Below are 72,089 nucleotides of genomic sequence, written 5' to 3'. Positions count from 1 at the left end.
ACGTCTGGGTGCTTCCGGGAATCTCCTCGCCAGTGGCACTTCCCGTTGTTGACTCCCTCACATCCCGATGAGATGCCAAAAGCCTGACCAATCTAAGATTAGCCTCTGTGACCAGATGCTTGACGCTCTTCTCCATGTCAGTCATGCTGGCCAAGAGGGTTGATCAGACTTCCATGTCTGGTGTGGGAGCCAGTTGCAGCCATGGGCCTAAGAGGCGCTAAAAATCTATGGGAAATGCAGGAAGAATTAAAGAAAAATAAACGACCAGGGGAGTAAAAATATTACCTCCTTGAGTGAAGGCCAGGTTGTTGGCAACCATGTCTGTAGTCAGAAAGTACTCTAGGTGGTACTTCCCCACATTGGAAATAAAGGTTGTGTCACTCAGGAAAGTACGGGACATTTCCTAGTGGCAGAAGTGGAAGAACCCCGTGTTTTCTTGGTTGGGGTTGGATTTTAGTTCGAACAGATAGTTGACCTCGTGTGGTGTGGGGACGGGCCATTTCTTATGGCTATAAAGGATATAGAGTGCAGAGAGCATTCTATATCCGTTAGGGGTTATTTGAAAAGGAGCGACCCCAAAATAGTTGGCCACTCCTTGGAAGAAAGGATGGAGAGGCAGGATCGCTCCTGCCTCGATGTGATACCTCGACCAGGCGCTGAAGGCGCCTCCAGGAAAATTCGCCCATTGGTCTTTGGTGGGTTGGACTAGGGTCACCCCAGGGAGTCCATATTTTTTAATATAATTCGCAATCATCCTAACCGTTACTCGGCTAGGAGGGGCGACATACCATTTAACATCTGGTTGAATGGCGTTTCGAAGTTGAGCATGAATTTGGATGCTAGGGTCGGGGATATTTCTTTCTCGACCACTGGTCAAGGGAATTTCAGCTTGAGGAGCAGGCTGATTTGAAGGATTGGAAAGTTTCTTTTTCTGGTCCTTAGATTTTACTCGACCCATATTTTGGAGGAGGGTCGATGGAGTGTTTGAGGTGGCGCAAGAAAAGGGAATTTTAGGTATCAACAACAATGGTTACTCCTCGTCCTTAAGCAATTGGGCTAGCAAGTCATCGTCGATAGGTCTCTCCCCTCCCCACAGATCTTGCATGAAAAGCTGCGAGCAGAAAAAGGGGGAGACGAGAACTTAAAGCCTAAAAACTTGTGTTGAGAGTTGGAATAACGTTGCTCGCGTATAAAAGTTAAGCTTTTATACGGCCAGCAGCATTCTAGCAAATACACTAAACTCTTACGAGCAGTTTGGGAAACAGATAAAAAAGCAGAAGTAAAAAGTTTTTCAAAGAAAACTTTTTCGACTCCGAGAGGGCGGGAAAAACCCAGTTTTTCAACTAGCTTAAAAATCAAATTTTTACTTCGATTTTACGCCTTAAATCTACAGTCTTGACTACCAAACTGACTCCTAACTCCTATAAAACATTATTTCACTACCCTATCAAGCATCGATCAATATGCCCATTTACCCCCAAAACAGTTTTAGCCAAGAACATTCAAAAGTTCAGAGATAAAAACAGATATAAGACTGTTTTGCATGGCATCTCAAATGACGGAAAGATTTTGGAAACTTACTTGGATGAAAGTTAGAGTATAAGCACAAATGTTTCGAGCTTCTGAGCGAAAATTCCTTAAATCAGCAGTGAACACTTCAAGGTTTTCTGAGCTCTAAAGGTTGAGGTTCTTTAAGGTTCTTGAAGAAGAGAAGGCGAGTGAAAGGTAAAAAGTAAAAATGTGATCTAGGGGTATTATTTATAGTGATCGTAGTGCTGTAAAAGCGGTAATCATGGCATTACTTTTTTCAAAGTATGGGGAAGTGCAATAGCCATCAAACAACTTGTTGGGAAACCAAAAAGACTTGATTAGACATGATTGATTACTTTTTTCAAGAAAGCATGGGTGGCTCTGACATATTTGGTGGGGTAAGCGAAGAGTCAGTTTCCTAAGTTTACTTTATGCTGGTCGCAGTAAAGTAAACTTGGGGGCAAATGTTTACCCAAAAACGGCTGCTTATGACGTGGCAAGGATTTCTCACACGTGGATGACACGTGGCAGAGTCGAAATAAGGTGGTACTGTTCGATTATCGACCAGCTATACATTGCTTCATCAAGCCTGACTATTAGATACGACCAAGTTGGTCGTATGATTCGGCTTATTTCCTTCTATGATTGTAATCTTGTAATAATTATGTTGATTATTTCATCTTTATTGCCTTGATACACGGATATTAAGGATAGTTAAGGCCCATTGGCCCATGTAACCCCCATTGAGCCTATAAATATGCATGAAATAGCTCAAGGTGGGGACTTTGGATGGAGGAAGCTTTTTCTGAATATTGAAAGAGAGAGCATAGAGTGCAATTATCTATCGTCTTGTTGTAATTCTCCCAAGGTTTGTGAAACTCAAGAACCCTAGTTCTTTGATCACGACATTGGGATTCAATATTAATAATAGCACTAAGTGGACGCAAGTCATTACCATTCATTGGGGCCGAACCATTATAAATCGTTCGTGTTTATTCTTTACCATTAGATTACACTCTTAATTGTCATCTCATTTCCAGTCGTAGTTTTGACTCCGTGTCGTTGGCCAAATCGAGGGTCAACAATATCAACTAGAAGGCTGTAGAACTGAACCAAAACAGAGCCTCTTTCTTTCTTCCTACTCACGATCATCACTCATCCTTCTTCTTTCTTTGAATTTTTGAAGTTCCAATTGAGGATTCAAGCTAGGGAACCAAGCCTTGAGGGTCTAGGGTTGTATTCTACTACTGAGAAGGGTTCCATCTTCAGTTTGAGGTAAGGTTTTAGAGATGAAATCTCTGGTTTCTTGCTCTATTTTCAGTTGAGTTTCAGTTGAAATTTTGAAGTTGATAGTTGAGAATTGATGGATATTTTTAGCAAATATTGATTGGGTTTTGATGCCTAAGACTTGTAGAATGGGTATTTGGGTTCATTTTTTAGTTTGGTTGAAGTTTGGAATCAGGTTTTGAAGGTTGAAAAGTGGAGAAGTCGAAGGGGAAAAACTAGAGCTGAATCACCCTAGCTCTAACGCTACAGTGCCCAAGGGAGGGCGTTACAGTGCTGTCCAGGGCAAGTCATCGTTGTTTGTAGTGCCTAGGTGCTAGGGGGGCAGCACTACCCTGTTTTTCCAGGGTCCTATTTTGGGTACTTTTGAGGGTTTTTGGCTCAGGGTTTCAATTCCTAAGGCTCGGGATCGAATCTACTAACTGTTGGAGTATGATTCGAGGTCTCGGGAGTGAGGTTTAGGTCAAGAACCTTTTATTGTTGATTTCATTAATTGGATTCCAAATTTGGTTATGACTAGGTGACTGCTAAGGGATCAAAGGATCGATCATTCTCAATGGTCGTTTATTTGTTATTTCTTGCTCGAACCAGAGGTAAGAAAACTGCACCCAGTATGTAACATGCATGGTTTTTGATGTAGCATGTTGAGTGCTCTATTTGTATATCTGGAATGCATATCAAATGCTTGGAAATTTTCTTATCTGTGAATGATACTAACTTATTAGTCAAAATCGGCAATGGTGTCAGTATTAATTGTGAAGCTATGACTTATTAGTCAAGTTCGGCAAAAGTACTGAGCATTGGTCGTATGGCATTGGCTTATGAGTCAAGAACGGTATTAGCGTGTTTAACGCAAGCCAAAAATATTAGATCTAATCAACATAAGCATTATCATCATAAGCATGAAATGCTTGAGCGAACTTAAGTTCGATGAAAACTAAAAGCGCTTGTCTAGTCTTAAGGCTAGCTACATAGAGCCAGGGCTATAAGCTCAGGTGACTGATATGTCACATGGCTAGGAGAGTATGGGACCTCAGAGATAGACTTATTAGTTATCTAACTGAGATAGACTTATCAATCATCTAACCAAGATAGACTTATCAGTCATCCATACAGAGATAGACTTATCAATCATCTAACAGAGATAGACTTATCAGTCATCTACATAAGGATAGACTTATTAGTTATCTATATAGAGAGACTTATTAGTCATCTAACCGAGATAGACTTATCAGTCATCTACATAAGGATAGACTTATTAGTTATCTATACAGAGAGACTTATTAGTCATCTATACAGAGAGACTTATTAGTCATCTATACAGAGAGACTTATTAGTCATCTATATAGAGAGGCTAATTAGTTATCTATACAAAAAGACTTATTAGTCATCTACCTAAGAGATAGACTTATCAGTCATCTAACCGAGATAGACTTATCAGTCATCCATACAGAGATAGACTTATTAGTCATCTATACAGAGATAGACTTATTAGTCATCTATTTAGAGAGTGACTTATTAGTCAACTATTCAGAGAGACTTATTAGTCAACTACCTCAGAGAGACTTATTAGTCATCTACCTCAGAGCGAAAGACTTATTAGTCATCTACTCAGAGCACAGGACTTCACAAACATTTATTTGTACCTGCTTGCATGCATGAGTAGGGTTATTACTGCTAGGCATGCCTATTATGACTTAGTAACATGTTATTACTTGTTCATGAGCATATTCAGTTTTCTTTCTGAGCTTTGGCTCACGGGTGCTATGTGGTGCAGGTAAAGGCAAAAGAAAGCTGGACCATCATTGAGTTAGAGAGCTTAGGTGACGATGTGTACATATGCGGCTACTCAATCGCCACGGCCGAGGGTTTAAAGAGGAACTTGGGAGGGTTTAAAGAGGAACTAGGGTTAAACCCTATTTTGCCGCTTAGGTCGGCTGGTTGTAAATCTTTTGTTGTAATTAACCTTTAAATATTATTTTGGGGATCCCAATGTATACAGTAAACATTTTAGTGAAACGTTCTATCTTAACCAAAATTTTTAACCCTAAACCATTAATCATACTTAGTTACACGATAATGGCCAAATGACTCGATTAACGAGTATAACACTGTTTAAAATGCACACCGTAACAGACCCTGGGTAGTAGGGCGTTACAACTTGGTATCAGAATGAGCCAAGGTTAAGGGTTCCTGAAGACAAGCTGGGCATGTACACTCGTCACTAAAGATAGCTTCACTCAGGGTATGGTAACTGTTTGTGTGGTTATGTGCTTAACTGCTTAAATAGAATGTAAATGCTTTACCTGCACATTGTACTAGGGAGCATGAGATTCTGATAGAGCCTGGGTCTTGACTATTAATATGATTATATGATTACATGCTCCGTGAATATATATAAATGTGATAATTGCATGCTGGAGTTGGAAGCATGGTGTGTATGTTGGAAGAGGAGGGATTATGAGTGATGTATGAATGCTATGGGCATGATTTTAGCATTGTAGTGGTTTGTGATTATAGTGTGGTATGATTTTTCCCGTGGGGAAGGCTTTTGAATATGCTCATCATGTTTAATGGGTCAAGTAATTGACTACAGATTCAATTTGCAGATATGTCTCCAAGGCATATAATGAGATCTGGTGGTGGTTATATCGGGGCTAGGTATTACAACCAGGGTTTGAGTTCTTCACCTGCCCCTCAGAATTTCAGCAGGTGTTTACAGATATGCAATTAAGATTGCAGAGGCAAGAGGAAGAGATAAGGTGTTTGAAGCAACAGCAGAACCTGTCGGGGAACACCTCTTCCTTTGCCATGCCAGGAGTGGCACCAGTATTGACTCAGCCTAGGGTTGACAGCAGATGGGAATTTTTCTGTGGAAGATTCCAGGAGTATTACCCTCCAATCTTTAAGGGAGGCCTGGATCCATTTAGAGTTGAGCAATGGATAGGCATGATCAATTCCATTTTCGACAGTATGGGGCTGGTAGGTCATGATAGGGTGATCTGTGCTACATTTGTATTGTGGGATGATGCCCAAACGTGGTGAGAAGTAGTGTCCCAGACCCGAGACATAGCTGTGATGGACTGAAAAGAATTTAGGCAGCTGTTTAAAGAAAGATATTACTGTGATGCAGCCCAGACTGCTAAGATGAATGAGTTTCTTAACCTTGTTCAGGGAAATGCAACAGTAACCGAGTATGTTAACAGATTTAATGGGTTGGCCAAGTTTTCTTTTGATATGGTACCCACAGATGTAGTACAGAAGGAAAGATTTATCCAGGGATTGAATCCCAGAGTAGCTCAGGGCATCAGGGTTCCCCTAGTGCATGAAATCTCTACCTATGCTCGGGTGGTAAGAAAGGCTCTTGCTGTTGAGAGCACAGGAAATCAGATTGAGAAGGAGAGTACCGCAGAGCACGGAGCTCAGACAGTGACACCTCCATTTATTGGTTTGGGCAAGAAAAAGAACTGGAGGACTTATCAAAAATGTGCTCGGTGTAAGAGGCGTCATCTGGGAAAATGCCGAGAAGGGCATGTTTCTTATATGGAATGGTTGGACAGCTCGACTCCAGATCGAGTGTTCGCTTCGATGCAGCCAGAGTCAGAAACTGAGACTGAGACTGAGGCTGGTTCCTCAGGGGTGCCAGGTCAGCTTTCTAGTTTTGATTTTTGTATTGCACTGACTGGTTTCGGTGCCATGATGTTCTTTGCTTGTTGCATCTAGAGAAGCATAGGTTTGTTATGCAGATTGCATGATTATGTTGTGATGAGTTAGATTATGGTGGAAAGGATCAGTTGTTTTGATAAAGTTGGTTATGACTGACTTCAGTATGATCCATGATTTGGATTGGTTAGCCAAGTGTGGGGGCAATGCTAGATTGCAAGGAAATGATAGTAACTCTTGGGTTTGAGAGTGGGAAACCCTTGTGATAGTTGGCACTATACATGGATTTTATATGCTTATGACATATGTATTTAGAGCTAGAGATCTATTGCATGAGGATGCATAGATATCCTAGCTAGTGTGGTGGATAACACTTAGGTTGTGCTAGTGGGATTAGGACAGACTGGATTAGTCTGTAAGTTTCTGGATATGATTCCAGGGAATTTGCCAGGGGTTGCCTTTACACAAAAAGATAAATGGTGATTAGATTGGTGCCAGGGATGGAATCAGGTCTAGGGCACTGTATTGAACTGCTTCAGTAGAGTTGTAAGAACTAAAGGCTCAATTATTGAGTAAGATGGTATTCTCCAAAGTGGATCTTTGATCTGGTTATTACCAGCTAGAGATCAGGGAGAAGGATATGCAGAAGACTGATTTTATATTAGATAAGGGAACTAGGAGTGCTGGGTTATGTTTTTAAGATTTTATTAATGCCAAGCAATTTTTATGCATTAGATGAAAAGAGTATTCAAGGATTATCTTAATTGGATTTGTGATCGTCTTGATTTGTGGTGTTGTGGTATATTCTCGGTTGGAGAATTTCCAAGGTTAAGGAATGCCTTAGAGGGTAGGAGTTCCCTTGGACGGGCATGATATTACATGTACTTTGTGGAAGAGTTCTGAGTCTTCTTACAGATCAGAACCAGTTGTAGGTTGTTATGACACCTCAGTGACAGGGAAAGGTGATTGCCTATGCATCATGTTATTTGAAGGATATGACCAGGACTAGAGTAGAGTTACTGGTGGGTCAGGTGGCCAGCTTTATACTTGAGATTATTATTTCAGAAATGATCAAAGGAAAGACAGTTAAGTGAACCACAGATGGGATAATTGAGGGGAATGTCTTAGTTGGATTAGCTAAGGATTATACAGTGTCGGGTATGGGTTTATTGTGGTATAAGGATCGGATTTGGAATCCGATGGACACTGGGATGAAATGGGAGATTCTAGATGAATCGCATACTACCCTCTTATTCTCTTCATCCAGGCATCATGAAAAATTTATTAGGATATGAAAGCTTTATAGCGGTGGCCTGGGATGGAGAGGGACGTAATGGAATACATGACAAAGTTCTTAACCTATTAGTAGGTCAAGACAGAGTATCAAAAACTAGTAAGGTCATTACAGCCTTTGAGTATTCCATAATGGAAATAAGGAAACATCGCGATGGGTTTCACGGTGGGGCTGCCCAGGATAGTGGGTCAGCATGAGTTGGTTTGGGTCATTACGGACCAGTATTTAAAGTGAGCCCACTTCTATCAGTAAGGATGAGTAATACAGCTGATCAATATTCAGTTCTTTGTGTGAGAGAGGTAGTACGCCTTCATAGAATTCAAGGTCCATCTTATCAGATGAAGACTCTATTATTACTTTCAAGTTTTGGGGAAGGTTGTAGAAGGCAATGAATATACAGTTGGAATTTAATACAGTTTATTACTCTCAGACTGATTGTAAATCAGAGAGAGTTATCCAGTTATTGGAAGGGCATCTTATGAGATGGTTGAGATATTATATCTGGATCCTGAGGTAGTTTCTGGGATCATTGAGGTTTTTGAAAAGGTTAGAGCTTGGATGCTCACTTCTTAGAGTAAATGGAAAAGTTATGATGATTTGAAAAGCAGGAACATGCGGTTCCAAGTAGAGGATTGTATCTTCCTTAAAGTATCACCATGGAAAGGGGTGAAGAGTTAAGGGCAAGTTGAGCCCTAGATTAATGTGACCGTTTAAATCCTAGATAGGACCGGTCAGGTTGCCTTTGGATTGGCCTTATCTTTGGCACTGTTGGTCGTATACATTGTATTTTATATTTCCATGTTGAGGACATGGGTTAGAAGAGACTCATGTGTTGAGTTATGAGAATCTAGAGATTGAGGCTAAGTTATCCTATGAGGAGTAGCCAGTTCGGATTTGAATAGAAAGAATAAGGTTCTAAGAAGCAAAGATATACCTTTAGTTAAGGTATGATACAGAAACAGTGAGGTCGAGGGAATGACCTAGGAAACTAGAATCAATTGTACGGAATTTATATTCCGTGTGGTTCAAATAAATTTCGAGGACGAAATTTCTGTAAGGAGGGGATAGTTGTAATGACCCAAATTTCCTAATAAGGTTTAGGACCTTGATTAGGAGGCCGGAAGGGCCATAGTTGATTTATTATGCCATTAAATGATTATATGCATGATTATGTGAATTATATTATTATATGAAGATAAATGCATGTATATGGGTCCACTTTTCATTATAAGGGCATTTTGGCAATTTGGCCCATTGAGGGAATATTTGTATATTTTCATGCATGTTTGTGAATTATGAATAAGGCCACATTATAATGTGGATTTGTTCGAGCTATTCGGCATAAGACGATCTTTGAATGCAAGTTAGCAGTTTGGTCATAACGGGGTTAATTTCGGGGCTCGGGGTGAGTCTCGGGGGAATTTGAGGATTAGTGCATTACCGGGAATTAAAGGGTAATGGATTATGATTTATTAGCATTTGAGAATATTGGGAATAACGGGAATTGGAGGACGTTAATTATGATTAACGGGATTACAGGAGAAAGGACGGTTTTACCCTTGGTAGCCTTAAGAGGGAATTTAATGACCTAGGGGCATTTTGGTCTTTTGACCTATGGGTATATATCAACTAGAAGGTTGTAGAGCTGAACCAAAATAGAGCCTCTTTCTTTCTTCCTCTTCACGATCATCACTTCTCCTTCTTCTTTCTTTGAATTTTTGAAGTTCCAATTGAGGATTCAAGCTAGGGAACCAAGCCTTGAGGGTCTAGGGTTGTGTTCTACTACTGAAGAGGGTTCCATCTTGAGTTTAAGGTAAGGTTTTAGCCATGAAATCTCTGGTTTCTTGCTCTGTTTTCAGTTGAGTTTCAGCTGGAATTTTGAAGTTGATAGTTGAGAATTGATGGAAATTTTTAGCAAAGATTGATTGGGTTTTGATACCTAGGACTTGTAGAATGGGTATTTGGGTTCATTTGTGAGTTTGGTTGAAGTTTGGAATCAGATTTTTAAGTTTGGAAAGTGGAGAAGTCGAAGGGGAAAAACCAGGGCTGAATCACCCTAGTCTAGCGCTATAGCGCCCAAGGGAGGGCGCAACAGCGCTGTCCAGGGCAAGTCATCCCTGTTTGTAGCGCCTAGGTGCTAAGGGGGCAGTGCTACCCTGTTTTTCTAGGGTTCTATTTTGGGCACTTTTGAGGGTTTTTTGCTAGGGGTTTCAATTCCTAAGGCTCAGGATCGAATCTACTAACCGTTTGAGTACGATTCGAGGTCCCGGGAGTGAGGTTTAGGTCAAGAACCTTTTATTGTTAATTTCATTAATTGGATTCCAAATTTGGTTATGACTAGGTGACCGCTAAAGGATCAAAGGATCGATCGTTCTCAAGGGTCGTTCATTTGTTATTTCTCGCTCGAACTAGAGGTAAGAAAACTTCACCCAGTATGTGCCATGCATGGTTTTTGATGTAGCATGTTGAGTGCTCTATTTGTATATCTGGAATGCATATCAAATGCTTGGCAATTTGCTTATCTGTGAATGGTACTGACTTATTAGTCAGAATCGGCAATGGTGTCAGTAATAATTGCGAAGCTGTGACTTACTAGTCAAGTTCGGCAATAGTACGGAGCATTGGTTGTATGGCATTGGATTATAAGTCAAGAACGGTATTAGCGTGTTTAACACAAGCCGAAAAGATTAGATCTAATCGACATAAGCATTATCATCATAAGCATGAAATGATTGACCGGCCTTAAGTTCGATGAAAACTAAAAGTGCTTGTCTAGTCTAAAGGCTAGTTACATAGAGCCAGAGCTATAAGCTCTGGTGACTGATATGTCACATGGCTAGGAGGGTATGAGACCTCAGAGATAGACTTATTAGTTATCTATACAGAGAGACTTATTAGTCATCTAACCGAGATAGACTTATCAGTCATCTAACCGAGATAGACTTATCAGTCATCCATACAAAGATAGACTTATCAGTCATCTAACAGAGTTTGACTTATCAGTCATCTACATAAGGATAGACTTATTAGTTATCTATACAGAGAGACTTATTAGTCATCTAACCGAAATAAACTTATCAGTCATCTAACCGAGATAGACTTATCAGTCATCTACATAAGAATATACTTATTAGTTATCTATATAGAGAGACTGATTAGTTATCTATACAGAGACTTATTAGTCATCTATACAGATAGACTTATTAGTCATCTATACAGAGAGACTTATTAGTCATCTATACAGAGAGACTTATTAGTTATCTATACAGAGAGACTTATTAGTCATCTACCTAAGAGATAGACTTATCAGTCATCTAACCGAGACAGACTTATCAGTCAACCATACAGAGATCGACTTATTAGTCATCCATATAGAGATAGACTTACCAGTCATCTGATAACTTCATTTTAGGGTCATTTTAGAAAGTGTTTTTGTCGCAATCTTGAGTGTTTTTGTGTGTTTTGTTCAAGATTACGCTTTTGTTTGTCTTTATTTTAGGTTGGTGTGATGAATCATGAGAAAAAATACAAAAAGAAGCTAAATGGTGGAAAACGAGGCTTTTGGCGGTTATTGGACTAAAAATGATATCAAGGATGCTTCAAGGACGAGTTTTGATGAAGAGATGAGCTGAAGGATCAATTCTGAGAAAAATTTAATTAAGGTCGCGACTTGGACTTTTGAGTGGCAACTTGAGGGGAAATCAGAGACATATATGTTGCTGGAAAGAATTAGTGTCGTGACTTGGGCTTACAAGTCGCGACTCAAGGGGAAACAGAGGCTAAGCTCAGGAGATGATTAGACACGGGCCGCGACTTGCTTAATCTGAGTCGCGGCGCCTAAAGCCAAAATAAGAGAAGAAAAGGGCCACGAATAGACACGGGCCGCGACCCAGAAAATGCCAAGTCGCGGCCCGCACTAGGAAAAATTCAGAAACTTGTATTTTTTTACTATAAATTCATGTTCAAGGTTTAATTAGGTCATTAGGTCAGTTTTTAATTACATTTTTTTAGAGACTAATAGTAGTTCTTAGGTTAAATATTCTGCAGTTTCTTATTTTTATTTCTTCTTCAAGTTTATGAATTTTATGTTTATGAATAATTATTTGGTTGATTTAGTCATGTCTGATATGAACTAAACAATTTTTATCTAGGGTTTAATGTAGTCACTTGGATTTCTATCTAATTGAATTATGATATTCTTTTGATTTTCTTCTCTATTCTAATCTATATAATGTATGTTTAATGCTAGTAAATATTTGATCACTATTTTCTTGATTTAATGATTTTGATTCAAAATTCGAAAGATGTGAATTGAATATGTTATCATTATATAGACATAGGTTGCATATTGGACGAAAGTACTTGTATGACTTGTGTAGTAATTAAGGTTTCCTTACTTAATGCCTTTTATATGTTTAAGTTTATCATAGATATGTAGAAAACCTGCATATAGGCTGAGATCTTATATCTTGAAAAAGAATAGGAATCAATTTATGTTAACCTGCTATTAGAATAGAAAGAAAGAAATCTAGAATGGATTAATACAATTAGTAGAATGAAAAGTTGATGAAATTAACACCCTAGGTCTTTTTCATAGTGATTTAAATCTTTTCCTTAGTTGTTTTCTTGTTTAAAGTATTTTCATATTTAAAAGTCAAATTCTTAGTTGCCAAATAGAAATTTAAAGAACAATTAGTGGTACTTGGAAGATATTCTTCGAGGGAATGATACTTTACTTATCATATAGTACTTGAATCGATTGCGTGCACTTGCGTATATATATTTTCACGATCAAGTTTTTGGCGCCGTTGCCAAGGACTTAATTTCTAATATCACAGTTAATTGTTATTTGTTCTAATTTGGTTGTATTGTTTTATTTTATTTTTGTTTAACATTTATTTGAATCAAGGTTATATTTTATTTAAGGAATTGTTGGTATATGCGAGGAAATAGACAAAAGGAGAGTATACCAATAGATCTGGAAATTGAAAAAACGTGCAGACAGAACCGAAAAATAAAAAAAAAGGTTGGAGATCACCATGGCTGAAAATGTGAATAATGGTGTGAACAACAATGCAAATATGGGTAATGTAGCTGAGGCAAATCCACCACTAAGGAATTATGTACTCCCTAATGTTACAGGGATACATTCAAGTATTCAACCTCCTACTATAGAGGCGAATAATTTTGAAATAAAGCCCTCAATTATTCAGATGGTACAAAACCGTGTTCAATTTGGAGGGTTACCAAATGAGGATCCAAATCTACATATCACAATTTTTTTGGAGTTATGTGCTACATTTAAGATGAATGGGGTTAGTAATGATGTTGTAAGATCGAGACTCTTTCAATTTTCACTAAGGGATAGAGATAAGAGTTGGTTGAATTCATTACAAGCCAATTCTATACTTACTTGGGAAGATTTGACTCAAAAGTTTTTTGGCAGATATTTTCCTCCTGCTAAGTCAGCTAGAATAAGAGAAGAGATTAACAATTTCCATCAACTGGATGGAGAGTCTTTGTATGGTGCATGGGAACGATTTAAGGAATTACAAAGAAAATGCCCACATCATGGAATAGAGAAGTGGTTGTTAGTACATACTTTTTATAATAGTTTGGGGGGAAATACAAGGACAGTTATAGATGCAGCATCTGGAGGAGCATTTATGAGAAAAAGCGCTAATGAGGCATATGAGTTGTTGGAAGAGATGGCTATGAATAATTATAATTGGCCTACTGAGTGAGAGAATAAGAAAGTAGTGGGAGTCTTAGAAGTTGATCCAATTGTGCTCTTAACCGCTCAAGTAGCATCTCTAACCAAACAACTAAAACAAACTAATCTCACGGCACAAGCAATGCAAGTACAAAATGTCATGAGTTGTGAGATTTGTGGAGGACCTCATTCTTATGAACAATGCTCGAGCACAGCTAGTTGCTCTACTGATGTGAATAATATGCCCTTGGAGCAGGCAAATGTTATAGGTAATTTTTCAAGACCTGCACCCAACACTTACTCAAATTCCTATACACCTGCTTGGAAAAATCATCCTAATCTATCTTGGAAAAATAATCAAGGGTTACAACCACAATATCCATAGTATCCACCTCAACAACCCCCTCATCAATTGACTTGTGGAAAATATTATGATCCGATCCTACGCCCAGCTCATCCACCACCACATCCTTCAACACAACCTGAAATAAAGCCCGACATACTGAACCAGTTCATGACTGAAACCAGGGCATCCATAAGAAGTTTGGAGACACAAATAGGTCAATTGGCTCAATTGTTTTCTAGTAGACAACAAGGAAATTTGCCTAGTTCCACAGAGGTAAATCCTAAAGAACAGTGTAATGCAATATCCTTGAGGAGTGGGACTGAGTATGAAGGACCTATAGTAGATGATAAGAAGAAGAAGACAACAGATAAGCAAGTTACAAGTCCAATTCAAGAGGATGTTACCGAAGACCTTCCAAAACCAGAAAAACCAAAATACTTTAAGCATATGCCAAAAATACCATATCCTCAACGGTTTCGAAAGGCTAATCTTGACAAACAATTTTCTAAATTTTTGGATATCTTTAGAAAACTACACATTAATATCCATTTTGCAGAGGCTTTAGAACAAATGCCAATTTATGTGAAGTTTATGAAAGAAATTTTGTCAAGGAAGCGGAAATTAGAGGATTATGAGACAGTTACATTAACTGAAGAGTGCAACACAATACTGCAGAATAAACTACCTCCAAAACTTAAAGACCCTGGTAGTTTCAATATCTCATGTTCTATAGGGGGTTTAGTGTAAACAAAGGCATTATGTGATTTAGGGGCTAGTGTGAATTTGATGCCTCTATCAATCTTTCAGAAGCTGAATTTGGGAGAAGCTCGGCCAACTACAGTGTCTTTGCAGATGGCAGATAGGTCAGTTAATCATCCTATTGGAGTGATTGAGGATGTATTGGTAAAAGTGGGTGAATTCATCTTTCCTACGGACTTTATTATTTTAGATATGGAGGAAGATGAAAATATTCCAATAATACTTGGAAGACCATTCTTGGCGACTGGTAGTGTAACGACCCGGATTTTCAAGACTCGATAATGCGGAAATATAAATGTTTTCATTTAACAAAATGTCTCAAAAACCCATAGAAAAAAAAACTTTTTAAAAAGTCGTATGGCCATACTTAACATTTAGTTACAAACATGTTTTACAAAGATTAGAGTGAGCCTAGTTTAGGAAAATTACACAACATTTCCAAAAAAAAAAAGGCTTCCCAAAAGGTCGGTCCACATGTACATTTGCAAGGAAGACTCCAGCGCTCACTGCTCTGCCTTGCCCTTGCCCTTACCTACAACATGAAATAACTAGGTAAGCGAAAACGCTTAGTAAGATCAACTTTCAAACAAAGCAGATAGAGAAATAGGGATCCGGACCCATCCGGACCCTACACAATCAATTTCAAGAACGCTAAAGCGTCCTGGCAAACTTATGGTCATGCCTGATAACCAAGGATAAATTAATTCATATCTAGATAAAAATCCTACACTCAGAAAAATCCCAGAACAAGCAGATATATTATATCACAACTATATCTTATCAACAAGTATATCCCTGCACTCAGAAAATCCCAGAGCAAGCAGATATATTATATCACAACAATATCTTATCAACAATTATATCCCTACACTCAGAAAATCCCAGAGCAAGCAGATATATTATACCACCATATAATTCGAGACCAATGCTCGAAAATTTCCAACAATTCATGCGTAACGCGCCCTCCACATAATTGCTAATCTGTAAAAGAGAACCGAGTCTCCACACTAAGATCTAGCCAATAAATATTCTCATTAAGGGTAACTATCGTGTTACCTAGGGCATCGCTACTTATTCAATAGTGTAATCCAATTTACACGGTTTTACGGAGACTTCTATGTTAATCAGTGGTGCTGGTGAGCAGCTGCCCCTAGGGTGTTCAGCCTCACTCAATCTTGGCAACCCCTAGTATCTCTAGGCACTCTCACGGAATGGCCAATATTCACGGCTGCTATCCGGGAATAACTTATCAGAGCACTTGCTCGGATTCTAACCGTCCAATGATTAAGTAAGCATGAGGGACCCTAGGTCCCATTTATCTTGGCGCCCCTAGGTTTAACCAGCTTATCCTCATCTCATGGCCACTCGTCGCGGTAATGAACCGGACATAAATAAAATCAAGCAGTGTGACGGGGATCAACCGTCTAGGATATGACAGACTTCTACCGTTCATATTTTCTAAATCAGCACTCACTAGACTAACGTCTCTAAGCAACTTTCTATGACAGCCTATATATGTGCATGTATCCCTATACTAACATACAAGACAATAATCATTTCATGTTGCAGCCATACAATATAAGTTGACTTACTTGGAGTCCTTAGCACTCAGCAAGTTTTCACCCTCCAACGTTCAGTCCAGTTACGCTTAGCCAATACTGTAGTTATCCATACAGTATACACGGATTAATTATGGCACTCATAATTCATTATTATTATTTTGGGCAGTTTGGTCATTTTAATAAAAGTCATTTGTAAGGATTTACAATCCTTATTTGGTTTTAAACCTATTAAGGAAAGTTATACAAAATATTCGAGACTAAACCCTAAGTCTCGAGGAGACCTATCCTAAGGTCTCGATACCTAGGCTCGGGTATCACAATGGTATTTCCCCACAACCCGCTAAAAATCTTACTCTTTCAAGGTATCGCAATTAACCCGCACTTTCGACTAGTCGGTTAAAATATGTAAGATTTTAGCCGGTATTATATCCAGAAAATACAAATAATTTCCTTAATTATTTTAAAAGAAAATAAACTTTTTAAATTTTCCTTTTTGTTTTCTTAAGGTTTTTAATATCTAAAAACCGATTTAAGAAAATTGCCTAATTTGTCTTAATTAGGAAAACCGTTATAAATTTCTCATCTTGACTAATTAATTTTCCAAAAGAAATTAATCAATTTTTACTTACTAGAAAAATAATTCATTTAATTATTTTCTCAAAATATAAGGTTTTAAACCCTCTTTTAATTTATTAACTATTAATAAATTAAATCTCTTATTTTTAAAAAGAATAAAAACTCTTTAATAAAAATAATTCATTTAAACTCAACGGGGTAATTTTAGTGAAAATATGATTTCAAGACTTACCAATTTATATCTTGAAATAAGCAAAATTTTACTTTTTACCTTATGTTGCAAAATCTCATTTTTACACCAAGTGTGAAAAACCTATTTTTCACATTTTTAACTACATACTTCGTTAGTTCATAACTTGAAATTTACTTACCCAATTGTTACCAAAATTTCCCAATTCCATTTTTGTTATGCCATTTAGGCCTTTGTAAAATCTTAGGTCAAAATGAGCATTTTTGATTGGTGAAATCATTTTCCAACAATGAGGTAAAAATGACCTTATTTTCAAGTCCTTATTTTTTCCAAACTTTGACAGTTAATAACTTTCAAACCCTTCAATATTTTCTTACCAAATTTTACAGTGGAATAATAGGTTATGCCAGTAATATGTCCACAAAATTTTAGAAAAACTGGGTTCATTTGCCCTATACAGTGGCTGTCCAAACTTGGTTCCGAAAATAAGAATACGAAAAAACAGTTTTTTACCTAAACTTTGAAATAGCATAACTTACTCATTTCTAAACATTTTTTTGTGTTTCAAAAGCTCAATTTTATGTACTCAATCTCAAAAACATCACAGTACAATTAAATTTTACAAAACCAATATACAGTGGCTGCTTGACCCCTTGGAAGTCACAGCTCAAAACATGTTTTGTTTTAGGGTATCCTACAAAACCCTTGGGGGTTTTGGTTCCCATTTTCAAAAATCAATACACATGCATCATAAAAATTATTAAACAACTACCATAACCTTATTACATCATCAACAAGAAACTCTAAGCATTAGATATACAAAATAATGCTTAAAACTAAAAACCCTACAACAAAATCATCAAAAGTAAACTTTTTACCTCTTTGGTGTTCTTGCTTAAGGTTTGGACCTTCCTATAAGCTTTGACTCCTTCAAAACCTTTCAAAAACCCTAACAAACTTCCCCCAACAACATAGTCAATTAGCTATTTGAAACTCTATGCTTAAAACTTTACAAAAGCCTAGATTAGTGAAAGTTTACCTTAGGGAAAACACTTCCTAGACCAAGACTTAGCCTCAAAGTTTCCTTGGTGTTCTTGGGCTTGAAAAATGGAGAGAACACTTTGAGAGGTCTTCAAAAAAGATGATAGTGAATGAGAGATGGAGAGTGATCGGTTCTTAGTGTGGGAATTGCTCACAATACTCTTCAAAATATCACAAGGTACTTGAGTGCTTTTCTACCCACTTGCCCACTTGACCTCTTAATTAAATGCCATTTAAATTTTATAAAATTTGGGTTCACACCACTCTAAAACACCACATGGCCGGCCAACCCTTGCTATATATAATATTTTCATTTTTTTTTTATTTTTTATATAAAGGTTAATAAAGGTTTCATAAGAAGAAAAGTTCAAATTGGCTTTTGACACCTTTTTCACTTTTATTAAGTTTTAATCACCAAACTTAACATTAATTAATTAAATTAAATGTCTCTCACATTTAATTTAATTAATCGCATAATAAAATTTAACCTAGGGTCCATTCATGGAATAAAATTCTCTATTTCGGTAAAATTAGGCATTTAACACAAAATGCCCTAAAATTTCCATTTTCTTTTAGGTTTATTATTTTTTACCAAACTTTAACTTTTATGAATGTATTTTATGCCCAAAATATAATTGCCATGATTTTTCATTTTATTTTCTGAGATTTTTACCCGATCAGGGTTTTTGTGTCAGTCCAGGACCGAAAGTCTTATCTTGACTTTTAAAATCACAAAATTCATATTTTGGCTAGCAATAACTCATGGAATACTTACAAACAAAATATAATATTATTTAAAATAATATTCTTAACCCGGGGGAAAAAAATCCCGACCCGAGTCGTTCAAAGGTACCCGAAAATGCAGGGCGTTACAATACCTACAATTTATAAAGGTTTCGTCCTCGAAACTTAAAACAAATGAGGATACATCTCCCTCATCTTGTCTTCTATTTCCCAGGTTGCCTCTTCAATGCCATGGTTACACCACTGCACCTTTACCAATGGCACCGTCTTGTTCCTCAACACTTTTTCCTTTCGGTCTAGTATCATAACCGGTTTTTCCTCATAGACGAGTTGAGGATCCACGCTCAGCTGCTCATAGCTGATTACATGCGAGGGATCACGCATGTATTTTCTCAATAAGGATACATGAAACACATCATGCACCTTAGACAGGGCGGGCGGAAGAGCTAAAGGATAAGCTACTTCCCCGACCCTCTCTATGATTTCGAAAGGTCCAACGAACCTTGGGCTAAGCTTTCCTTTCTTTTCGAATTGCATAGCCCCTCGTAGCGGAGCTACCTTCAGCAGCACATTATCGCCAACCTCAAACACCAGGGGTCTCCTGCGACTATCAGCATATTTGCGTTGTCGATCAACCGAAGTTTGCAAGCGTTGCCTTATCCGTCGGATGTCCTCTGTAATCTGATCAACCTCATCCGATCCGAGAAACTTTCTTTCACCGGTCTCGTGCCAATGAATCGGTGATCGACATTTCCTTCCATACAATGCCTCATACGGAGCCATCTTGATGGAATCATGGTAGCTATTATTGTAAGCGAACTCTATTAGTGGAAGCTTCTCATTCCATGACCCTTGAAAGTCGAGCACGCAGGCTCTTAGCATATCTTCCAGTGTCTGAATTGTTCGTTCACTTTGACCGTCTGTTTGCGGGTGGAAAGAAGTGCTAAACTTCAGTTTAGTACCCAACCTCGTTTGGATTCTATCCCAGAATGTTGAGGTAAAACGTCCATCGCGATCTGATACGATGGAGTTGGGTACACCATGCAGTCTCATTATTTCTGCAATGTAAATATCTGCTAACTTATGTGCGCCATAAGTTACCTTGATCGGCAAGAAATGAGCGGACTTAGTCAGCCTATCCACGATAACCCAAATGGCATCGTGCCCCTTGGGAGTGGTTGGTAGACCTGTGACAAAGTCCATAATGACCATCTCCCACTTCCATTCCGGAATTTCTAAGGGTTGTAACAATCCGGCTGGTCATTGATGCTCAGCCTTTGTCTGCTGACAAGTCAAGCAGTGTGCCACATATTCTACCGTCTCCTTTTTCATCCCAGGCCACCAAAAGTACTTCTTCAAGTCTTGGTACATTTTTGTGGTACCCGGATGCATGGCATAAGGAGCATTATGTCCTTCGAAAAAGATCTGCTTCTTGATCTCGTCATCATTAGGAACACTTATTCTTCCCTTGAACCCCAATAATCCATCCTCGGAGATATGGAATCCTGGTCGCCCCTCGTTCCTCACTTCGTGCATCAATCCTTGAACCCAAGGATCGAATAACTGCCCACCTCTTATAGCTTCCATAATGGTAGGCTCGATAGAAAGATTAGCCAATTGACCAACTACTATCTCTAACTCCAAGGTAGCAAGGTCGGCTTGTAACTGCGGCGAAATTTCCTTCACTGTCATCACATAAGCACCTGGTTGTCGACTCAATGCATCTGCCACCTTGTTTGCTTTTCCCGGGTGGTGCAGAATGTCGCAGTCATAGTCGTTAAATAGTTCCAACCATCGACGCTGTCTCATATTCAATTCCTTCTGAGTGAAGAAATACTTCAGGCTTTTGTGATCAGTGTAGATGTCGCAGTGTATCCCGTATAGGTAGTGCCTCCATATTTTTAGAGCAAAAACCACTGCTGCAAGCTCCAGGTCATGAGTGGGATAGTTCTTCTCGTAATTCTTTAGCTGTCGAGAAGCATAAGAAATTACTTTTCCGTGCTGCATCAACACTGCTCCCAACCCTCGGCCTGAGGCATCGCTATAAATAGTATATCCCTCTGTGCCATTGGGGATTGTCAGCACTTGGGCAGTCGTCAATCTTGTTTTCAGCTCCTGAAAACTCTCCTCACACTTGTCAGTCCATTCATATTTGATGTTTTTGCGGGTAAGGGCAATCATTGGTGCGGCTATTTTGGAAAATCCTTCCACAAATCGCCGGTAGTATCCCGCTAACCCAAGAAAACTTCTAACCTCATGCGCATTTTTCAGAGGTTTCCACTGCTTAACAACTTCTATTTTGGCGGGATCTACTGAAATTCCATTTCCCGACACTATGTGCCCCAGAAAACTTACTTTCTCTAGCCAGAATTCGCACTTCGAAAACTTAGCATAAAGCTTTTCGTCTCGCAGACACTGGAGGACCAGTTCCAGATGTGTTGCATGCTCTTCCTGGCTTTTCGAGTATATCAGAATATCGTCAATGAACACGACGACAAACTTATCCAAATACTCGTGAAATACTCGGTTCATGAGATCCATGGATGCAGCAGGCGCATTGGTTAGTCCAAAGGACATCACTAAGAACTCGTAGTGACCGTAACGCGTTCTGAAGGCCGTCTTTGGTATATCTGTCTCCTTAACCTTGAGCTAATGATAGCCTGATCGCAGGTCTATTTTGGAAAATACTGACGCTCCTTGTAGTTGATCGAAAAGATCGTCGATCCTCGGTAATGGATATCGGGTCTTGATCGTCACTTTATTCAACTCCCGATAGTCAATGCACATTCTCATCGTACCGTCTTTCTTCTTAACGAATAAGATCGGGGCTCCCCATGGAGAATGGCTTGGCCTTATGAACTTCTTGTCCAGTAACTCTTGCAGTTGTGACTGCAACTCCTTGAGTTCAGCTGGTGCCATTCTGTAAGGAGTCTTTGAGATCGGCGCAATTCCCAGAATCAACTCTATCTCAAACACAATCTCTCGGTCTGGTGGAATCCCTGGGAGATCTTCAGGAAATACATCAGAAAACTTGCACACAACCGGTACATCCGATGGTTGTTGACTCGTTTCTTTATCCTTATCCACTATGTTTGCCAGAAAATCGATGCACCCGTCACTCAACATTTTTCTCGCCTTTATCGCAGAAATCATGGGACACTTCTTTTCTCTTGACGTACCCTTGAACTCGAATGGTTCTTCTCCTGCTGGGGTGAAGACCACTTTTCTGCGCTTGCAATTGATAACTACTCCATATTTGGTTAACCAATCCATCCCAAATATGACATCATATTCATGTAGGTCCAAGACTAACAGATCCACCATTAGCTCACGATTTTCAACCCAAACTGGTACGGCTCTAACCCATGTCCGTACCAGCATATCCTCACCCGAAGGCAAGGATACCCCACAAATAACAGGCATAGGCTCAGGACTTCTATTTAATTTTTCCACAAAGGATGCAGATACAAAAGAATGTGATGCACCAGTATCCATTAATGCATATGCTGAGGTTTGGGCGATAGAAATCTGACCTGACACCATATCAAATGGGCCAGCTCCTTTGTCGCTTTGTGTAAGTGCATAAACTCGAGGCGGAGCTCCAATTTTTTTATGTTGGTCATTTCCATTGCCCTTGGCTGGCATTCGACAATCCCTAGCAAAGTGCCCTAGCTTTCCACAATTAAAATAGACCCCGCACTCACCCTGATGGCGGCGGTTACACTTGTTGCACAGTGGCCATTGCTCAAACTCACGTCTCGGCTGTTTGTTGTGACTAGCCATTGCCTGATTGGGAGGTCCCCCTTTTCTTTTGTTATTTCCCCCAAAAATCGGTCTTGTGCCTCTTGGATCGTTTGTTTGCCCCGAGTTCTGGCCGAACCTCGGGTTGAACCTTCCCCTTAGGCCATTCTGATTGGCCTGAAACTATCCGGGGTTGTTGGGAGTGTACCTCCTGTCTTCGTTCTTCTTTGGATCAGGCTTGTCTGACACGACCCAAGACTCTTGGCGAAGAGCCCGTTCCACAGCTTCAGCATACGTCTTTGGGCCAGTTCTACCAGTGTCTACACACCTAGCAATGTCTCTGCGTAGGCCCTTCATAAAACTCCAGGTCTTATTCTCTTCAATGCTCACCTGGTTCTTCGCAAACCTAGACAGTTGGTCAAATTTTCGAACGTAGTCCCGCACGCTCGATGTTCCTTGCTTCAGATTAGTGAACTCATTCACTTTGTGCTCAATCACCGCCTTACTAAAGTACTTTACATTGAACAAGGTCAAGAACTCTAGCCATTCCATCTCGGAAACGTTATGCCCTTTCTTGGCTGCGTCCCACCAGATGCGGGCATCTTTTCTCAGCATATAGGTCGCGCAGACTACCTTCTCTCTCTCAGTAGTTCCAATGAAGTCGAAGATTCTTTCCAAAATACTAATCCCTTCCTCTGCCATTGAAGGGTCACTGCTCCCCTCGAATATAGGTGGATTTTGGTTGTCGAACCTTTCTGATATAGATTTTTGCTCGGGCAGTTCTTGGCGCTTCTACTGGTTGTACAGGTTGTTCAATGATAACCTGCGGGCCAAGGTTTTGTTCTTCATTGTTTGCAGGTGGTACTTCGTAGTTCTGAGAATTGTTGGGTGGTATAGGGAGTCGTCCCAGAAGGGTGTTAAATCTTTCAGCTTAGAGGGCATCAGCGTCCTCCTGTCTCTTTTGCCCTCTTTCTATTTGAGCTCCTTGCGTCTCCACTAGCCTTTGCAGATTGTTCATCTGCTCGGCTATCTCGCGAACTCTATCAGCTTGGTTTGGAGCTCTAGCGGCAAGCGCGTTCTGAGCTCTATCAGCAGGTGCGGCCTGGCCTCGGCCAGCAACACCCCTTCCTCTTTGAGCTCTTGTCCTTGCCAATTGTTTGATTTCAATCAAAAGCTCTTAAGCGCATAAGGACGAGAAGTTAATATTGACACAGATAGTTAATCAACCTAATTAAGCACACCAAACATATCAAGCACAACAAGCAATCAACACTTTTTAACAAAAGTTAGCAACTTCATTTCATAACCTATACTATATACAACAACGTTTGAAGTTTGGGTTGGCAAGTCAAAGGGATTTACAAAATTAGCCCAAAAAAAATGGACTTATAACCCTTCTAGACCAGTTACTAATTTCCTTAATCATATACAAGGTAGGTATATATTTCAAAACTAGGTGGGTTTCTAACACCTAGCCGGTGTTGCTTTCCGCTGCCATATTAGAACCATCCTCAGGATCCTCCTCGGGATCTTCCTCGTCTTGGTCCATCAACTCCTCATAAGAAATTTCCCCGTCGCCGAGTTCTTCATTAGCCACTTCCTCCATTGGCGGGTTCTCAGCTACAACTACACCAAAGTCCTACAACCTAGTAGGTTTGCAAGGTCTTTACAAAAAGTATCAACAAGACCCTCACAGCATAACCTAATCTAAGTTGTCCATCAACATATCCAGCTCTATGTCGGTATCCCCGTCAGACTGCTCGAGATCCTCCTCTGGCTCTACTGAAGACTTTTGTCATGTACTGCGTACATTGCCAAATGGCACGCCAATGTCGTCATTCGTACTCAAAGTGGCAAGGAATTCTCATCGTTAAAGAGTCTATAGAAAATCGATTCTAGGCGAAGGGATCATGGGTAGTTTTCCTATCACAGGGTCACCTATCTCAGGTATATCGACCATAACCTACAATTTATAGAATTGAGGTGAATAAAAAGAAAACAACACACTAAAGGAAGAAACAGTACTTACAGTGAGTGCCGGTCTATCTTTGCAAAATGTACATGTGGGTTATCTACAGAACCGGCTCAACTCGAGCTCTGATACCAACTGTAACGACCCGGATTTTCAAGACTCGATAATGCAGAAATATAAATGTTTTCATTTAACAAAATGTCTCAAAAACCCATAGAAAAAAAAACTTTTTAAAAAGTCGTATGGCCATACTTAACATTTAGTTACAAACATGTTTTACAAAGATTAGAGTGAGCCTAGTTTAGGAAAATTACACAACATTTCCAAAAATAAAAAGGCTTCCCAAAGGTCGGTCCACATGTACATTTGCAAGGAAGACTCCAGCGCTCACTGCTCTGCCTTGCCCTTGCCCTTACCTACAACATGAAATAACTAGGTAAGCGAAAACGCTTAGTAAGATCAACTTTCAAACAAAGCAGATAGAGAAATAGGGATCCGGACCCATCCGGACCCTACACAATCAATTTCAAGAACGCTAAAGCGTCCTGGCAAACTTATGGCCATGCCTGATAACCAAGGATAAATTAATTCATATCTAGATAAAAATCCTGCACTCAGAAAAATCCCAGAACAAGCAGATATATTATATCACAACTATATCTTATCAACAATTATATCCCTGCACTCAGAAAATCTCAGAGCAAGCAGATATATTATATCACAACTATATCTTATCAACAATTATACCCCTACACTCAGAAAATCCCAGAGCAAGCAGATATATTATACCACCATATAATTCGAGACCAACGCTCGACAATTTCCAACAATTCATGCATAACGCGCCCTCCAACATAATTGCTAATCTGTAAAAGAGAACCGAGTCTCCACACTAAGATCTAGCCAATAAATATTCTCATCAAGGGTAACTATCGTGTTACCTAGGGCATCGCTACTTATTCAAGAGTGTAATCCAATTTACACGGTTTTACGGAGACTTCTATGTTAATCAGTGGTGCTGGTGAGCAGCTGCCCCTAGGGTGTTCAGCCTCGCTCAATCTTGGCAACCCCTAGTATCTCTAGGCACTCTCACGAAATGGCCAATATTCACGGCTGCTATCCGGGAATAACTTATCAGAGCACTTGCTCGGATTCTAACCGTCCAATGATTAAGTAAGCATGAGGGCCCCTAGGTCCCATTTATCTTGGCGCCCCTAGGTTTAACCAGCTTATCCTCATCTCATGGCCACTCGTCGCAGTAATGAACCGGACATAAATAAAATCAAGCAGTGTGACGGGGATCAACCGTCTAGGATATGACAGACTTCTACCGTTCATATTTTCTAAATCAGCACTCACTAGACTAACGTCTATAAGCAACTTTCTATGGCAGCCTATATATGTGCATGTATCCCTATACTAACATACAAGACAATAATCATTTCATGTTGCAGCCATACAATATAAGTTGACTTACTTGGAGTCCTTAGCGCTCAGCAAGTTTTCACCCTCCAACGTTCAGTCCAGTTACGCTTAGCCAATACTGTAGTTATCCATACAGTATACTCGGATTAATTATGGCACTCATAATTCATTATTATTATTATTTTGGGCAGTTTGGTCATTTTAATAAAAGTCATTTGTAAGGATTTACAATCCTTATTTGGTTTTAAACCTATTAAGGAAAGTTATACAAAATATTCGAGACTAAACCCTAAGTCTCGGGGAGACCTATCCTAAGGTCTCGATACCTAGGCTCGGGTATCACAATGGTATTTCCCCACAACCCGCTAAAAATCTTACTCTTTCAAGGTATCGCTATTAACCTGCACTTTCGACTAGTCGGTTAAAATATGTAAGATTTTAGCCGGTATTATATCCAGAAAATACAAATAAATTCCTTAATTATTTTAAAAGAAAATAAACTCTTTAAATTTTCCTTTTTGTTTTCTTAAGGTTTTTAATATCTAAAAATCGATTTAAGAAAATTGCCTAATTTGTCTTAATTAGGAAAACCGTTATAAATTTCTCATCTTGACTAATTAATTTTCCAAAAGAAATTAATCAATTTTTACTTACTAGAAAAATAATTCATTTAATTATTTTCTCAAAATATAAGGTTTTAAACCCTCTTTTAATTTATTAACTATTAATAAATTAAATCTCTTATTTTTAAAAAGAATAAAAACTCTTTAATAAAAATAATTCATTTAAACTCAACGGGGTAATTTTAGTGAAAATATGATTTCAAGACTTACCAATTTATATCTTGAAATAAGCAAAATTTTACTTTTTACCTTATGTTGCAAAATCTCATTTTTACACCAAGTGTGAAAAACCTATTTTTCACATTTTTAACTACATACTTCGTTAGTTCATAACTTGAAATTTACTTACCCAATTGTTACCAAAATTTCCCAATTCCATTTTTGTTATGCCATTTAGGCCTTTGTAAAATCTTAGGTCAAAATGAGCATTTTTGATTGGTGAAATCATTTTCCAACAATGAGGTAAAAATGACCTTATTTTCAAGTCCTTATTTTTTCCAAACTTTGACAGTTAATAACTTTCAAACCCTTCAATATTTTCTTACCAAATTTTACAGTGGAATAATAGGTTATGCCAGTAATATTTACAAAAAAATTTAGAAAAAACTGGGTTCATTTGCCCTATACAGTGGCTGTCCAAACTTGGTTCCGGAAATAAGAATACGAAAAAACAGTTTTTTACCTAAACTTTGAAATAGCATAACTTACTCATTTCTAAACATTTTTTTGTGTTTCAAAAGCTCAATTTTATGTACTCAATCTCAAAAACATCACAGTACAATTAAATTTTACAAAACCAATATACAGTGGCTGCTTGACCCCTTGGAAGTCACAGCTCAAAACATGTTTTGTTTTAGGGTATCCTACAAAACCCTTGGGGGTTTTGGTTCCCATTTTCAAAAATCAATACACATGCATCATAAAAATTATTAAACAACTACCATAACCTTATTACATCATCAACAAGAAACTCTAAGCATTAGATATACAAAATAATGCTTAAAACTAAAAACCCTACAACAAAATCATCAAAAGTAAACTTTTTACCTCTTTGGTGTTCTTGCTTAAGGTTTGGACCTTCCTATAAGCTTTGACTCCTTCAAAACCTTTCAAAAACCCTAACAAACTTCCCCCAACAACATAGTCAATTAGCTATTTGAAACTCTATGCTTAAAACCTTACAAAAGCCTAGATTAGTGAAAGTTTACCTTAGGGAAAATACTTCCTAGACCAAGACTTAGCCTCAAAGTTTCCTTGGTGTTCTTGGGCTTGAAAAATGGAGAGAACACTTTGAGAGGTCTTCAAAAAAGATGATAGTGAATGAGAGATGGAGAGTGATCGGTTCTTAGTGTGGGAATTGCTCACAATACTCTTCAAAATATCACAAGGTACTTGAGTGCTTTTCTACCCACTTGCCCACTTGACCTCTTAATTAAATGCCATTTAAATTTTATAAAATTTGGGTTCACACCACTCTAAAACACCACATGGCCGGCCAACCCTTGCTATATATAATATTTTCATTTTTTTTTTTTTATATAAAGGTTAATAAAGGTTTCATAAGAAGAAAAGTCCAAATTGGCTTTTGACACCTTTTTCACTTTTATTAAGTTTTAATCACCAAACTTAACATTAATTAATTAAATTAAATGTCTCTCACATTTAATTTAATTAATCACATAATAAAATTTAACCTAGGGTCCATTCATGGAATAAAATTCCCCATTTTCTTTTAGGTTTATTATTTTTGACCAAACTTTAACTTTTATGAATGTATTTTATGCCCAAAATATAATTGCCATGATTTTTCATTTTATTTTCCGAGATTTTTACCCGATCAGGGTTTTTGTGTCAATCCAGGACCGAAAGTCTTATCTTGACTTTTAAAATCACAAAATTCATATTTTGGCTAGCAATAACTCATGGAATACTTACAAACAAAATATAATATTATTTAAAATAATATTCTTAACCCGGGGGAAAAAAATCCCAACCCGGGTCGTTTAAAGGTACCCGAAAATGCAGGACGTTACAGGTAGGGCTTTAATTGATGTACAAAATGGTGAGTTAAAGCTGCGAGTGCAAAAAGAGGAAGTAATATTTAAAGTTTTTGCAGCTATAGAAATTCCAACTTGTTGTAGAGTTGACGTGGTAAACCAAGAAGGTAATAAGATGGAAGCCTCTAAGAAAAGCTCCACAGTTAAAACTAGAATGAGAAAGGGGTGTAACCGAAAAAATACTTTAATGAAAGGATTCGAATGTTATATGAGCGAGGGAAAGTTTCGATAATTTCTAATCACAAGAAGCGAGGGCCAACTCATGATACTGTGGCTCTAAATGATGTGAGGGGAGGACTTGATCCTAGTTGAATATAAAAGAAAAGAAGCATCCGGCTCAATGACGTTAACGACAGCGCTAGAGGAGGCATTCATATCTTTTATTTAAGTTTTTGTTTTGAGTTTTAATTAGTGGACAATTTTATTTAATTTTATTTTGGATTTTTTAAAGTTTAGTTATTATTTTTATTTTAGTATAATGGTTGTAAAATCGTGAAAAAAAATGAAAAAGGAGTTTTTCAATTAGTCATTGGGCCAAGTCGCGACTTGAATGAGCAAGTCACAACATTACACAAGTCAGAGAGCATTCAAAATTTAAGAGGAGGTGGGTCGTGACTTGCCCATGCTGAGTTGCAACTCTAGGCTGAAACAGAGAGTATTTTTTTTTTCTGGAATTTGGGGCGGGCTGCGACTTGAGAAGCTGAGTCGTGGCGCTTGGATGGGCATTTGTTGAAAAATTTAGAGGCGGGTCGCGACTTGCCCAAGCTGGGTCGCGGTGCGCCTGTATCAGACAGAATAAAGAAGGTTCTATGTCGTTTTTTTTTTTCAAAAACCTTCTCATTTTATTTCAAAAGTCTCTCATCTCATAACAATATTTCTTACTAAAACCTCTACATTTTTCCCTCTCTTCCCTCTATTTCAAATATTCTTCATCTAATTTTCTCATCTCTACTTCATAGTTCTTATTGATTTATTTCATTATTATTGCTAACCCTAATTTGTGTTCTATTGGTGTTTGGTAAGAGATTGAAGGAGGATCAAAGCGGCAGATTTTTCACCTTGCAAGGATTGTAAGTTTTTCTTGATTAAAGCTTTCAATTGAGTTACATTTATATTAAGAGATTGCCTTAGAATTTTTGGACTGTTTGTGGTTTATTGGGTGATAATTTTGGGAGATTTTAGTAAGGAAAGTTCAGAATTTTAGGGGAAGTGCTACATAAATTTTTGTGGTTATTTTTGAAAAATTGTGAGGGTATGGGGCCAAGGAAACAACCCACTAGGGCGGCTTCTTCAAAGAATACTAATCACCTTTCGTCATCCCGTTCTCAACCATCCCAACCCCAACCAACTCCGTCAGCACCTCAGCCTATTTTAGAATATGATCTCCCACATTTTATTAATAAGGATGCCCATGATTTGTATCAAAGGTTATCCCAAAGGCCAGTTATTCAAGAGCGGGGTATGGACATTAAAGAAGAATTATACCCTAATGACACCTATCATATTATTAGGAATGAAATTTTACGATGAGGTTGGCAATTATTTGTGGATGAGAAGATGCCAAAAGCCAATTGCTCCTTGGTTTATGAATTTTATGTTAATTTTCCTGTGGCTGTAAATAGAAAGGTGTTTGTTAGGGGTATTTCAGTTGAATATACTATTAAGAATATTGATGCTTTATTTAATGTACCTACATTAACCTAGGAAGAGGATGAGTATTATCAGTTGGCATGTAATAGTGAGGTAAATTAGACTAAGGTGGCTGAGACCTTAGGAATTCCTAGTGCTTCATTTGTTATACAGAATGGGGAGCCCAAACATTTAAAAAGATACCAAATGAATGTCTTAGCTAAAGCTTGGACTCTTTTCGTGAGTGCAAGGCTTATGCCAAACACCCATCTGTCTGAAGTGGGTACTGATAGGTGTCTCTTGGTATATGCCATTATGATAGGGTTGTCTATTGACATTGGGCGAGTTATTCGCCAGAGCAATAGGGATTTAGGTCGCATGACTACTACGCTGGGTTGGGACATGGCTCCATGATTACTGATCTATGTGACATTTGTAAGGTGCTAAAATATCCTTGTGATATTTTTAGGAGGGCTATGGGGGTTATTTCTCGAGCTACAGTAAGTAAATTTAATGCCCCAACTTTAGATCCACCTATACCGATACCTAGAAATGTAAGAGTTGGTAGGGAAGGAGAAGCAGCTGAGGAGCCTATACCAGCCAATGGTCCAACAGAGGGAGTCAGGGCAGATGAGGAGGAAAGAATAGAAGCATTCCCTCGATATTTAGCAATTGAGGCTCCACCGGATCTGCATTTGGCTAGACTAGATTACATCATTAGGCAAAACCAGCACATGCATAATTATTTGGGCGAGCATCATGATTTCCATAGAGCTCAAGTTGATAGGCAGAATGAGTTGGTTTACAGATGGTCGAACCAAGAAGCGGACCGGCAGTACTTCCCTTATCCACCGCCTTAGCATCCATTTTCAGACCCACCACCATTCTGAGATGAATCACGCCAGGTAAGTTTCCTTTCCTTTACATATTTTTAAACATTGGGGACAATGTTTTGTTTAAGTTTGGGGGAGGGAGTTTATTTTTCTATTAATATTGTTTTGTATGTTTTATTATGTTAGTGTTTAGAGTGTGTTTAGTGTTGTATCAACATGAATGAAAATTAACAACAATTGCTTCCGAGAATAAAATGAATGTTATGAGTATAACTCAAAGAAAATGAAATCTGAAAAAATCTGTGTGCTTGGTTAAACACTTCGTTAGTACATTTTAGTTTAGATAACATTTGTTGAATATTTTGTCATGATGTTAAATTTATGTTTTTTGATATTGATTATGTTTGCTAAAATTGGTTAGTGGAATGATTAATGGGAAGTGAAAATTATTTTCAACAATTCTAGAACTTGCTTACTTGTTATTTGAGGCGAAATAATATATCATGTATGCTTAGGAATATGATTTAGGCCATCATTTGGATCGTTTGAGCTTTTCTTGCCAACCTTAAATCACTTAATCCTTTGGTTACCCTTTTTGAGCCTAATTTTGTATCCTTTGTGTTCTAAAACCATCATTTAAGCCTAATACTTGCCATTGGTTATGTAACGCCCTGGTTACCCCAAGACAGTTACGGTGAACTTTGAACCGTGAATTTAACTCGCTAACCGATTTCTTTGGTTAAAAACGTGCTTCTAGGTGTTACTAATAGGTTAAGGTGGAAAACCAATCAAAAGGAAAGGATACATTCTATTTAAAACATGAAATCGTTCATGGGCCCATCAAAATGTTTACAAGTTATTTACGATACAAAATGGTCATTGCTATGTAAAATTTACAACCCGCCGTTCTAAGCGGCAAAAATAGGGTAAACCCCCTAGTTCCCCTGAGAACTCCTTGGCCGTGGTGGTCAAGTGGCCGCATAAGTACACATCACCACCTAAGCTCTCCACTCAAGGCTGGGTGAGCTGTTCTTTCCCTTTACATGCACCACATAGCACCCGTGAGCCAAAGTCCAGCAAGAAAACTCAATATTGCACGAATATAATATCAAACGATGATCATAATAACCATCCAGAACTTTTAGTCCAAAATAGAGGAGTGACAGTTGTAAAAGTCACTAAGGTGGGTTCCGTTCCCTTTACTAATAAGTGATCATTTCACTAGCTTAAACGAGACAGGTATCTGATGAAATAGTCACCAGCATAACCCTACCGAGTGACCATAGAGTCACTAACGTGGGATTCCGTTCCCTTAGCCATGTGACAAAATAGTCACCTAGGCCTTTGGCCCTGGCTCTGAGTAACTAGTCATAGACTAGACAAGCGCTTATAATTTTCATCGAACTTAGGGTCGGTCCAACATTAATGCTCCATATGAGTCATTCAATGCAGATGTTCATCGAACTTAGGGTCGGTCCAGCATTAATGCTCCATATGAGTCATTCAATGCAGATGTTCATCGAACTTAGGGTCGGTCCAGCATTAATGCTCCATATGATTCATTCAATGCAGATATCGATTAGATCTAATCTTTCATTGGCTCTGCGTTCATGACGCTTATGCCGTTTCTAACTCTTAGGTCTGTAACACGCGACCAGTGCCGATTCTGATTAGTCAGTGCCATACAAAAATAAGCAAGATTTGCTAAGCATTTAATATGTAATCAATGCCCACATTTAACAATCAACATGCCTCTATAATAACCACGCATGTCATTTACATAGGGTGCAGTTTTCTTACCTCTAGTTCGAGCAAGAATTAATAAAAGAACGACCCTTGAGAACGATCAACCTCTTCGTTCCTTGACGGTCACCTGGTCATATCCAATTATGGGATTCCATCAATAAAATGAATAATAAAAGGTTCTCGAACCAAGACCTAGCCTCTGAGACATCGAATCCTACTAAACCGGGTAGTAGGAACGATCCCAAGGCCTAAGGTTTGAGTTCCTATGATCAAAACACTATTTCTCCCTCAAAAACCTTAAGCGTCGCGGCCCCCAGCCAAGACAGGGGCACCTAAGGCAAGCGCCACAACCCACCTTCCCCAGTGTCACGGCCCCCAGGCTCCTCAACTCCACCTCCCCTCTGCACCATGCTCGGGCCGCAGCGCCCAAGAACAGGGCCGCGACCCCACCCGGAGATTCAGCCATAACCCTGATTTTCCACCTTTTAATCCTTCCAAAAAGCTACTTAAACATCTCCAAATCCAAAAATCAAAGTTCCCAAACATCCCAATGATCCAAAATCATCAAATCCCGAGGCTCAAACAAATCAAAGATTCATCAACACACAAAATCCAAATCAAAGCTTAAAGGTTGGATTACCTTTGATTAAGTTGTTTCTCACTAAATCCTTCGGTTAAGAAGCTTCTAATCTTTCCTAGGATCGCTATGCCTCGATCCTCGCTTAATTCTGACTCCTAAAACCCAAGTTTCCTTCGAAATTGTGACGAACGGTAAAAAGGAACAACGGGAGAGAGAGTTAAAGTGTTTGAACGTAGTTTTCTGTCTGACAGACTACTTCAAGCTTAAGTAACCTCAAATAAATCCTAATGCTCGGGGTCCCAAAAACACCCCCGGGGACAAAATAGTCCAAACTCCCAAAATTTCCTCCTGATCTCAATAACTCCCAATATATCATCAAATAATCATTCTCATTATTCAATATCTCAATAATTGACCCCGTTATGACAAAACCGCTAACTTGCAACCTAAGATCGTCTCATGCCGAATAGCTCGAATATATCCACATAATAATGGGATCTCATCCATAAATCACAAACATGCACCAAAATATACAAATATGCCCTCAACGACCAAATTACCAAAATGCCTTTATAATTGAATGTGGACACACATGCATGCATTTAACATCATATTATAATATAATTCACATAAACATGCATATAATATTTTAATGGCATAATAAAACAATTATGGCACTCCCAGCCTACTAATCCAACCATTAAACCGCATTAGGGATTTTGGGGTATTACAGGTTATATCCGTCCCTAATATACTATGAGCATATGATTGAGAAATGGTGATGGGGAGTGATGTGTAATGGGGTTTAATGGTGATTTGAGTGGGTTTAGAAAGTGAAAGAAAAAATATCTAGAGAGAATATATATTGAAAAAAAGAAAATATATATATAAAGAAAAAAATATGATGATGAAAGATATTTCAATACACTCCCAATATGAGTACATTAGAAAAATCAAGTTTAGGGGAGTGTAGTTATTATTGAAAAATATATATATCTAAAGAAAAAGAAAAAAATAATAAATAACAAAGGGGATTATTGGATTATATTCTTATGGAAGTAAGGTTGGTGCGTTTTGATCATGTGCTTATAGTAAAGTGAGCTTAAAAATTCATCTTTCATCTACCTTTACCTAAGCAATCGTTACAAGCCTATAAAAGTCCTATTGATTCTTATGCATAGCATGATTTCTATTAGTGGAGAAGAGAAGTAAGTGAGCTTATGGAATCATTTGGTTTGAATGGGTCGATTGGAAAGAAATTTGGTGAGCATAATTGATTTCAAATTTATTTATTTAATAATCATGATTTGATAATCCAAAGTGTTAGTAGACTAAGGTGTGTTGATGGAGTGTTTTGATCAAAATTCTAGATTGAATAACTGTTGAGTAGCTTTCTGAAAAATTATATAATTAACATTCATGATTTTGAGGCATAATTGTTGTTATTGGTAATAATTCATGTTGTTAGAGTCTAGGTTTGTTTTGAGTCCTTTGTTCGGGGGCGAACAAAAAGTAAGTTTGGAGGAGTTTGATAACTTCATTTTAGGGTCATTTTAGAAAGTGTTTTTGTGGTAATCTTGAGTGTTTTTGTGTGTTTTGTGCAAGATTACACTTGTGTTTGTCTTTGTTGTAGGTCGGTGTGGTGAATCATGAGAAAAAAATACAAAAAGAAGCTAAATGGTGGAAAACGAGGCTTTTGGCGGTTATTGGACTAAAAATGATATCAAAGATGCTTCAAGGACGGGTTTTGATGAAGAGATGAGCTGAAGGATCAATTCTAAGAAAATTTTAATTAAAGTCGTGACTTGGACTATTGAGTTACGACTTGAGGGGAAATCAGAGACGTATATGTTGCTGGAAAGAATTCGTGTCGCGACTTGGGCTTACAAGTCGTGACTCAAGAGGAAACAGAGGCTAAGCTCAGGAGAATATTAGACACGGACTGCAACTTGCTTAAGCTGAGTCGCGATGTCTGAAGCCAAAATACGAGAAGAAAAGGGTCAGGAATAGACACGGGCCGCGACCTAGAAAATGCCAAGTCGCGTCACGGCCCGCACTAGGAAAAATTCAGAAACTTGTATTTTTTTACTATAAATTCGTGTTTAAGGTTTAATTAGGTCTTTAGGTCAGTTTTTTATTACATTTTTTAGAGACTAATAGTAGTTCTTAGGTTAAATATTCTGCAGTTTCTTATTTTTATTTCTTCTTCAAGTTTATGAATTTTATGTTTATGAATAATTATTTGGTTGATTTAGTCATGTCTGATATGAACTAAACAATTTTTATCTAGGGTTTAATGTAGTCACTTGGATTTCTATCTAATTGAGTTATGATATTCTTTTGATTTTTCTTCTCTATTCTAATCTATATAATGTGTGACCGTTAGAATCTCGTGATCCGTAAAGGGAAAGGCCGGGTAAAGCTGTGCAATCTCACACCGCCTGGGGAAGGTCAAGTGTGATGATTCTAAGACTGTGTAGGTATGAGACTACACAGTTGAAGAGGGCTTAAATGGATTGATGGGTACTACCTATGCCAACAAGATGCATCTTCTTTTCGGTAGCCCATCACTTGAGAACTCCAAAGTTAAGCGTGCTTGACCTGGAGTAATCTCAAGATGGGTGACCTCATGGGAAGTTTTCCCAGGAAATGTGCGAGTGAGGACAAAGCACGCTGGAAAGACTCGTGGTGTTTTGTAGGGTCAGTCGTCATTCCAGGAAGCGACCATAGTGATGTGGGGCGTTACAAATGGTATAAGAGCCTTGACCCAGGCGAAAATGTGGCCGGCGGGGACGTCGGGCCCGTAAGGGGGGGTGATTGTGACAATTAGAATCTCGTGATCCGTAAGGGGAAAGACCAGGTAAAGCTGTGCAATCCCACACTGCCTGGGGAAGGTCAAGTGTGATGATTCTAAGACTGTGTAGGTATGGGACTACACAGTTGAAGATGGCTTAAATGGATTGATGGGTACTACCTATGCCAACAAGATGCATCTTCTTTTCGGTAGCCCATCACTTGAGAACTCCAAAGTTAAGCGTGCTTGATCTGGAGTAATCTCAAGATGGGTGACCTCCTGGGAAGTTTTCCCAGGAAGCGTGCGAGTGAGGACAAAGCACGCTGGAAAGACTCGTGTTGGTTTGTAGGGTCAGTCGTCATTCCAGGAAGCAGCCATAGTGACGTGGGGCATTACATAATGTGTGTTTAATGCTATTAAATACTTGATCACTATTTTCTTGATTTAATGATTTTGATTCAAAATTCAAAAGATGAGAATTGAATATGCTATCATTATATAGACATAGGTTGCATATTGGACGAAAGTACCTGTATGTTTAAGTTTATCACAGATATGTAGAAAACCTGCATATCGGTTGAGATCTTATATCTTGAAAAAGAATAGGAATCGATTTATGTTAACCTGCTATTAGAATAGAAAGAAAGAAATCTAGAATGGATTAATACAATTAGTAATTTGAAAAGTTGATGAAATTAACACCCTAGGCCTTTTTCATAGTGATTTAAATTTTTTATTTAGTTGTTTTCTTGTTTAAAGTATTTTCATATTTAAAATTAAATTTAAAAGTCAAATTCTTAGTTGCCAAATAGAAATTTAAGGAACAATTAGTGGTACTTGGAAGATAGTCTTCGAGGGAACGATACTTTACTTATCATATATTACTTGAATCGATTGCGTGTACTTGCGTATATATATTTTCACGATCATCATCTATTTAGAGAGTGACTTATTAGTCAGCTATTCAGAGAGACTTATTAGTCAACTATCTCATAGAGATTTATTAGTAATCTACCTCAAAGCGGGAGACTTATTAGTCATCTACTCAGAGCGCAGGACTCCACAAACATTTATTTGTACCTGCTTGCATGCATGAGTAGGGTTATTACTGCTAGGCATGCCTATTATGACTTAGTAACACGTTATTACTTGTTCATGAGCATATTGAGTTTTCTTACTGAGCTTCGGCTCACGGGTGCTATGTGGTGCAGGTAAAGACAAAAGAAAGTTGGACCATCCTTGAGTTGGAGAGCTTAGGTGACAATGTGTACATATGTGTCTGCTCGACCACCACGGTCAAGGGTTTAAAGAGGAAATAGGGTTAAACCCTATTTTGCCGCTTATGTCGACTAGTTGTAAATCTTTTGTTGTAATTAACCTTTAAATTATATTTTTGGGATCCCAATGTATACAGTAAACATTTCAGTGAAACGTTGTATCTTAACCAAATTTTTTAACCCTAAACCATTAATCATACTTAGTTACACAATTATGGCCAAATGACTCGATTAACGAGTATAGCACTGTTTAAAATGCACACTATAATGGTCCCTGGGTAGTAGGGCGTTACAACGACAAAAGGCTGGGATCGGCATTAAGCATGCTGAATGCAGGCCGCTGGGGCGAGACCTTCTAAGGGTGTTGTACTCACCCGCTCGGTGAAGACCGTGAACCGAGTGCCTGGTAAAGCACCCGGGTCGGCATAGGCCGCTATATGTTTATTCGATTATCTGTTTAAGCTATTTATTATTGGATTGAATTGTGATATGTTTTATGTTGAGTTTTCTTGTTAGGCCTCGGCTCACGGGTGCTCTATGGTGCAGGTAAGGGCAAGGGAAAGGTCGACCAACCATGAGTTGGAGAGCGTGGAGCAGCGTGTACATGTTCGGCCTACCTGGCTGCCATGGGCAGGGATGTTTGAGGAATTTACTGTAAACGGTTGATTTTGTCGCTTAGGTCGACTGTATTGAAACTTTTGAATTGTAATACATTTTTGAAACAGTATTTTGGAATCCCAATGTATAACTTTTATGACTTTAATGAATGTTCAAATCTTTTATAATTAACGTTCGTTAAATGAGTCTTTATTTTGATTTAATCACACTTTTAACCTAAAACATCGATTAGCGAGTTAATGACACATTTATAAATCACATGGTAGCGACTCGAAGGTAGTAGGGCGTTACAACTTGGTATCAGAGCGTACCAAGGTTTATGGTTCCTAGAGAACGACTGAACATGTACGCTCGCTGCCAGAGACAAGCTCGACTCAGGGTTGGTTGGTATTAAGTGAATTATGTGTTTAATTGCTTGTCTGAGTTGCCATGTTTTCCCAAATATTATAGATAGAGCATATGAATATGTTTGTATATTGCGGAAAAGAGTTTCCCATGGGAGTATATTGCACCTTGTCGGCATCAAGAATGAAAGGAACAAGGTTGCGAATGTTGGTGACGTTCAGCGTGGGATGAAAAACATTGGACAATTGAGGGCTGACCTTTGATTGGAGTTTGTTCATCGCCGACCATGGAAAAGAACAAAAGAAAGGAACGATATAAGAGCGTAGGGAAGAAGGAGAAGGATCGATGGTGGCTAAGGTCTGGCTGGTACCATGTAAGATGATAAAAGACTCCTTGAGTCATGACCGTATATTGATTCAGTATATATAGGATTGCAACTCATTTTGGGTATAAAATCTTTACTATAATTACAATGCTATAATTGTGCATAAAATAACTGTATACAATATTCACATATTTATATACTAATAGTAATTGTAATTATTAGGGTAGTAATTACATATCTAAGTAATTACCATACATTTTAAAATACAATGTGTGTTTGGATATCAAGTGGTAATTACTTATGAATTCATATTGTCATGTTTGTCAAAACAGTTAGTAATTACACAAAAATGTAATATTATGTAACAAATACTATTTAAAATTGATAGTAATTAGTACACAGTGTAATTACATCCAATTCTCATGGGGGGCTATGAGAATTGGACCTCTAATTATATAGTTGTTGTGTAATTACATGGTCAGACAACACACGTCAAATTGAGTAATTACTCCGAATTACACAAAATTCCAATCACATGGGGGCTACGAGAATTGGAGAGTGTAATTGAGACCCCTCAATTACCTCAAATTACATGGTTATTATATAATTACATGGTCGGACAAACACACCAAATCAAGTAATTACCCTGAATTATACCTAAATTTTAATTAGAGTAAATGACGGCTAACATACCCAATTTTTTCAAAATGCTGCACTTTTATATCCAATTTTTTTAGCGGTAAATATACTCAATGTCTTCAAAATGTTACACTTTTATATCCAAACTTTTTTTTGGCGGTAAATATACCTAATATTTTTAAAATGTTGTACTTTTATACCTATTTTTTAAAATTATTTTGAGCAATAATAAGAAAGTGAAGGGAAAATATAGAATTTTAGTTATTTTTAAAATTTTAAATTATTTTCACTTTCAAAATAAAAAAAAATTAAGATTAGTAAAATTAATCAAAATAATTCAAACTTATATTTTTTCTTTACTTTTTTTTTTTTAAAAAAAAACGTATATTTTAAATTGATGAAAAAAAATAATTTTTTAATTATTTTAAATCATTTTTATTAATTTTAATAAAATATTTATTAATGTTTTATTTAAATAGTTATTTTGAGAAAGAATAAGAAAAAGAAAGTAATTTAAAATTTAAAAAATAATTAAAATACTATATTTTTCTTTTACTTTCTTATTATTTATCAAAATAATAAAAAAATACGTATAAGTGCAATATTTTAAAAATATTGAGTATATTTACGGCTAAAAAAATTTTGAGTATAAAAATACAATATTTTGAAGATATTGAGTATAGTTACTTTCGAAATGCAACCTTAATATTGGGAAACTTACAACTATATACTTAATACGGCAAAAAATTCAAAAAATACGGTGAAGGAAAATATTTACATATATACGGTAGAAAGTTGTATATACAGGAGATGTTAATCCGAAAAAGTAGCTCAGCCGAAAAATAATTCTACATTAATCGGCTATATAGTACTCCAAGCTTGCTACACAAAATAAAAACAAAGAAATGTAATTTTGTTTTTCAATAAAATATAATTACTAACATTACTAAAAAAAGAAATTGTAAATATATAATGATATGAATTTAAATATATTAATTAAATAAATTTTTATGAAATTAGTTATATTTATAAAAAACCATTTAATGATAATCAAGATTATCTTTTTTTTGTCGAATAATTTATAAACTTATTTAACATGATTGTAACAAAGATTTACAAGACAATATTTTGTAAACAATTTTTACAATTTTGTTAACAATATTTACATATCAATTATTGTAACAGATTGCTTTAGATCCAGAAAATAACATATAACAACCTTCTTTTTTTCTACAAAAGTGAACCTTCAAGTTCAGACCTCCCTCCAGTACATTAAACATTCATTAAATATATATATACCAGCACTATTTTTTTGAACACATAATGGCCTATGCATACAATGAGATCATATTAATCTAAAATTTAAAAACTCCAATATACTTGCAAAATCATGAAGCTAAAACAAAGGAATTACTATATTCTAAAACACAAAATCAAATACCATCGCCAGAATGAAACAAATCATGTTGAGAGTCTATTATCGAATAACAAACTTATCAAAAATTAATAAAGAAAAACAAAAGTCAAAATTATAAAATAATATCTATTTTCAACAATGGAGCAACCTTCCTCTATAATGATTTCTAAGTTTCGATCCTCTTACCGACAACAACAATGGTAGACTTATGCTTTTTGCAGTCAATTTGGACTTTTCATTTCAGAGAGGAGAGTTTTCCTCTTCATTTTTTTAGCACCACTTGAAGAAGAGTGTCCATATCCCAACCGTGTGATTGCTATTTTAGGGAAAATCCAAAAACTTGAAAACCAAATATTCAAACACCAAACCAACAAAAATGGTGAGTGTCGGAGATAAAACCTGAAAGGCGAGGCTAGAAAAAAAAATGGGGGAGAATGGAGGAGAAAGGGACTGAGAAAGAGCAGTGGAGAGAGAGAGAGGGTTTACAAATGAGAAAAGAAAAACACTGTTGACGCGGTTTTTCTCTTACAGATAATTATACGAATAAGTAGGATGAATTAGTGCAAATTGGTAAACCGTAATATGAAAAGAACTGTAATCTAGACTTGGGAAACTAATAGCAATAGAAAGATGGTCACTCCTTTTTTAGGTGGTTCGAAGGTTAAAATCCCTCTAGTCCACCAGTCGATATTGTTGATATCTCTTGACTATTTCTTACAAAGTGCTTCTTTACAAAAATATCCTAACCCCTTGCACTACCCAGGGTCTTGGTATTTATAGGAAGATGATATATGGGTTGGCAATGGGGTCATCCCGTGATCTCTTTATCCTTCACGTCATATCTGTGACACTGATGATTAATTCCTAAGCCTTACAGTGAAGTGAGGTCTAATCAATAGGTAAGGATGGGTAATGGGCCGCATGGCCCAAATCAGATGCGGGATGTCCGAACACGCACGTTTATACTGCGCATCCGAGAAATCAGGAATAGAACAGACACGTGATGTCTGATATAAGCACGTTTATATTGTGTGGTTGACTTTACAAGGATTCGGGTGTCAGATCTCTGTCGCATCACAAGCTTAATGCGGCGCCAGCTCGTGACACTCATATTGCTGACACGATGGCTCCAAGTAGCAGCTAACTCTCTAACCAGCTCGGGCTGGCTAGATAAAGGCCCGTAATAAACAGCTCCGGGTGGACGGTTGACATGTGGCAGATCGAATTAGGCCCTTCTCTAGCTCGCCAAAGTGTGCGGGTATTTAGGGCGTACAAACACGTTAGATAAAAGAATAAAAATTAGAACGGTATAAGACTTTTTTAAAATTCAGTATATTTCAAATAAAATACAATATAAAAGAAAGACACCATATACTTTGAATTTTTTTTTGATTTGCGGTGTTGTGTGTAATTTATTCTAACAAAAATATGAAAAATACGGTGCATTACAAAAATACAGAATTTTTGGATAAAAACACGGAGGGGTAAAAGTGTAATTACGAAGTGAAAAAATCGTTAATAAAAGTGGTAAAATACAATCTTGTGTGATCAACATTTACAAACTTGTAAAAATCTGTTACAAAATTGTAATATATGTTACATGTTTGTAAATAATATTTACAAAAAATCAGTTATAGAGTTGTAGATTTTTTTTTGTAGATAAAACTTACAAACAAATTCATAACTAAATTTTTTATTTTTGTAACAATAATTAACAAATCTAGTTTTACAACTAAGAAAGATATTTTTATAACTAATATTTCTGAAAAATATTTTATAGTTAAGAAGTCATAACCAAAATGTACATAAAAATATTATACTTTTCCATATTGTTATAATATTGTACGAATAAATTGCAGGAACATTCATATTTATACTATACAACTTAAAAATATAAATTTAAGATATTCATTCTTTATAAAACACTTTATTGAATATATATAGTGGTGAAATACAATATTTTTTTAAACAAGTTTTACAATTTTGTAACAACAATTTACAAAACTAATTTCACAACCAAAACGTTTATTTTTGTAACTAATATTTACATATATTTATAAATTTATTTAACATGATTGTTACAAAAATTTATAAAATTAAGTTGTGAATTTAGTACATATTTGTAACAAAAATTTATAAAACTAAGTTTCTTACTAAAATATACTATTTTATTTTGTAACTAATATATACAAAAATATTAAAAACTATAGAATAAAAAGTGTGTTGCTCCGGCTCTCTCTCTTCCATGGCGAGGAGGCAAAAACTAGGGCTGAAGCTTGCAAATTCTACGGTCTCTGTGGAGCTCCCTTCATCTAATGGTGAGAATACTGACCAAACTCGTCCAGAGCAATCTGTGATTGAAGAATCTGAGGTCTTCGGGTTTACGGAGGAACAGGATGAGGAAGTTCGGTTCGTGGAAGACGTGCAGAACCACGAATCTGAGATGGTTCATGAAACAGCGAACTGGGCTGCTGAAGTTGAAGAACAATCCTACCAGGACTCTGCAAAGGAAACGTGGGCTAAGTTTCGAGATTCGATTCCCTCTTACGGTGGAACGAAATTACACTACTCAGAACCTCTTCAGAAGGATGGCTAGATTATTGCGAAATTGGATTTGGAGGAGATTGAAATAGAAGCTTCCTTCTGGAAGTCTGCGATTATATGTGTGGTAATTGGGGCTAATCCTCCTCTGGCAGTGTTTGAGGGTTTTGTGAAAAGGATTTGGGGTAAACTAGGCATTGTGAGTATTGCTAGAATGAATGATGGGTTTACTATGGTGAAATTCAGAGATGAGGCAACAAGAGATCTTGTGTTGGAGTCAGGGGTGGTGCATTTTGATAGGAAACCAATGGTTCTACGACCTTGGACCACTGATGTTGAGTCTCTGAAATCCATCAAATCAGTCCCTATCTGGATTAGGCTGCCCGACCTTGGGTTGCAATATTGGGGAGTGAATTGTCTGAGTGCCCTAGTTATCACAATAGGAAAACCCATTATGATTGACAAGATTACTCAAAATCGTTCTATGATTAAGTTTGCTAGAATCTTAGTTGAGATGGAGATTGCCGATACCCTGCCGAAATTCATAAGTTATTTTAATGAGAATGGGCAAATCGCTGAACAAATGATTGAGTATGAATGGCTCCCTACTAAGTGCTCAAATTGCAAGAAAGTGGGTCACTCTGTGTCGTCTTGCAAGTTTGTTTCTCAGCCTGTTTGGCGGAAGAAAGAGGGGAAGCAAGTGGAAGGAAATAGTGAAGGTGTGAATAAGGACCAAGTTGAGGTTGAGATGGCAGCTGGCCAACTAGAGGATGCATCTGATACTGTTCAGATTGTTTCGCCTGGAGCTGGGGTTCCTTCCAGCTCATCTCAGCCAGTTGAAGCCCAGGTTACTTCTATTCCAGTAGGTGATAACTGGATTTCCCCGAAAACAACTAGAATTAAGAAGCAAGGTGTTCAAGTCCAGGTTAAACAAACCAAAAACAAATTTAGTGTTCTTCAGGAGGGTCAGAAACCAGCTAATTTAGTTCCAACTCAGTCTAATTCTCATGGATTACACCAATATTCTGAGTTGGAATGTTAGAGGGATGAATAAAGTGAATAAACAGAAGCTTATTCTGGATGTGTGTAGGTTGAATAAAGTTGGGCTTGGTGCTTTTCTTGAAACAAAAATCAGGGGAATTAAATTGACGGAGGTTATGAACGCTATGTTTTATGGGTGGGAGTACTACAGTAGTAATATTGTGGAAGGTAGAATTCTGGTGATTTGGAATGCTAATGTGGTGTAGTTGCAAGTTTTACAGGAGAGTGATCAACTTTTACACTGTCAAGTTCGGATACATAATCAAAAGGTTTTCTGTATTACTTTTGTTTATGGTTCAAATAATTTGGAAATGAGGAGATCCTTATGGATGGATTTGGAGCACTTATCGAAGCCTAGTAATGCTTGGTTGGTTCTTGGTGATTTCAATGCAACTTTTAGTCTGAATGATAGAATGGGGGGTCGTCCGATCACTGACAAAGAAATGGAAGATGCTAGACATTGGCTTGATCTTGGATTGGTGGAAGAAATGAAGACTATGGGGCCGTTTTATACCTGGTCCAATAACCAAGAAGGTGGGGATCGTATCTTTTCCAAATTGGATAGGGTGTCCGCTAATGAGACTTGGATGGATGAGCATCCCTTAGCTTCGGTAGGGGTTCAGTGGGAGGTAGGGTCAGACCATTCCATGATAGTGATTAAGCAGCTGCCTGAAATTAAGGTTGGGGTGCGTCCCTTTTGTTTTTATAACATGTGGATTGTGCATCCTCAGTTTAGAGAAGTTTTCCTTAAAAACTGGAATCAACCTCTTAGCTTTCCTGGAAGGGGATTAGACCATATTAGTTGGAAGTTACTTCGGCTTAAACATACGTTGAAGAGCTTTAACTGGAAGATTATGGGGGACGTGGTGAGTAACTATGAGAGAAGCAAACTTGCTTATCAACAAGCTCATTCTATCTGCCTTGCTGATCCTTCCAACAGAGAGGTTAGTAATAATGATAGAATGGCTTATCTGGAGTTTAAGAGACATGAGAAGTTATATGCTAGCTATATTTCCCAAAAGAGTAAAATTGATTGGTTAAGGTTTGGGGATTCCAATTCTTCTTTTTTTCATTCCAGTCTGAAGAAAAGAAAATTAGCTAATAGAGTGGTTTCCTATGTTTCGGCTGATGGGAAGATAGTAGATGATTATGATAAGGTTTCGGCTCACTTTCTGAATCACTTCAGAAATTTTTTGGGATCAACCAGTGCAGCTTCAGGCAATATAGATTTTCAAGCTATTGGGCAGGATTCTGTTCTGAGCAGTGAGGACTAGTTGGGTTTGATTATACCTTTTACTGTCAAGGAGGTGAAATTAGCTATGTTTAGCATCCATTCTTTGAAAAGTCCTGGTCCGGATGGGTTTGGGGCTGGTTTTTTTTAAAGCTTTATGGAAGGATATTACTTGGGCTGTTATGGATTTCTTTGAATCTGCTAGAATACCTCTCTCGCTGAATAGTACTTTGCTTACTCTTATTCCGAAAGTGGATCACCCTACTAATGCTTCTGAGTTTAGGCCTATTGCTTGCTGCAACACCTTATATAAATGCATTTCCAAAATGCTTTGCAATAGACTTAATCTTGTTCTTCCTGCTTTGATTAGCCAAAATCAAGGGGCGTTCATTAAGAATAGGTTCCTTGCCCATAACGTTCTTATTCTCCAAGATTTGTTAAAAGGTTATAATAGGAGAAATGTTTCTCCTCGTTGCATTATGAAGATAGATATAAGCAAGGCTTATGATTCTATAGATTGGAATTTTTTGGAGAACCTTCTTAATGCTTTGTGCTTTCCTAAGAGATTTATTAAATGGATTATGATTTGTCTAAGAGGCTCTTCTTATGCTTTGGTGTTGAATGGTAGCATTCAAGGGAGGTTTAAAGGTGCTAGAGGGCTTAAACAAGGAGACCCAATCTCTCCCCTCTTGTTTGTAATAGTGATGGATTATTTAACAAGATTGTTGTTAAAGACTTCTAGGGAGAAAGAGTTCAAGTTTCATCCCTTATGTAAATCTTTAAACTTGGTTAGTCTTTGCTTCGCCGATGATCTCTTACTGTTTTGCAAAGCTAACAAGTCTTCGGTCAGGCTAATTCAGCAGGCTTTTTCAGAGTTTACTAACACTTTTGGTTTGTCTATTAATAAGTCCAAGTCCAGAATTTATTTAGGGGGTCTGGTTGCAGGGGAGAAGGACAGTTTGCTGCAAGATTGTTGTCTCCAAGAAGGGCAGTTTCCCTTGAGGTATTTGGGTATTCCTTTGAGACCTACTAAATGGAGGGCTTGTGACTGTGTTATCCTGATTGATAAGAAGAGAACTCGTTTGAAAGGGTGGTCTAGTCGCCACTTATCTTATGCAGGTCGGGTTCAGTTGATAATTTCAGTTTTGTTGGGCATTCGTTCTCATTGGATGAATATCTTTATCTTACCTCAAAAAGTGGTGAAAGCCATTGATAGTTTGTGTTTGAAATTCCTGTGGGGTGAGAAAGATAATAGAAGTAAAATGCATAGAATTTCTTGGGAGCATGTGTGCAGACCGAAGTGTTATGGAGGGTTGGGGTTCAAAGATAGTGCTTCATGGAACAAAGTTATGATGGCTAAGTACATTTGGGCTATTACTTCTAAGCAAGACTTGTTATGGGTGAAATGGGTAAATGGTATCTACCTAAAGGGTATTTCAATTTGGGATTATAGACTGAAGCAGGACACCAGCTGGTACTGGAGGAGGATCATCAAGCTAAGTCACATTTGGCTTGATGCTGTGATGAAATCAGCAACCAGAAATGGGAGAATCCATATGAGCACTTTGTACTCTTTAGTTTGTCCTGGAGAGCTGGTGCATTATGGAAAGTCTGTCTGGTGTAAACTTTCGGCCCCTAAGCACCAGTTTATTCTGTGGATGGCAGTGAACCAGAAGCTAAATACCAGGGACTGGCTTCAAGCTTGTCATATTCATCTTCCTTCTATTTGCTGCCCAGTTTGTGGTCAAGGGGAGGAGACTCACTCTCATTTATTCTTTGATTGTATATTTTCCAGGAAAGTGCTTCTTGCTGTCCAGACTTGGCTGAGAGGTTTTTCTTGGCCAACTAAGTTCAGGGAGTGGATCAAGTGGATGGCAGTGCCTCGGGATGGCTGGTTCTCTTTGTTGATTCATGCAGCTTGTGCAGCCGCAGTGTACCATATTTGGCTGAACAGGAATCATTGTTGGCTTAATCAGTCCTGTTTGCCAGTGTACCAAATAGATCACTTGATTAGATATTCTATAAAAGCTAGAGTTTTAAACTTAGCTGGTAGTAGGTGTACTTATAGAGAAAAACAAATGCTGAGGTTTGCTTGTAATCTGTGATTTCTGTTGAGGTTTTTGTGCGAGGAGATTGCTCCTTTTTCTGTGTTAGTTTGTTGCTGTTTTGTAGTTAATTTGGTCTGGTTCAGGCTGTTGTAGGTTGCTCTTCCTCTCAGCTTTGGTTGTATTAGTTTCATTGATCAATATATTCTTTTCTTTGATCAAAAAAATATATATATATACAAAAATGTTACATTGCATAAACCAAGTAACAAATATTAGAAAAAATATATAACTACTAATATAGAAATAAATTATATTTATTAAATATAATAATTTGTTTAATATTAATAATTCATTCATTTTAAATATATAAAAATTAAAAAAAATTGAAGAGAAAATGATTGAATATTATTATATCACATCAATATAATTAAATTACATCAATTAATAATGTTTCTTTTTATGAGTACGCGAAAAAATAAAAACTCATCAATTAATGAGTTGTATTCTTGTTTTTTTCTTTTTACTAATCTTTGTGTATTTTTTGAAAGCACCGTATATTTATAATTATTTGTATTCACCATATATTTCAAAAAAATTCTAAACATGCAATGTTTTATGTAATTAATCCCTTAATATTTTAGGTTCTTAATTTCGTTGGAAACAAAGATATTTATGGCTCTGATTGGTATAATATCCGAATCTAATTTTATCAATTTAAAATTTTGAAAACAGTGAGACATACAAGAATAAGTGATTGGTAAGATGGTTTTGAAAATAAAATTTAAATAAGAATTCTAATTTTGTGTTCTAAAATAAAAAATAAGAATATCACGTTTTCTCTTATTCCAAATCATTGTATCCTAAAATCCTACAAATCTATCATTTTTTTATAATTTCAGATTTTCTATCAATCACATATTCAGTTTTTTAAAACCCAAAAATAGTTACTGAATCAATCACATTTTCAAAAATATGTTTTTAGACTATAAATTCATATTTTTATTTCAGAAACACAATTTTAAAAAATGTAATTTTTCAATCGCCAACCAATCAGGCCAACGAATACTATTTATGTCAAACTAATTCTAATCAACCACTTATAACCGCCACAGAGATATCATAATGTTAATTGCAACTTTTGAAGTAATTAACAGACAGTTTTTACTTATTCTTCTCATCATGACACTAATATATAAATAAGAAAGAGTTTTTAATAATTATGTTTCTATACTAGTTACATTTGTATGGTTATTCGTTTCAGATATTAAGTTATTATGATTAATTTATTAATTTTTTTTAATTAATCAACAAAGTGAATTACTGAATAACAATCTAACAACTAAAATTTATATAAATATATATAATTAAATATTTATATACAATGTACGCAGAATTAGTTCCCAAAAGAGATTAGCTACCTCCAAATTCGTATCTTTAGAAGAAAGAAAATTTTAGAATATAATTAAACATATATTATTGAAATAACTATTTTTTATTTTCAAAATATTATTATATATAAGAGAAAATATCATTTTGCCTCTATGTTTTTCCCAAGTATGCAATCGGTCCATGTGTTTTGTTAAATGTCAATTCAAACTACGTGTTTTACAAAATAAATCAAAATAGTACCTAGACCCGATTTTTGTTAAAATATTTTCAATTATAAAATCAATTATTGAGTTATTAAAAAATAAATAAGTTTATAGTAACGGAAAAGGTGATCGAGAAGATAAGAGTAAAATATTATATTTGAAAATATTTTGACTAAAATTGGGTTTAGTGTACTATTTTGATATATTTTGTAAAATATAAAGTCTGAATTATCATTTAACAAAATACAAAAGTCAATCGTGTATTCCAAAAAAACACAAGGCCAAAATGATAACAAGATATTTTTTATTACTATTTTCATTTGTTTTGATAATAACTTAAAGAAAACACACTAGAAAGAAGTTAACAAGTGTTAACAAGTTAACAAGAGTTAATGCTGTCTTGTTCATTCCAACAAATACTAATAAGTGCGTTTACTTATTTTGAAAAGCATACATAAATTTTATATTATATATATAAAAAATTACCAAACAAATAAAGTGAAGCAAGTTTCTAGCACAAATTAATAAATAATATATAATAAAGTAGGACATGCAAAATTAAAAGGAGTTAATTGCCAAAATAAAATAAAATTGATAGGCATTAATTGATGTGACTTTCCAACAAGGGAAACGAGTTAATTTAAATTTCATGGATTAGAGATGCTTTTATTTGGTGGTCACACATTAATTAATTAAGGAAAATTATCATTTATTTATTTATTTATTTTATTTAAGTCTGTTACCAGGTTGATCACGGAATTTGAATTATTATTTTTTAAATAACCTTATGTTTTTTGAAATAGCCAAACGAGTCTCTACTATTTATTTCCAGTTAAAGTTTTATTTTTAAATACAAAATATTATTACTTCAAATATACTAATATATTTTTAAAAAATGTAAATAAATTATAAAACCAAAAACTTAAAATAAATGAAATCTAAAATGCTTAATTACCTCGATAGTTTAATAACATTAAGAATTATTATATATTTTTGTGTGATCAAGGCTCTTATATCTTATTTAGAATTGATCACCCTCGAAAATCTTATCAAAATAAAAATCTATATAAAAAATGTATATTAGTATATTTCTTTTCTATTTTATTTCTTAAAAGAAAGAGACCACACATGCTCTATTATAGACCAAAAAAAAAGTATAAACAGTACTTGGAATCCCCAACCTTATTTTAGCGTATCATTTAAATCCTTAAACTAATTTTTACAACATTTAGATCCTCAAATTTATATTTTAGTATCACATCAATCCCCCAAATAACATTTTTCATCCAATAACTATTGAAATGCCACATGGCATGCATATAAAATGGGACCTAACTGATACACATGAGAAAAATTGAGAATCTTAAGTGCTATTTACATAAAATATACATTATTTATTATTTAATAAACTTCATTTCTTTTCCAAAAATAGATAAAAGTATCATTTAACAAGTTTTGGTCAAAGTTTATTTTAAATTACCCAAAATAAGTTAAATTAAAAAAATAAACGATTAGTTAAAATAAATTAAAGTCTATGAAAAAAAAGTGAACTAGAGACCAAAATTTATTTTATATAATCATTTTTAGTTTTTTTTTAATTGATGGTGTTTTAATTATTTAAAATAAAGTTTAACTAAGTTTATTCTATTTTGCTCAAATACAAAATGACAAATATATAATGTCATATTAGAAGTTATTTAAAAAAATTGAATATAAATAATGTCATTTTATACAAATATATAATAAATATTGTATTATAAATTTATTTTATACGTCATTTTTGTTAAAATTAGAGTTCTTTTAATTCAATAATAATATATTATTTATTTAAAATAAAATTTAACCTAAGTTTCCTCCATTTTGCTCTAATACAAAATGACATATAAATATTGTATTTATGTATTTATTTGTCATTTTGATATTGTATTTATATGTCATTTTGTATTAGATCAAAATGGAGGAAACTTAGGTTAAATTTTATTTTAAATAATTAAAATATCATCGAATTATAAATAAAAATTACTAAAAATGACAAAAAAAAAAGGTGTGATCCCTAGTTTCTTTCTTTAATAGATCATAACTAATTTTATTCTTTTTAAAATCGTTTTTGACCAACACTTGGTAAATGATACTGTTATCTATTTTGGAAAAGAAAAGAACTTTAATAAATGATAAATAAAGTACATTTATTTATTTATATAAATAACACTTATGGTCCCAAATTTTCTAAAGTGTATCACTCAAATCCTTACTTTTATGCTTGAGACGTGACATTTAATTGTCATTGGATGTAAAGAGTTAGTTAAGGACTAAGGTAGATACCAAATTATTATAAGTTTGGGATCCAAATGCCACAAAAATTAGTTTGGGGACTTAAAAGATACACTAAGGTAAGGTTAAGATTCCATATGCTATTTACCCCAAAAAAAAAAAGAAGTTTGTTTTTGTAGTTGTTCTTTAGTCATGCAATCAAGGTTTTAGTTCCTGCTATATATATTTTAGAATATCACATAACAACGTTTTACTTATTTTGCATTGCTATTTTTTGTGGTGCAAATTTGTTCATCTAGCCTTGTCAAACTTTTTCAATAGAAAATCCCAAAGTGTTTTACTATTTCCTAATTTGTTGTTGTCTTAACATTGCACTTGGCACGAACTTTACTAATAATACAGTTACCCCTCTCCTAATTTTGACTAGAAAAGTCATAAGTTTTTCTCTTTCTTATTTATTTACTTTTTTTTTAAAGAAAAAAGAAAACCATTTTCTTTGTTATAAAAAAAAAGACAGAAATCATAAGAAGTGGCGTGACTGTCGTCCACACCAATAAATTTAGAAAAGAAGGCCCAAAAGTCTCTTCCTAATCGGGCCCTATGGCGTCCTCGCTCGCTGCATCTTCATCTTCATCTACATCTACATGCCGCACGAACGATACCTCGCAAACTCGCCTCTCTCTCTCTCTCTCTCTCTCTCTCTCTCTCTCTCTCATATTTAATAACATAATAATTTCTGAATTCTGTTTTTGGTTGGTCCTAATTTCCTTTCATTTTCATAATATTTTTTCTTCTTTATTATATTATTATTCAACGCTTCTCATTATTCTAAATTCAAACGCGGCTTTCTTCTTTTTAATTGAACCCGTTGAGTTAAATACACAACGGAAAGAAAACGAAACCACCAAATCAAGTCTCGATTTCAATTCTTTCCCTTTCCGTATTCGTTATTATAAATAATCCGAATTCGGTTAAGGCCTTTTCAGTTTCATTTTTTAAACTCCCTATTTCAGAGCCTCTCTTCTCCTCACAAATGAAGGGTCGGAGCTCCGGCAGAATCTCCGCCAAATGGATTCCATTTGTTTGCATGTCTTCTTTTTTCCTCGGCGTTCTCATCACTATTAGGTTTGTTTTTCTTACTTCATGGAAGCTTTTGTAGTTTTTGTTTTTGTTGGTTTGACTTGATTTCATTCATTCTGCTATGGAATTTTTTTTTTTTTTTTAAAAAAAAAGCAAAGTAATGATTTTGAATATTTAATGATGAGGCTCTGATTTTGGATAGTTCTTCTAGAGTGTGGACGCCACCTGAGTCCAACAATCAACTCATCTCGAGTCGTCGCCATGAGCAGGAGCTTCAAGTCGTCACCGAGGATTGTGCAACCAAGAAGGTAGTTTTGAATTTTTCCTACTCATATATTCTGTGTACATTTTCGGCGTTTCATTGGATTTGAAGTTTTTCATGATTTGAATCAGAAGCCCGTACAAGAAAAGGATGTGATGAACGAAATTTACAAGACCCATAAATCAATTCAGTGAGTAATAACTTGAGCTATCTGGTCTACTTTGGATACAAATCATCAAAATTTGTTATTTTATTTGTTCTTTTTATTAAACAATCTGGCTGGTTTTGAATGCGGAGCCGTGTCAGATCTCTAGACAAGCAAATGGCAATGATTCAGATGGAGTTGGCGGCCACTCGGAGTTCTAGGGAGATGGGATTGTCTGAGGGTTCAGATACCAAACCAACGTTGCCTCAAGAAGGAACTCCGAGGAAGAAGGTGTTTATAGTAATTGGAATCAATACTGCTTTCAGCAGTAGGAAGCGTCGTGATTCGGTTAGAGAGACATGGATGCCTCAAGGTATTGTACTTGTGTTAACTTTTATTTCCAATTGGTTTTTTGATCTTGATGTTGTGGTGGTCTTTTGGCTGAATTTTCATGCTTTCTTGTTCAGGGGAAAAGCTTTTGCAATTAGAGCGCGAGAAGGGTATTGTTATTCGCTTCACAATTGGTCACAGGTAAATCGTCTCTTCGATTCTTTTTTTTTTTAAAAATAAGCTTACTAGATTGAGAAATAAACCGCTTGTTAGTGTTAGTCAGACAATTGATTCTTATAAAATAGTCATGGAATTGGGTTGTTTATTTGGCCATGTCCATTAGATAATGAGTTAACGATGGATTACTTTTATGTACCTTTTTTTGGTTAAACTTTTCTTCATACAATTATCCATGGACCCATTCTTGTACAACTTTCCTACTATCTATTTCAATCTCTCTCTCTCTCTCTCTCTTCCTTCTTCTTATATTTGTTTGGGGGATTATTGCAAATATTGTGCTGCCATTCTTTTTCACTACATTTTCTCATATAACCCTATTGCCATACCAGAATGTAAAACAATTTGCAATATGATGTCCTTTTAACTGCATATGCTTCTTATGGATGAACCACCATGATTTTCACATGTATGGTGCTTTTACATTCTTCCTCTGCTTGGTCTTCTGGTGTGCATCAGTAGGTCGCTATCCAGAAAATTAGTGTCTTCTAAATCAGTTAGCTTATAAATCATCTGTATTACTTCTGTACACAACATCAATTATTCTGGAGTAATTAGGACAGACACTCTTTTTTTCTATGTAGAGGCTAACTGTGTGTTGGTTAAATTTATACCTTTAATGCTACTTATAACGCAGAGATAAATTCTATTTACTTATAGCAGAGGATTATGCATCGCTAAGAGATGGTTTTGTAACTACAGTAGAAAATACATTTTTGGTTTGCCATTATGTATTTTTATTGTATGTTTATGTTGCACCGAAACAAACTTCTACCATTGCAACATTAGAAATATCAATCCTAGAATTCAAATGATGGTGGGACACTAACACAACCTGAGATGACATACATAAAATAGATGTACTAGAAAATTTCTGATTTGATGTGTTATGGTGTATTTTATACATTTTATGAAAGTTGTGAAAACCAATTATTATAGTGCTAGTGTGCTTCCTTCTGGAACTGACCTGAGTTACTATTTGCTCAGTGCAACATCCAATAGCATTTTAGACAGAGCCATTGATTCGGAAGATGCTCAACATAAAGATTTCCTTAGACTGGTAAGAAATGGAGCTCTTTTTGTGAGAAAGTGAAAATGGTTATGAAATGAATGTGGTATTAATATTGCCTTATTTTGCAGGAACATGTTGAAGGTTATCATGAATTATCTGCCAAGACAAAAATTTACTTCTCTACAGCAGTTGCAAAATGGGATGCCGATTTCTATGTAAAGGTCGATGATGATGTTCACGTCAATTTAGGTATGCAGTCTTTTGATTCTTCAATAATTTCTGTTAATTGTTTTATACACAATTTCAATCCCTTACCAAGCTTGAGTATTTTACACGTTTTTTCTGTGCAGGTATGCTAGCTACCACTTTAGCCCGACACCGTTCAAAGCCAAGAGTCTACATTGGTTGTATGAAGTCTGGACCTGTTCTTTCTCAAAAGTAATCCCCTTGGAGCTATCATATGAATTTAGTTTGTTCATCAATATATTTATTAGTACTGATTTCTTTACTCTTATTTTCTAGGAGTGTCAAATACCATGAACCAGAATACTGGAAATTTGGAGAAGAAGGGAACAAATACTTCCGACATGCTACTGGGCAGATCTATGCAATCTCCAAAGATCTAGCTACATATATTTCCATCAATCAGTAAGCTATATTTTAGTGTAAAATATTACGTGGTTAGAGTTCTTATCCTTGGATTATGGAAGATTCTGGATTTAACATATCCATGCCAAAATTGAAAGTAGTAACTTATTTTTCGTGTCAGAATGCAATATTCTGAAAACAATTTTGAACCTATCTTTTATTTTGGTCCGATATAAATGATATATTCTTGGAATTTGTAATTAAAGTATTGGAACTAATCAAACAATATTCTGTAATTAAAATTTGACAAGTGTTTAAGGGTGAGATATCTGAATATTGCTAGACAAAAATTAGCTCTTGAAATTGTTGAAATATTTCATGTGGTCACTCTTTGACATTTCATGGTCAAAGTTCTGAGATGCTGTTTTTGACTGCAGACCCATATTGCATAAGTACGCCAATGAAGATGTATCGCTTGGTGCATGGTTCATTGGTCTTGAAGCTGAACACATTGATGACCGCAATATGTGCTGTGGTACTCCACCAGGTACTGTTTTTAGAACTAATATTGATTAGGAATGTCTAGTAGCCATACCTAACAAAAAGTTCAATTCTTGTGATTCTAAAAGGTAATCATGGTGCATGTCGTGTGCTTCTACCATTTACTTTAATTTTTCAACATAATACAAAATGTTCAAGATCTAGAAAGTTTTTATGCCATCATATTCTATGATAACATTAAATAATGAGTGCTCACGCCTAAGTCTTATAATTGGAAATGGTTGTGACTGGGATTCTTTTTTATTCAAATGCACAACTGCAGATTGTGAGTGGAAGGCACAGGCAGGCAATGTCTGCGTTGCATCATTTGATTGGAGCTGCAGTGGGATCTGCAAATCCGTGGAAAAAATCAAATTTGTTCACGAAAAGTGTGGTGAAGGGGATGGAGCTGTCTGGAGTTCCTTGTTTTAAAATCCATTCAGTTTGAGGTGTCTTCTTGGCCAAACATGCCAAAAAATGTTTTATTGCAGACACGGGAGGCAGTTTAAGAGTTCAAATTGAGAAGGCATTTATTGATAGTGATAGATGATGCACACGTTGAATGAATACGTTGCTCTTTCAATTTTTTGTTGAAAAGCCTAGTAAGAGCCCTGCCAAAGTAGACTTTGTGAAAGTGTTTGCAATTGGGAAGGTGTGATTTTGGCAAAGATTTTGTTCAACATATCTTCCAAGCGTGGGAGGATATGAGGGGTATTTATTCTGTTCGCTTCATTTTTGTACTAGCTTCTTCCTTATATTTTTGGCATAGAAAATTTGAATGTAATTCTGTGGACGTAGGTTTTGTCAAACACTGCAAACCCCTTTAAAAGCCACATTCCAGATGATGTTGTATTCTTAAAGTGGGATAATCGTGTACAATGAAAAAGAATAATAAAATAAGGCATTTTTAAAATTTGAAATTACAGTTTACAAAGGTCTTATCTTATTTAGATTTAATTCATAACGTTGTTTCTTTATCATATGTTGATGGCACTATAGTTTATTTATTATTATTTTTTATAAATAAGATGGCACTATAATTTATATTAAGTACATTGTACGTTGAATTTAAAGAAGAAAATCAAAGACCGTGATGGGACTACAATTGTGTAAAAGTATTAAGTTTTTTTTAAAAAAAGAAAAAAAATGAAGATGTGATATTTTTTCTTTTGACATTGGGGAAAGAAATGGTTTTATTAATCTATAAACGTATTTCTATATAAATAAATTTGGGGAAAATGTGGCAAAAATTCCTAGTTTTTAAGTTTTTTGCCATTTAGTACCTAAAATGAAAAAAATATATAAAATCATATAAATTATTTTTTAAAATAAAAAAAGTAATTAAATAAATTTAAAACTTGATTTTAAACTAATTAAAAAATCTAAATGAGAAAAAAAAACAATGCTCAAATTTAAACTAATAAATTCGTGTTCATGAATCCTTGAATTCCATTCCAAATTTAAACCAATTTAAATAAAAAAAAAAAAAGGAGGATTTACAAAAGATACCGTATTATGCAAAAATATTATAATTATACAGCTATACCGATATTTTTTCATTTATACGGTCTCAGTTTATTTTTTTCATTTTCACGATGTTATAAAAGCAAACTATTTCTGAACCCACCATGCGGCAACAATTGTAGAGTCTCCAAACCCAACTTAGAACTAATCTTGTTCTTAAGTACTATATATATTACATTACCTAGTATATATATAAATATTGGACAATTCTTCTACAGGGGCTTCACTTTAAGTTCTACCGGTAAGGCTTTCAATGTTTCTCGACCCGTGAACAGTTTTCGACGCAACTTTTTTGTATGACCGTGTATATTGTAGCTATTTAGAGCATCCTGTAAATTTTCAGAAAATTCCGAATAGTTTACAATATTAAAAACTAGGTTCAAACATGTTGTTTTCCACATGCATAAAAAAAATTACTCACGCGTGCAACAACATGTTTGAACCTAGTTTTCGGTACTATAAACTATTCGGATTTTTCTGAAAATTTGCAAGATGCTCTAAATAGCTACAATATACACGGTCATAAAAAAAAAATCGCGCCGAAAACTGTTCACAGGTTGTAAACACTGAGAGCTCTACCGGTAGGGCTTAAAGTGAAGCTCGTATAAGAGAATTTCCCTATAAATATTTATGTATATATATATATGTATATATGAGTATGTTTCCTAATGATTGCCTTGAACCATGATCGACGTCGACATACTCTCCACGATGTGATGGCGATGACTTTTTCTTCATCAAATTCACCAACACAAGCAGATGCGCCCAGAATCATAAGCAACTTTTTTTTTCTTAGCAAGTAGAAAGAGTCAGACCAAGATTAATTTTGAGAAGAAAGTACACCAAGAGGAATCGATCGGAGCCATAAATGATGATTATATATATTATGGATTATTGGGTTGTTGTCATTTACTCACTGGGCAAACAAAGAAACAAAAAAAAAAACTTCATATAAATATATATATATATATATATATATATATATATCTTACTAAGGAAGATAAAAGGGGATAATGAGGATTGGTGTGGAAAAATTGTGTGGTAAGAAAAATAATAACATTTATTTTTGTCTTTTTCATCATTGCATTTTGTAGTTTTATTATGTATTGCTAAAAAATATATGTAAATTTCACTTGAAACAATTTCAAAAATTCTGAAATATTCATACAATGTCTACATGAAATATAAATATTTCTAATAATAACAAAAAAAAAATGGATAAAATACTATGCTTCTTTGCATACTCAAGAGATCGTGTTTCTTTTTTATGTGTGGTATTTTTAGTTGATTTTGTATTTTTAGTGTATTTTTATAAATATAATTTTTTTTTATTTTTTATCGTTGTTGTGCAAGTTGATTTTATATATATATATATATATATATTTAGTTTTCCTATAATTTTGGTTGATGTCTAGTTGATTTCAAATTGAGTAAATTTTTGATAATTTTACATGTCAGTTTAGTTGTTTTTGTGTTGTTTAGATTTATGTATAGATGTTTTCATGTTGTTTTTTAGTTATTTAAGTTTATATATAGTTGTATTGTTGTTGTGTTGATGTCTAATTATTGTTTAGTTGTTTTCATAAATATTTTGATTTAAAAAAAAAAACATGTTAGTATGCGATGAGTTGACTTCTAATTGTTGTCCAATTGTTGTTTTTTAGTAGTTTTTTAATGTGTTAGTATGTAGTGGGTTAATGTTTAGTTATTTTTCAATTGTTGTTTTTTTTAGTTTATTTTGGATATATGTTTAGTTGTTTTGAGATATATTTTTAGTTTATTTTTGACACATTTAAAAATGCTGGGAAAAACTGTTTTGAAGTTGATTTTTTGTTGTTTTTTAGTTTATTAATACAATGAACTGATGTCTAATTACCTTTTCAACACTGTATTGTTGTGAGCAGTGACGAAGCTAGAAATTGTACTCAGTGATGGCTTGAACAAAAAAATTAATTCACAATTAATATATTTTAATACTAAATTTATCTTTTCAAATATTCATATATATGTTCATTTAAAGAAAAAAAATCATTGTCATAAGAATAAACTAAAATTTGCATTTACGAATATTCATGTTTTAAAATCATTGGATGATTACGTTATTGTCAAGATATAAAAAAAAATATATATTTCAATATACACAAGTAAACAATATATTAAACTTCTATTTTATTTTACAATTGATTCTTCAAAATAATCATAGAAAATGATATTTTCTCTACTATAATAGTATCAATTTTAAAATTCCTCTAACCAAACTTTGTTTAATGCTCTTGATTGAATTCTACATTTTATCAATGGAAATGTCTTGAGGTAAGGTTTATAAAGAACTTTTAGTATGTATGCTTGTTGAACTTCATCACAATTTTTTTAGAATAATTTGAAATTAAAGTTCTCAATTCTGGTCATTTTCAAAATATTGAGGATTTACGTTAAATACACATAGATTAATTTTATAAGGGAATATACTCATTTGGTACCCTATCTTTTTGCAAAGTATCATTTTGGTACCATCTGTTTTCAATAATGCTCATATGGTACCCTGTATTTTAAAATCGTACATATTTGGTACCCTAAACTCAGATTTGATAGATAAAATTTTGTCAATTTAATCAAACTGCTGTCAATTATGTAAGTTACAAATTTAAATTTAATTACATATAACTGATGACAGTTTGATCATATTGACAAAATTTTATCTATCAAATCTGAGTTTAGGGTACCAAATATGTACGATTTTAAAATACAGGGTACCATATGAGCATTATTGAAAACAGAGGGTACCAAAATGATATCTTGCAAAAACACAGGGTACCAAATGAGTATATTCCCAGTTTATAATTCATCATTCTTATAACTAGAAATTGATTAATCTTTTATATTTTTGCAATATCTTTTTACCATATTTTTCAAATTTTAATAATATGACAATATAAATAAATTTGATTATAATTTTAAAAGACAATAATTTATATATATATATTTGCCTTAATCTAATTAATGGACTACTAATATGTTCTTAAGATGAGTATGAATTTGACAATTTAGAAAGTGAGGTCTCCTTATACTAAAAATATAAAGCGAGTCAATAATTAAATATTATATACATATTTATGGTTATGTTTTTTTTTAATATTTCAGTGTAGGCTTGAGCCTACACATAGTCAAGAGTGGCTCCGTCCCTGATTGTGAGGTTGTTGTCGTGTTGTATTTAAGTTGCTTTTTTGATATTGTATTGTAGTATGTTACATTTTTAAAATGTAAAAATGAACTTTTTTGATGTTTTTGTGTTGTTTTTTGGTTTTTTTTTAACTGCAATGGATTGCACTGTGTTATTAATAGGTTGTTGTCGTGTTGCTTTCTTGTTGTTTGTTTAACGTTATGTTTTATGGATTGATGTTTAGTGTAAATCGTATTTTTGTAATTTTGAAACATTAAAATCATATTTTTAAAAACTTGAGTTACTAAAAATATAAAAAAATAATAACAATAATAAATAACAGTAAAAATATAAAAAAAAAAATCATAAAAATTGAGTATTTATGGAAAATCCCTCAAAAATTATGTTCTTATGTTCATCCATGATGAACACAGATTTAAAAATAACAATTATGGGCAAAACCCTGAAAAAAAAATAGTGTTTTGTAAAAATAGTAATAATGAAAAGTTTTATTAGCAAACTAACCACCCAACAAATTTTATTAGTAAAATGACCATCTTCTTTAAAATTAAATTAAAAATGATTTAATAAAACTTAAGTAACATTAGTTTAATATTTTAATTTTCTGAGTTGGATTAAACAGGAAAAAAAAACCCCTCCCCTCAACATCACTTCTTCTCAACCTCTCCTCACTCTCCTCCCCCTATTTTCCACTTCAGTTCACGTTTTCTTGTTTTGATTGGCTTTTAAGATATCTCTCATCTTTACAACTCCTTTTGTATCTACAGTTGTAAATTCATTCAACATTAACTGAAGAAAAAATCAAGAAACCATTGAAGAGGATGATGAATTTTCATCTAACAATTGTAAATGTTAGTAATCAACTTGAAGCTCATATTTAATAATTGGGTATTTATTATTTTGAATTATATAAATATATTAAGCATAAATTTAAATTTTTCTGCAAAAATATCAAAATTTTGGTGTGAAAATAAGATAGTCTCAAGATCGAAGACGACATGCAAATAAGCGACCATGTGTGATCCTGCGACCTTATAAGGTCGCACAAGGCCGCTCAGTGTATTTTTTTAGTAATAGACAAATTTCATTAAGCTATCCTATTTGATTTATAGGGTCACATAATGTCGTTTATGGCCGCTTTGTGTGTGTTAAATTGAACTTGAATGATTTTACAATGACTATAAGATAATTAATATGACATTTATATTTTACACTTATTAAACTAAAAAATTAATTTTATGACAGGTATATTAATTTTATTTGTATGGAGTATAATGGTGAGTGGAAGATTATAAATACAATAAAACATCTATACAAGAATAGCTTTGAGACCAAATTAATAGTATTCTAATTGAGAGATTATAACTAAATAGAGATACCTATACAAAAAAAAATTCAAAACACCCGAAAGTATCAATTTTAACAACAATAATAATAAAAACTTCCTAATAAACTATTACATATTTAAAAGTAATTCATGTAATTCAAATGTGGAATAAATATTTGATTGTCTCATTTGAATACAAATAAATGACATAATATATAAATATATATATATATTTATTTGAATGTATATATAATTATTACTAGGGTAAATACTCATTTGGTACCCTGTGTTTTATCGAAATACACACTTATAATAATGATCATTCAATACCATCTATTTGCAATTCATACTAGTTTGAAACCTTCCACTGCAATTTGGTCAACTTATATTTCAAATATGACCATATTATCCATCTTTTTAGTGATTATTTAATTTTCTTTTTGTTTTTGTTATTTTAAAATGTTTTAAAAATATTTTCTGAATTAATAAAATGGTAAATACTTATTTGATATCTTGTATTTTATCAAAATACATACTTGATACCCTATGTTTATAATAATAATCATTCGGTACCCTCTATTTGCAATTCGTACTATTTTGGTACCCTATGTTGGAATCTAGTCAACCAAAATTTCAAATATGACGATTTTGCCCCCTTTCAATGATTTATTCAGTCCTCTTTTGATTTTGTTATTTTTAAATGATTTTAAAATATTTTCTGATTAATAGACCAAAAAATATTTTATAAATTAATCAATCAAAAAGTAATAAAAATAATATAAATTTATTTTAAAATAAATATATTGAATAAATCTATTTTAATTAATTAAATAAACACAAACATTTTTAATTCCAAATAAAAGTTTTTTTTAAAAAGAAAAAAACTAAAACCAATATTTTGAAATCAATTAAAGTAAACTAAAAACCTAATAATTTTTTTAAGTTGTAATTAAACTATTTTGTTTGAGTTTACTTTAAATTTTGGCTTTTAAGTTTAAGATGTTGATTTTAATTTTTGGGTTTAAGTTTAAGGGTAAGATTTGATTTTTTATTTGTGATTAATTTTAATTGATTGATTTATAAAAACATTTTTTTTGTTTTTCGTTTATTAATTCAAAAAATATTTTTATATCATTTTAAAATAACAAAAATAAAAGAAAATTAAATAAATGATTAAAATGATGGGCTATGGTTATATTTAAAATTTGGGTTGACCAGATTTTTGTGGAGAGTACCAAACGGATACGGATATCAAATAGAGGTTACCAAATGATCATTATTATAAACATAAGGTACCAAGTGTGTATTTCGATAAAATACATGGTACCAAATAAGTATTTACTCTTAATAAAACAAAAAACATATAATTAAAACTTTGAAATAATTTAAATAAACAAAAAAATTAAAAATTAAATCCAACCCCTAAACTTAAACCAAAAAATTAAAATCAACACCCTAAACTTTGTTGACCATCGTTTTGGTCAACGAAACTGAGTCAATTTAAACGATAGAACAAAATTATAACGAACTGAAATCAAGAAAACGACACAAAATATTTTATAGTGGTTCGGCCCCAAGAATTGGAAATGACCTACGTCCACTTGCACTTTTGTTTATCAAAGAATTGTCAAACTCAAGATCAAGAAGAAATATGGTTTAACTGAGTTTCTTAAGCTGACAAATGAATACAATTCGAAGGGTTTTGTTCGTAAAGTGCTTACAAAAGAAATCTTTAGCTTTTCCTTTATTAATGTGTCAGGAGGGCATAATTTTCACTTAGCCTTAATGATTGAACGAACTTCTTATTTATAGAGTCTTAGTGGGCTATGACCCATACAAGTGTAGGTGTGGGATCAGTACATTCAATTACATATTCAAATAATATAGGAATAATACAATTTAATTATCAGTTACATAAATATCTTGGGATATTTGATAGTGTTTCATGAAACCCGGATCTTTGGGTTAAAGCATCCTGTTCATCGAGCAAGTCTTGTACTCCGAGCAGCTTCATGGGATGGTACTAGTCTGCTCCATCACCGAGCAAGTTATTGGATCTTTGCTAAAAAATATTTTATATTTTGATGTAGCCTTCTCGAGCAGCTACTCCCTCCGACCAGCTTCCTGAATTTAATGTGGTATGACACCACGTGTCTCTTTCGTAGAAGCCACGTCATCAAGTCAAAATTGGGTTAAACATTTGCTCCCCAAGTTTATCCTAGGGCGACCAACACTGGATAAACTTCCAATCTTCGATGAGGTAAGCATCTATTCACCTTCTTAATATCACTTTACAGCTCATAGCTTTGCTTTATACACAATGTCCATGCCTCCTTGAATACGCAACTGACGACTTTTGGGTTTCCTTAGCATCTGTCATACTTTCCCACTCTGTCATCATTGCACCTTTTCAGCGAAAAATGATGCACCTTTTCACCAACCCACGCGCATGACATCACATCACCCCAGAAACTCATGATGAATTTTTCAAGATGACCTCATCTGCTCGCTTTTGAGTCATTACCTATAAATAGGTCTTCCGATAACCCATCTTTCTTTACTTTTTCAACTTTCCCAAGATTTCTTTTTCTTAGAAATCCTCTCAAACTTGTGACCTTGCTGTTCATTTCCTCTTCCAAAAATCCCAATTTTCTCCCGGTCTTTCAACCAAATTTTCATCACAGTAAGTTTCTAACTTCATTTTTTTGTGTTTGCATGAATTTTTTTTTGGAGATTTTGTATCTGTATGTTCTTGATTTTTTAAGTAAAAACTTGGCTATTTTTTGCAAAAATCATTTATTTTCTAGGAAAATGTCTATTTAGGGAGTAGAAAAATGATTTTAGGTCTTGGGTTACCCTTGATTGTGCTGTTGGCTAGGATTTTTTTGAAAACTCAAAGAAGTATTGTTTGCCTTTTAAATTCGCACTAGTTTCTACTCGAGCGTAGAATCGTGTTTCTCGAACAGATCACACTTAGTTAGGCACACACATAGGCTGGTAAAAAAACTCACCTCCCCTCTACTTTTCACCAGATGTATCCACGTGATCACTGGGGGAGTGATTATTCTATTGACCCGGACTTGCTATAGACACTGGTTGATGAAGTGGAATGGAGTCGAACAGATATAGACCTCAATCGTGATATTCCGAAACCATCTGATGAATCTGGTGAGCACTCTCATTATGATTTTCATTTTGTTCCCGAATAGGAATATTGTTAGAAGATTGAGGAATTAGAGTAAGGAATAATGAAATTCCTTATAAATATTTGGAATTTTATTGTGCATCCTGACTCTGTTGATCCACTCCTGGTCAGAATTCCGACCAGATGGAGGGCAACTAGCAGGTCTTCGTTTGATGAAGAGGTCATAACTGTTGCCTTCTGTTCTTCAGCTATGGCTAAGATCAAGCAAACAACCAGACACAGATCTGCTACAAATCCTCAAGTTGCTAGGTATGCAACCAATGGGAAAAATTTTGAGCAACCCATACACCAACAACAATCCGAACAACTAGAAAGAGAATAGCAACAACAACAACAACAACAACAACAACAACAACCACAGGCATGACCTCAAGATGCGCCTTTTGATGAGATTAATTTTGACGACGAGCAGCTAACCGATATCATAAGACTCTTCGCGAAGAGAAAATCTTGCTCGAGGAGGCAGGTTAAGTGGTATGTGGCTCTAGCCAGTACCCTCTCAAGTCGATTACTTAGGGAGTATCCCCAAAGATATTGACTTAGGGGGGGGGGGGGGGGGGGGGGTAGATTTAGTTCTTCCTTGACTCGACCAACGGGCGCACAGTCCTGGTGGTGCGTACAATGCCTGGCCGAGATATAATATTCAAGCAGGCGCCAGTCTCCCAACGTCGCAAATTACTTCAACATCGCTCCTTTCAAATAACCCCAAATGGATACTTAATTCTCTCAACATTATTTATCCTTATCACAATCAAGGATGGGCTGCTCCTATTCCTCATGAGGTCCATTACTTATTTGATTTGAAATCAAATCCAAGCCATAAAGGTATTGGGTTTTTCTACTTCTGTCACCGGGACAAAACCAGGAAGTTCCTGACTCAGCCCACGTTTAGGAGCAACATGGGCAGTTATAATAAGGAGTATTTTCTAACAACTTCCCTAGTCGCAGACAACTGAGTTTTCCAACAAGCAAGTAATTATTTTAGTCTGTGAGGTCACATTCTTCGTTTCCCCTTTATTTCCTTGGCCTCATTTTTTCTTGTTGCACTTTAGAGCCATGGGATAGATCTATTCCTACTGTGGACATGGCCAGGTGAGCAGTGGTCTTAGATCTGCTTCCCTTTGAAGCAAAGAACTGTAGACTGCTTGTAACCGATGAGAACCTGAGTAGATTCGATCTGCTCATTACCCACCACGCCAATGAAGAAGGTGTTGGTAGTGGAGGAACTACTAAGGAAGTAGTTGAGTAAGATTTGGGATGTTCCGACCAGCCTCAGGCAGTCCCTGCCCCTCAAAGGAGGACAACAGGGATCAACATAAGGGAACAAGGTGATGTTCCTTGCCCTCGAGCCTCAGCACCTTCTGCTGACAAAGGAAAAGACAAGAAAGTGCTGGAAGTGGAGGAGAACCAGCCCATGTCTCTTGACGACGAGGATGGGATTCCACGTAATATAGTTATTCCTCTGTGTTGTGTGAATATTGTGGTCGTAGGCTATTTTGAAAAGTCTTCCGAGTCATATGACATTTTGCGGAAGTGTACTGCTTATTTATATATTTTCGTAATCTAATACACTTGCATTTTTTTACTACAATTATGTCTGATTCAGAGATGTTCAAACTCTATGCTTCCCCTCCAGATCTGACAAAAAATAGTACTAAGAGAAAGGTGGCTTTGGGGGCCGGTTCGAGCAAAGAGCCAATAACAAAATAGTAGAGGAGTGATCCTCCTGCTCGCAGATCTTTTGTTGCTTCTCCGACAGCACCTTCCAGCTAATCGTCAGACACTCCTCCTACTGTCGCCCCCGAGTAGTAAGACACTCCACCCCCTGCACGTGAAATGGGCCCCCTCTCAGACGAGAAGGAACGAGTAAGGAAAAATTGAAACAACCACTTGCTCTATCTCTTCCCGGGTCCAGACCCTTGTTCAACACCCGACGAGTGTGATGTTATCTTCAAGAATCAAAACGTGTTGGTCAACTCCACTCTTGGACGAGCACTATCCGAGATCCTTTCGTTGAGTTGCTCTTTATTTGTTTCCTAATTTTTCTTCCAAGTCTTATACTCGTTTATTCATTTCATGTGCTTAACCTCGTCTTGCTTTGTTTCTGTAGGGTGTTATTACTCTCATCAACACCCGTGTCGAAGCAGTCAAACTCGAGGTGGCCTTGAGGAAACCGTGGGATGCCGTGAAACACTTTAAGGACAGCCACACTCTCTAGTTTCAAGCTGCTTAGGAATTGGAGAAGGACCTCGATAGCAAAAACACCAAGATTGATAATAAAAGCAAAGTGATCAAGGTGCTCGAGGAGTCAGGGGAAAAACTCAAGCACCAGCTGGAGGAGCTTGAAGATAAGAGGAACAATCTTGACGTTCGTGTTAAAGAACTTAAGGTGCAGCAGCTCAAGTCGGTGGAGGAGAAGAAGCTTCTCGAGGAAGAGCTTTAGCGTGAAAATGAGTCACACTCCTCGAACTTGACCAAGTTCAAGAAAGCGGCCTTTAATTGCTTTTTCTGATTTTGGAAGAACAATAAGGAGGCTAATTTTGACTACATCCCTACTCATCTTCGCGACAAAGAAATCGCCAAGTGCGTTGCTCGTGAAGAGGAGGAACTTGCTTCTACTACTGAAGAAATCCCTGCCACTCCTGAAGTCGAGCAAGAAGTGTCAGAGGGGGAAGATGCCGAGGCAGTGGAGCCTTGAGAAGGGCATGTTATTTTTTTTCTCTTTTTTTTTTTTATTTCACCTTGGATCTTAAGGTCCTTGGTGCAAAAACAATGGCTGGTCGAGCATCTTTTAATCTTGGATAATATGTGTGACTATTTTTACTCTTGCTTTATTCATATTATATACTGCTCATATGATTTTCTTTTGATATAACAATTTGCTTTGCTATATACGATTTAAACTCTATTGCTCATTTCAAATATTTAGAGCATCTTGGTTTTTTATGTCCTTGCTGGACGAAGAACAATACTTTATAAATTTTTGAAAAATTTCTAAGTATTACTCAGCTGTGCTATTTTAACTTATTTACATATGTGCGAGCATGTATACCCTATATTCCCCCCCAAGTGATCGAGGAGGTCAGTCCTTGGTCACTTGCCAAATAGCCAAACTTGCTCGAGCTAACACATCTGCTTGAATGTTGTATCATATAGCAGTATACTTGGAATTTTGTTTAAGAATCACACATATTACGTAATACTTGTTTAATGACAAAATTGGCAATAATGAGTGTGTCGAGCACACTCCCTTGTATATATATCGTAATAAAATGGACAAAACATGTCTATTGAATTTAAAAATTCTACGAGCAATGCATGTTTTTGAAGAAAAAACATAAAGAACTGAATTGAACTAGGTTATTGGTCATTTATTAAGGGAAAAAACCTGCCTTATAACCATATAACTAAAAAAATTGTTTGCGTAATAATTGGTAGTAGTACAAAAATGGGCAATACATGCCTTACAACCAAAGAAAAGGGCAATAATCGTGCCTTTAAAAATGGATCAAGAATAATGCTGTTCGGAGTAAGTGGGAAAAACGTGCCTTCGACCAATATTCATTGATAATATTTTCGCAAGTGTTCACCATTCTAGTACCTTGAAATTAGTTCACCATTTAGTCAAGCAAGTTTGTATGTTCCTAGTTGTAGTACTTCTACGATTTGATATGGTCCTTCCCAATTTGGTCCCAAAACTCCTGCTGCAGGATCCCTAGTGTTTTGGAACACTTGTCACAATACTAGATCTCTTGGGGCAAACCTTCTATTCTTGACTCGAGAGTTGAAGTATCTGGCTACTTTTTGATCTTGGTCATACGTATTCCTCCGATGCAATTGGGGGGGGGGGGGGGGGGGTGTTAACTCAACTAGTACCATTGCTTCATGTCCATAAGCTAGGGGAAATGGAGTATGTCTAGTTGAGGTTCTAGCAGTAGTTTGATATGACCATAAGCTGTAATGCCCCGAATTCTCCGATGTGTTTAACGGCGTGAATAGTAGGCCGGGAGGGCCATACTTGCTTAATTATGTTATAAATTGAAAAAATGCATGTATATGTTGATTATATTATGATATGATGTGAAATGCACGCATGTGAGTCCATATTTCTAATTACAGGGGTGTGATGGTAATTTGGCCCGTTGAGGGTAAATTGTTTATTTGGATGCATGTTGGTGATATATTTTGAGACCACATTATGATGTGGGTTTGTTCGAGCCATTTGGCATGAGACGATCATGGTATGTTAATTATCGGTTTGGTCATAACAGGCTTAAGCTCGAGGCTCGGGGTGAGTCTCGGGTCACATTTAATGATTAGAGTGTTACCGGGCATTAAAGGGTAACAGGATGTGAATTATTGGAGTTTGAGAGTATTGAGATTAGCGTGAACTGGGAAGCGTTAATTATGATTAACGGGATAAGTGGAAAGTACCAATTTTACCCTTGAAGTGGTTTTAGAGGCTTAAGGTGACTTAAGGGTATTTTGGTCATTTGGGGTTTGGATATATATGACTTAGGAGGGCTGTAGAAGAACAGAGCAAAAACAGAGTTGTCTTCTTCTTCCTTCCCGTACGTTCATTTCCTCCACTCTCTTCTTTGGGGTTCTTGAGCTCAAAGTGTGGAATTAAGCTAGGAGATCAAAGGGCTGAGTTAATGGACCTGGTTTAGCTATTGAGGAAGGTTCAAAGGAGGTTTGAGGTGAGTTTTATCCATTGAGTTTCTGGTTATACCCTATTTTAGTGTTAGATTTCAGCTTGTGTTTCTATGGAGGATTGTTGGAATTGATGGAAGTTTTAATTGGGGTTTGTCTTGGGTTTTGCTAAGGGTGTGATATAGAACAAGTTTAGGGATTGTATTGGAGGTTTGGGTGGTGTTTAAACTCGGTTTGAAGGGTTGGTTCCAAGAGAAAACGCAAGGGAAGAAAAACAGGGGTTTTGGCTGAACTGGAGGTTGCGCCGCGGCATGGCCAGGGGGAGCCGCGGCCCTTGGAGGATGCTGAGTTTGGGCGCCTCTGTTTGAGGGGTGGGCCGCGACATGGCCAAGGAGGGTCGCGGCCCTTAGTGGCTTTTTGGCCAGAAATGGTTTTTTGGCTCGGGGATGCAAGCCTAAGGCCTCGGGGTTGAACCTACTACCCGGTTGAGTAGTGTTTGATGTCCCGGAGGTTAGGTTTTGGGTTGGGAACATTTTATTATTCATTTTATTGATGGAATCTCATGATTGGTTATGACCAGGTAACCGCTAAAGGACCAAAAGGTTGATCGTTCTCAAGGTTGTTCTTTTATTCATTCTAGCTCGAACCAGAGGTAAGAAAACTACACCCCAAGTGTGACATGCATGGAAATTCTTGAGGCATGCTGGTTGTGTAAATATGGACATGGATTGAATATAGAATGCTTAGAATATATTTCTCACTTGTGCATGATACTGACTCATTAGTCATATTTGGCAAAGGTGCTAGTATCAACTGTGAAGCTGTGACTTATTAGTCAGGTTCAACGGTGGTACTGGGCACTGGTCACATTGAGCTGACTCATTGGTCAGGACGGCCTTAGCGTGTTAACGCAAGCCAACAAAGATTAGATCTAATCAACTATCAGCATTGAATGACTCAAAGAGCATTAATGCCAGACCGACCCCAAGGGTCGATGGATGAAATAAGCGCTTGGAGGCTTGTGGCTTACCTAGCAGCCACTCTCCCACTTGAAACAGTGACATGCTTGTCAATCACTCAGTATGGTTTACCAGAACCTATTGAAGGCTAGTGGCTTACCTAGCAGCCACTCTTCCATTTGAATTAGTGACTTGCTTGACAGTCACTCAGTGTAGTTTATCAGGACCTCATGTGATGTTCGCTCATTTGTTTGAAAGCTTCATGCTCAGTGTGATTATAATGATAATCATTTGATAATGTTCATGTAAAGTGTTATGTTTTCTTGCTGGGCTTTGGCTCATGGGTGCTATGTGGTGCAGGTAAAGGGAAAGAAAAGCTCACCTAGCCTTGAGTGGAGAGCTGATGTGGTGATGTGTACATATGCGGCCGCTTGACCACCACGGCCAAGGAGTTCTCAGAGGAACTAGGGGGTTTACCCTATTTTTGCCGCTTAGGTCGGCGGGATTGTAAATTTGAAACAGTAGTGACCATCTTGTACTGAGAACAACTTGTAAACATTTTGTTTAGCTCTGCAGAGCAGTTTGTAATGAAAATCTCCATTTCCTTTTTATTGGTTTTATACCTTAACCTGTTAATCATACTTAGAGCACGTTTTTGATCAAAGGACTCGGGTAGCGAGTCAAATTTCCGGTCCACCGTTCACCGTAACTGTTCTGGAGTAACCAGGGCGTTACAACCTTCCTACAAAATATCCGACCAATTTCCTTTGGCTTGCTCGAGACACTTTTTCATTGTGTCCTTTAAGGTTTTGTTGACAACTTCTACTTGTCTGTTTTCTTGGGGATGAGAAACTACGGAAAAGCTTTTGGTGATACCATGTCTTACACAAAAATCTGTAAATGTGTCGCTGTCAAACTGAGTGCCATTATCTGAAACGATCTTCTTTAGTAGCCCATATCTGCATATGATGTTTTTGACTATGAAATCGAGCATCTTTTTGGAAGTAATTGTAGCCAGTGGTTCAGCTTCGATCCACTTTGTAAATTAATCCACTGCGACCACCGCAAATTTCACTCCACTCTTTCCTGTTGGGAGTTGCCCGATCAAATCAATGACCCATACTGGGAAGGGCCATGGGCTCTGTATTTTTTTGAGTTCATTAGGCGCTACTCTAGGGATTTTGGAGAATCTTTGTGTAACGTCCCAAAAATGCTAATAAGGTCTATTGCCTTGATTAGCGTGTCAGGAGGGCATAATTGGATATATATGTGATTAATTGATTAAATGCGTGACTACGTGGCATGCATGATTTATACGATAATATGAATATATATGCATGCTAATGCGTATTAAATATGAATGTGGGCCCGTTCTTGTTTATAAGGGCATATTTGTAAATTTGGCCTGTTGCGGGCATAAATGTGATTATATGCGTTAAATGATTGAGACCACATTATTATGTGGATATATTTGTAGTTTACGACTCGAGGCGATCCTAGTGAGTGGATTAGCAGAATAGTCACAGCGGGGTTTAATACCCGGCTTGGGGTTAGCCTACGGTTATTCTAGGAACTTAGTGAATATTTGGGGATTTGTCA

General features: G+C 35.8%; 4 protein-coding genes and 1 non-coding gene across 12 annotated transcripts; 4 read left to right on the top strand and 1 right to left on the bottom strand.

The window, feature by feature from the left end:
* Positions 1 to 13,242: 13,242 nt before the first annotated feature.
* On the bottom strand, positions 13,243 to 13,349 carry LOC133807581 (small nucleolar RNA R71). The gene has a single exon (XR_009879486.1). It is a non-coding gene; the product is annotated as a small nucleolar RNA R71 (small nucleolar RNA).
* Positions 13,350 to 13,998: 649 nt separating this feature from the next.
* Positions 13,999 to 14,577, top strand: LOC133805723 (uncharacterized). The gene has a single exon (XM_062243884.1). The coding sequence runs from the start codon at positions 13,999 to 14,001 to the stop codon at positions 14,575 to 14,577; it is 579 nt and encodes a 192-aa protein (XP_062099868.1).
* A 28,901-nt stretch (positions 14,578 to 43,478) lies between these two features.
* LOC133805722 (uncharacterized) lies at positions 43,479 to 45,579 on the top strand. Its single transcript, XM_062243883.1, has 4 exons — positions 43,479 to 44,260; positions 44,355 to 44,484; positions 44,527 to 44,934; positions 45,037 to 45,579. The coding sequence occupies exons 1-4, from the start codon at positions 43,479 to 43,481 to the stop codon at positions 45,577 to 45,579; spliced, it is 1,863 nt and encodes a 620-aa protein (XP_062099867.1).
* A 139-nt stretch (positions 45,580 to 45,718) lies between these two features.
* Positions 45,719 to 47,641, top strand: LOC133805720 (uncharacterized). Its single transcript, XM_062243882.1, has one exon. The coding sequence runs from the start codon at positions 45,719 to 45,721 to the stop codon at positions 47,639 to 47,641; it is 1,923 nt and encodes a 640-aa protein (XP_062099866.1).
* Positions 47,642 to 51,995: 4,354 nt separating this feature from the next.
* Positions 51,996 to 56,561, top strand: LOC133807134 (beta-1,3-galactosyltransferase 7-like). Of its 8 annotated transcripts, none has more exons than XM_062245300.1 (11): positions 51,996 to 52,572; positions 52,739 to 52,835; positions 52,924 to 52,979; positions 53,087 to 53,307; positions 53,402 to 53,465; positions 54,489 to 54,561; positions 54,642 to 54,762; positions 54,864 to 54,951; positions 55,036 to 55,161; positions 55,539 to 55,648; positions 55,925 to 56,561. In XM_062245300.1, the coding sequence occupies exons 1-11, from the start codon at positions 52,481 to 52,483 to the stop codon at positions 56,071 to 56,073; spliced, it is 1,197 nt and encodes a 398-aa protein (XP_062101284.1). In that variant the 5' UTR covers positions 51,996 to 52,480; the 3' UTR covers positions 56,074 to 56,561. The 8 variants fall into 8 exon arrangements, with proteins under 8 accessions (XP_062101284.1, XP_062101282.1, XP_062101280.1 ...); XM_062245298.1 differs by having other exon boundaries at positions 52,921 to 52,979; XM_062245296.1 differs by having other exon boundaries at positions 51,997 to 52,572; positions 52,730 to 52,835.
* The last annotated feature ends 15,528 nt before the right edge of the window (positions 56,562 to 72,089 follow it).

Source organism: Humulus lupulus, chromosome X (genome assembly GCF_963169125.1).
Source record: "Humulus lupulus chromosome X, drHumLupu1.1, whole genome shotgun sequence".
NCBI lineage: Eukaryota > Viridiplantae > Streptophyta > Magnoliopsida > Rosales > Cannabaceae > Humulus > Humulus lupulus.
Note: the sequence above shows the minus strand (reverse complement) of the source record. Positions and strands in the feature narration are given on the sequence as shown.

Coding starts and splice junctions, on each gene's coding strand:
- LOC133805723 (XM_062243884.1), top strand. CDS start 13,999: ATGACTGAAACCAGGGCATCCATAAGAAGTTTGGAGACACAAATAGGT.
- LOC133805722 (XM_062243883.1), top strand. CDS start 43,479: ATGAATGATGGGTTTACTATGGTGAAATTCAGAGATGAGGCAACAAGA. Junction 44,261..44,354: donor GCTAATTTAGTTCCAACTCA/GTCTAATTCTCA, acceptor GGATGTGTGTAG/GTTGAATAAAGTTGGGCTTG. Junction 44,935..45,036: donor CGGTAGGGGTTCAGTGGGAG/GTAGGGTCAGAC, acceptor GTGCATCCTCAG/TTTAGAGAAGTTTTCCTTAA.
- LOC133805720 (XM_062243882.1), top strand. CDS start 45,719: ATGGATTTCTTTGAATCTGCTAGAATACCTCTCTCGCTGAATAGTACT.
- LOC133807134 (XM_062245295.1), top strand. CDS start 52,481: ATGAAGGGTCGGAGCTCCGGCAGAATCTCCGCCAAATGGATTCCATTT. Junction 52,573..52,729: donor GGCGTTCTCATCACTATTAG/GTTTGTTTTTCT, acceptor GATTTTGGATAG/TTCTTCTAGAGTGTGGACGC. Junction 54,763..54,863: donor TGATGTTCACGTCAATTTAG/GTATGCAGTCTT, acceptor TTTTCTGTGCAG/GTATGCTAGCTACCACTTTA.